Source organism: Columba livia, chromosome 14 (assembly GCF_036013475.1).
Source record: "Columba livia isolate bColLiv1 breed racing homer chromosome 14, bColLiv1.pat.W.v2, whole genome shotgun sequence".
Classification (NCBI taxonomy): domain Eukaryota; kingdom Metazoa; phylum Chordata; class Aves; order Columbiformes; family Columbidae; genus Columba; species Columba livia.
In genome coordinates, this window is record NC_088615.1 from 6097881 (window position 1) to 6166946 (window position 69066).

At 48.1% G+C, this 69066-nt stretch overlaps 3 protein-coding genes and 1 long non-coding RNA gene across 20 annotated transcripts in view; 2 read left to right on the plus strand and 2 right to left on the minus strand.

Annotated features, from left to right (window-relative positions):
* Positions 1 to 5723: 5723 nt before the first annotated feature.
* Positions 5724 to 16067, minus strand: MFAP3 (microfibril associated protein 3). 7 transcript variants are annotated; one of them, XM_065029735.1, is made up of 4 exons: positions 15933 to 16003; positions 14993 to 15090; positions 11187 to 11648; positions 5724 to 9825 (listed from the first exon to the last, which is right to left on the minus strand). In XM_065029735.1, exons 3-4 carry the CDS (start codon positions 11464 to 11466, stop codon positions 9080 to 9082), a joined length of 1026 nt encoding a protein of 341 aa, XP_064885807.1. In that variant the 5' UTR covers positions 11467 to 11648; positions 14993 to 15090; positions 15933 to 16003; the 3' UTR covers positions 5724 to 9079. The 7 variants fall into 7 exon arrangements, with proteins under 7 accessions (XP_064885807.1, XP_064885810.1, XP_064885811.1 ...); XM_065029738.1 differs by having other exon boundaries at positions 14993 to 15098; positions 15933 to 15988; XM_065029739.1 differs by having other exon boundaries at positions 14887 to 15098; positions 15933 to 15988.
* Positions 15632 to 34706, plus strand: FAM114A2 (family with sequence similarity 114 member A2). Of its 10 annotated transcripts, none has more exons than XM_065029727.1 (19): positions 15632 to 15832; positions 17284 to 17504; positions 17980 to 18079; positions 18545 to 18640; positions 18926 to 19038; positions 19994 to 20128; positions 20294 to 20452; positions 21940 to 22063; positions 23012 to 23091; positions 23785 to 23913; positions 24114 to 24253; positions 25024 to 25096; positions 25686 to 25739; positions 26457 to 31043; positions 32844 to 32911; positions 33172 to 33262; positions 33357 to 33490; positions 34338 to 34394; positions 34530 to 34706. In XM_065029727.1, exons 1-14 carry the CDS (start codon positions 15739 to 15741, stop codon positions 26556 to 26558), a joined length of 1620 nt encoding a protein of 539 aa, XP_064885799.1. In that variant the 5' UTR covers positions 15632 to 15738; the 3' UTR covers positions 26559 to 31043; positions 32844 to 32911; positions 33172 to 33262; positions 33357 to 33490; positions 34338 to 34394; positions 34530 to 34706. The 10 variants fall into 10 exon arrangements, with proteins under 10 accessions (XP_064885799.1, XP_064885796.1, XP_064885798.1 ...); XM_065029724.1 differs by having other exon boundaries at positions 33202 to 33262; XM_065029726.1 differs by lacking the exon at positions 32844 to 32911.
* An 8536-nt stretch (positions 34707 to 43242) lies between these two features.
* Positions 43243 to 57989, plus strand: LOC102088914 (LON peptidase N-terminal domain and RING finger protein 3). Of its 2 annotated transcripts, none has more exons than XM_065029722.1 (12): positions 43243 to 43874; positions 46925 to 47043; positions 47671 to 47793; positions 48528 to 48656; positions 49384 to 49513; positions 50273 to 50366; positions 52015 to 52129; positions 52757 to 52878; positions 53277 to 53435; positions 54152 to 54314; positions 54405 to 54589; positions 55614 to 55743. In XM_065029722.1, the coding sequence occupies exons 1-11, from the start codon at positions 43484 to 43486 to the stop codon at positions 54582 to 54584; spliced, it is 1725 nt and encodes a 574-aa protein (XP_064885794.1). In that variant the 5' UTR covers positions 43243 to 43483; the 3' UTR covers positions 54585 to 54589; positions 55614 to 55743. The 2 variants fall into 2 exon arrangements, with proteins under 2 accessions (XP_064885794.1, XP_005503684.3); XM_005503627.4 differs by having other exon boundaries at positions 43248 to 43874; positions 54405 to 54551; positions 55614 to 57989.
* A 7109-nt stretch (positions 57990 to 65098) lies between these two features.
* The window catches only part of LOC110359492 (uncharacterized), a 5371-nt gene continuing 1403 nt past the window's right edge, over positions 65099 to 69066 (minus strand). The window contains exons 2-4 of the long non-coding RNA XR_002414720.2: positions 68675 to 69058; positions 67323 to 67425; positions 65099 to 65736 (exon numbers count right to left, since the gene is read on the minus strand). This is a non-coding gene — a long non-coding RNA (uncharacterized LOC110359492). The remainder of the gene's footprint in view (positions 65737 to 67322; positions 67426 to 68674; positions 69059 to 69066) is intronic.

Here is a 69066-nt window from a genome sequence, read left to right on the forward strand (position 1 = left end):
CGTTTGGCTTAATTGATCAAATATTTTTATGTGTCGTTTATTCCTTTAAGGCGACTGTGAGCCTCCTCTCCTTCTGCACTGAAATGAAAAGAGCAATGCTGGAAATCACCCAGGCTGAGCCCTGGTGTGACAGAGGGGGGTGGGTGGCTGCCGAGCGCCTCCTTGGCCACTGAGGACTTGCCTGGCTGCCTGCACTGCCCACGCTGCCTGCACTGCCCACGCTGCCTGTGCCAAGCCAAGGGTGGGTGAGCAGATCTGGCCCCTCCAGGGCTCCCCAGGGCATGCAGCAGGCAGGAGCAGGACTGCAGGCAGCATCCAGCTGGCAGGGCTTGTCCTGAAAGCCTGGCTGGAGCGCGGGGGCAGCTGTGTGTGCCTGTCCCTGGGCTGTGTCCCCAAGCACCAGGGCAGCCTGCCACACAAGGACTGTCCCCCCTGTCAGTGGTGCAGAGGGAAACACTCAGTGACCCAAGACGGACACATAAGTAATTGCTAGGAAATGTTTCCCCCATGCAATTAGGTCGCTTTAGTCACTAGATCCCTCAGCCAGAGCTGGATCTGTTAATCTACAAAGAAAGAAGGACAAACCAAATCCTTTCTTTGTCGGCTTTTATCTCCCGCCCTGCTGCTGCAGTTTGCTGGTACCAGGAAATCGCAACTAGACCGTGAAGCTTCAGAAGGCGGCTGGAAATCCTGGAGACATCTGAAATGAAATTCAGGGAAGAAGACAACCAGTGGAGGTGAATCAACAGCTGGGGCTGAGTCTCCCAGCCCAAACTCACTGGAGAAAGACGACTGGCCTGTGCTCCTTGCTGCCAGTCCAGGAGGACTCTGTGATTGAGGCATGTCAGGAAGAATTGCTGCTCTTTATGGTCACTAATGGTATTTGCAGCCCTGCATTTAAAGATGATGATAGAGGTAATCAAACTGTCAGGAACAAAGACAGATGGGGAGCTCACTGGAGCCGGCAAGGGATCCCCTGCTTTCAGTTAGCAGCTGTGATTTATATCCATTTGCACCTACGGGCTCAGAGCAAGGAGGAGGGCAGCAGTGCTTTACAGAAACACTGTAGGGAGGAGTACAACAGACACTGAATTTATCTGCCATTGAGCTTCTAGACCTGTTTATGCCTTCTTTAGACATCACCATGAAGTACTGCAGGAGTTATAAACTTTTCTTAGGAAATATTTTGATGAGCAGAAGTCCCTGATGGGAAAACAACCAGTCACTTAATTTCCTGCAGCCGGATGCGTCGTGACAACCTGTGACTCCCCCTTTCCCTTCTTTCTCCTCCCACACAAGGTTTTGACAAGGTCCTGACAGCAGGCACCACAGTCCTTATGATCTATCCGAGCTGTGCAGCATATGGTTCTGTCACAAGTACAGGCTGCAACAGCGGTAGTGGGGATGAAAGATGGGGAGGGAGGGACAAGGGCTCCCCAGCCACGCAGCCATTGACCTTGACCAGCGAGGTCCACAGCTCAGGTCGCTGATGGCTGCGGATCCCTGGCTGTAGATCGGAGACCTCTCTTGCTATTCTCCAAGCTCTCGCTGTGACATGGTTCTGTCATTCCTCCTTTCTTCTGTCTTCAGATGTTGTCTCTTTTCTCATCTTACCTTTGTACAGTGTCACGTTGACAGCAGGGACAGCTGGCAACGTTCTTTGTCACACAAAATCACAGTGCTGTGTCTGTGCTGATACCGTATCCGTGCAACCTGTGCCTCAAGGATGGTGTTTGCTTTATTTCTGTGGATTAAAAACAAATAAAACAAAAACAAAACAAGACATTAAGAAAACAGCCTTACTGAGAAGAGCTCTAGCAGTTAATTAGCTTCAACATTGAAAGGGCCACTGCCCAGCAGCTAAAAATCATCACGTTTGAATGGTGAATTAAATCAGCCAAGCAATAAATCTGAGCAACAAACCAGTCCCTTTAGCTCAGAGGAGTCATCTTTCCTCAAAACACTGATAAATGGCTTTTTCTGAGAGCGCACAAGGTCATCAAATTAATAAAGCATTTCAAATAATGTATGGAAGTGAAGTGACACCCTGCTGCAAGAGATTTGCTGTTAAAGCCAACTCTCTATAACAGAGTGTGATGCATATAGGATTTCCAAAGTAAACCCATCCTCTAATTTAGGACACTTGTCCAAATTCCTTCGTGTCTGTTCTGGTCCATTGTCCTTCTCCCTAGTCATTATTTAGGAGAGTTAAGCTCAAGCAAAACCCACAAAAGGGAAAAAACAAAAAAGAAAAACAAGAATTTGGGATTCTCCCATTGGCCAGGCAAGATACTCAGATTATTTACCATGAAGGGAAGTGAAGACACCAAGGAGGGAAAGTAAGTGAAATGCTGAAAAGCTCTTGAGATAATTGTGGGACAAGCATGCAGTGGCTGCTTTGCATCCCGTACTGCATATATGTATGAAGCTGTTGCAAGAACTCTACACCCGCAATACTGGATTTACTCATTTGACATGCTGTCTGCCAGCACTGATGTCAGGGACATTTGCATGACCCAGCACACTTAGACAGCAAGAACGTCCAAAGCCCAAGAAGCAACACTCAGACATCCAGGCATTTAAAAAAACAAAAGGAATTTGACTTTCAGTTTAATTCTGCAGGCCTAGCCTGAGCACAGAATGACCTCTTCAGGCACACCAGGCACATAAAGCCAGGTATGGCTCTACCCGACTCCTGTCCTGCATGTTTGGGGTGGCCCTGACTTGGCCTGAGATGTAGCAGCAGTAGGCACAGATGGGATGAGATGGGTGATGAATTTAGAGATGCTTGGGGGCAGATATTAGGGAAATCTTTCCAGTAGCTGGGGTAGCTTAGAAGGGAACAGATTGCCTGGGAGATGCGACATCTCTGCCAGCGGCTGTTTCTAAGATGGGACGTCCATCTGTGGCTGAGGGCGGGTCCTGGGTGGTCTCTCATGCTCCCTTCTAACCCAGGGCTGTTCTCAGCGCTCCAATCTTTAGAGGAAGAGAAAGTATCATGGGACATAACTTTCACTTTCGTCTCCTGCAGCCAGCCCATAACAGAGGCAGAGAGAAGGAAAGGCAATGGGAACTCCAGCAGCTATCTCTAACTTCTTTACTGGAAGTTTGTGTGACAGCAGCTTCTCCCTTAAATTTAAGGCTGAATACATCCCCTCACTTTCCACTGAATTGGCTTTCTGCAAGCTTGTATTACACTTGGAATAATTTAATATGAAATATATATTTAATAATATGATAGCACCAAGGGGCACTGAATAGGACAAACGTAAGAAAATCAGAGCTAGCAATAGCCTCTGCAATATTGTGTCTACTGGGTACCCTCTGCATGAAATCCTCGCCCAGACTTCATTTGCCTTTGATTTACTTCAAGTATAGACCTCTTGAGACAGTCTCCGGTACATTTATACACCCCGGTGTGCTGCCCTGCGAGCGCTATCACAACACAACACTCGTCATTCCAGCGGAGCTGCCTTGGGCACACGCCTGTGCCCTGGATGGTCGGTCTCCAAGGGGACGTGCTCTTCCAGCGTCTGACAACGGCCGCAGAACAAACCCGGCATCGCACGTGCAACGGCAGCTCCAGCCTCTTTGCGGACTCATCGACATGCAGCAGAAACCCCAGGTACCATATGGAGCATGGAGGCAGATGGGTGGACATATGTGTGATCTGTGTGCATCTCTGCTGACGGAAACGTCGCAGCCCAGGCATTAACACTCCAGTATATGGTTTGCATTTGGGGCGCGAGAGAATTTTTCTCCCATAAAATACGTTCTGAGCATCTTGGGATGAAGCCATTCTAATCCTTTTACTCTTTCCAAAGGAAAATGATTCCATATTCAGGGCACTGTGCAAACAATTAATTAGCCTAATGAAAATGAAAGGCTTAATTGCTCAGTATTATTACAATCATTGGCAACCAGGCGTGACCAAAGAATAGGCACTGTCTTACCAGGGATAAAGTGCAGCTTTCCAGCTTTTCGGGCTTTTTTGATATTTGGACATCTATCAAAATGATTTTTTTTTAAATCTTTTTGCTGTGATGGTGTAATTGTCCCTTCCACATGCAAAAAAGCTGGCAATATTTGGAAATAGCTGAATGAGCTACTATATAGTAAAGAAATGGAGAGGAGACCCAGCTGGTGTGGAATGACCTGGTTGCATGGGAGTTGCTAAAGCTGTAACTTGCCTGAGCTGAATGACGTGGTGGTGTCCCCAGCAGGAGACTTGACTCAGGTGATGAGAGTGATGCAACATTAAGAAAAATTGTAGTTTTTTAAGGAATACACCCCAAATTAAAGTACAATGACCTTAGCGCAGCTCCCTTTTCAATGATCTGTTGGTATCCAAATGGAAAAATCCTTTAAATTCATGCAGATTAATTCATTCATTGTGGATAGGACCATGAATGGTCAGGTTACAAGAGCTTTGAGAAACTTATCATTCATGCATATCTCGTAACATGGAGATAGAAAGCAGATGCTGACCAAACATTGACCCAGCCTGAGGAGTATGGGTCAAATAATTCTTCCTTTAAGCTCTTTATTCTCATGGAAAAATCCTCAAAATTCAGCTTTAATTCTATTATCTGCTTTGTGCAGAGACTGGGCAACCAGAGACTATTCTTTCAAAGCAATGTGGGTGAAGTCTGCTCTCATTCACACTTGCACAGCACCACTGGCCATATTATATAGTGTTTCTCAGCAAGCTGATTTTTGGTGTTGGAGGGGTGGGGACTGCAGTTTAAACTCAATTGGGGGGCACTTGTACTCCGAGCTGCAGGACATGCCCGTAGGGAAGACATCCATATCGTGCAGCATCATGCACTCACATGGGAAATGCGGTTTCCCAGTGTAATCAGTGGTGGTAAGTGCGTGCTCTGCTTAGGCAGGGGCTTGGGATCATCCCCAAGCGGAGTTTAATGCTCTGAAATGATTGCAAAGGGAGCAGGACCCCAAGCCTGGCCACCGAAATGAGGTGGGCTGGCCCCTCTCTCCCACTCTCAGTATCCTTAGCACAGCACCCCAGGGGATGCTATTCCCTCTTGGTGTAATTTAACAAACCACTGGCCAGCAAAGAGGAAGGGTTAAGTCAGACCTACATCTCCAGCCTTGGGAATGCAGAGCATGAGCAGCCCACACGCTGCCCTTGGCACAGGAGTGGAAATTCCTTTATGCCACCTCAGCAACTCACTGCAAAAACAGCGGCACAGACTTGGCCACCAGAAGGCTTCAGATACTGCATGTTAGTGCTGTGTTGCCTTTTAGGAGATAAGTTGTGTCCGAGTATACTGGGTTTTGAAGAGGATTAAAGAAAAAACCCAAAAGGTGATTACAATATAGAATAGTACAATCCCGTGAAAAAGGTATGAACAGAAAATGCAGGTTTGTGGGTGAAGGTCACTGCACTTCACAATCACCCTTTAGCTTGCACAAGTGAAATCAAGAACGCACGGGCCTTCCCGAAACCATTTCAAGTCTGTAACCAGTTGTTAATACAGCTGGTAACAATTATTACAGATGGTGCTGAAGACTTTGAGATATAAAAAAATGACAGACCCAAAGATATCACGGAAGGAAGGGTCTGTCAGATGACAGAACACCCCAACAACCTCGGTCAGGCTGGTAACAACATTCTGCTGAGTTGAATAGAGCTGCTGTTGAACCCCCGGTACACAGCTACTCATCACCCCTTAGGGACAAAAAAGAAAACTCCAACAAACTGAGGGTTTTGTTTTTAATTTATTTTGCAAATCTACCAGTTCATTTTATGAAAGTATGAAATCCTATGTGGCTACATTAAACAGTTACATTACAATCCAGGTAATACAAATAACCACTACAAAGTTAGTTTTAGGTACTCTCGGATAACAAGGAGGTTTTGCATTATTTAAAACAAAAGTAAGTCAAAAAGAAGAGATAAAATAGCCTGTGATTGTCAAAGAATGTAGCTTAAAGCAAAGAAACCACTGTAGACTCTTGTCCTACAAAAAGTTAAGAGAGAAACACTGACTTTTACATAATCTTTCAATGCTAACGTTCAATTAGATGCATCAAGCAAATGTAAGTGCACACATCTGCTCTGGATAACAAGAACAGTTCACAAGTTGTTTGGAAACCAGCGTCAGGTTTCATTCTCTGGAAATTACATTTACTGCATAACATCACCACCATCCTTGCTTTCAGATGGATACAAATCCTGTAATATTGTTTGTAAAATACACTGGAGCTTCAAATCTGCTCTAATTAAATTCAGTGGGAGTAGGATCACTTCCTACGTGTAGTAGGTACTCCCCATTTACTGAAATCCTTACAAAACAGCCTTCTCCTCAGGAATGAAATTAATTTAGCGAACAAAATCCTGTAATAATTCAGGGAAACTCTGAGCTTTGCTACACAGCAATTGACACCGCAACTGCGTTTCCAAGGACCTTTACACATGGTCATTGTTTCCTCTCCACTGGCAAGAGGACGCACAGACACCAGGTAACTGTGCTTCGTGAGAAACTGGAGCTCTGTAAAGAAAGTAAAGTCAAAGAACAGACTGAGCTAATCTAGAAACTGCTCTCTTGACACCCATCTGACACACCTCTGGTGTCATTCTGCTGCCTGTAAGCCGCTACTTCTGATGAGACATCTGTCAATCTCGACTGCACAACTGCTTCTTAGGAAGCAATTAAATGGAGCTTTGATTTTGTAGCTGCATCTCCATGTTGTGCATGTAGTTCAGGACAAAATGTCTAAGCTGCTACTGCCATATATAATGCAACAGTTCCACAGAAGCAGGGAGAGCTGTTTATGGGGAAAAAAGGCAGGTGCGGTTACAATCCTGATGGCCTGTGGCACAAAGGAGATTAAACCAGATCATTCTCTCTTTCAGCCTTCACCTCTTTCAACTAGGAAAACCAATATGGTGCAAACCCCCAAATCTCCATTTGCGCATGTGTCACAGACCTGAAGAGCTCATTGTAGTACAGAAGTGAAGCCAGCAGCATCTCAGCAGGGCTTCTAAGAGAACTAGGCGTTTATCCGCAAGAGTATCTTTAAACACTGATCACCTCAAAAAACTTAAAGAAACCAGACAGGTTACACAAAACGACACAAACTTTTCACCTGGACATAAAGCGCCATCAAACATAGAAGTAAAAAAGAAGTTACTGTGGAGGGTAGTAGCTACTGTCTGTTCCTACACCAGGCTTTACTCCCTGAAGAAGATACAGTTTGCTACAGGCTTGGAAATGGTACCAAGCTGGTGGGAAAGCAACAGTACCCAAAGCTGGGCCTGTTCTTCCTGACCAACACCACCCTTACCCTTAATTTGGCTGCATTTACTGGTGTACGACTGCAGAACTTTCCCCAGAATGTAGTTTAAAATGGTAATAGATGCTTCAGTTTCCCATCCTCAGACATGATACGATAAATATAATTTGGTCAGACCCTTTTTTACAAGCACACATTACAACAGACGGCCCCACCCTGTTATTACCACTGTGCCTGCTTGTTTTCCATCTCTACTCATGTAAATGTAATGTCAAATCCTCTTAAGAATCCTGAGAAGCCGTCCAGAATCACTTGTTCAACTGACATTTCTGTAATAATAACGAAAGAAAAAAGAGTTGTGGGAAATTAAATGGTGCTCCTGTTGCCAAGTTGTTAAAATTATATGGCAATATGCTTCCAGTAGTTGTAAGAAATTAATTTGTGGAGTGCTTACAAGCCTTACATCTACTAAATCTCAACAGGATGTAAAATGCTATTTAAGTGATACAACTTACAAATGTTAAGGAGAAAAAAATATCAGCACCGAAGAGCGAAAAAAGAAACTAGATTCCCATCTGCACTGATTTCTCATGGCTGGATCTCCACGGCTGAGGGAGCCACGGGGAGATCCTCAGTGAGGTACCTACGTCCTGTACGTATGTCGGCACCTGCGCCGCTCCCTCTGCCACCGCTCCTCAGGAGACGGGGCAGGGTCAGCGGGTTCCTCTGCTCCTGTACACAGCGCTGGCAAACAGCTCAGCCAGCCCCTCCGCAAACCGCGCTCTCCTCACTGCGTTCTGAAAACGCCAGCCAGAGCAAAAGGAGTGTCACTGCTTTTCACCTCCTTTGTTATAATGCTGTTCCCAAAGAAGCGCCTGAGACACCTGATCTGCAGGTGAAATAACTTTCCAATGATGCCACTATGTGATTACTGTCATTTTTTTCCTCACAACAATGTTAAATACAATATAAAACTTTGGATTTTCTATAGTGAATGAAATCAGCAAAGTCAAAAGACAGACAGTGCCGGCAGTGCTGTTACTGCTCCGTTCTGTAAGACAGCACCAGGGTAAGGCGCTTTGGCAATCAGCACCAAGTTCAAGCGACAAGCTTTGTCACAACGATCTGCTCTCTGCACACTTGGAGCACACACAAGTTTTCTGCAGATGCAGAAAAAACTGAGACTACCTGGTTGTTCTCTAAGCTGCTTTAAAACTACGACAAGTCATTTAATCCAGCAGCAGATCCTGGCACTATTCTTTTCCTCAGTACAGTACATTTTGATAGCAACATTGAAGCACATGACACAAAACAGATTTATTTGTTCAAGCTCACCATGGTTCCGATGGGCTACACGCACCAAGAGGCAATTCAAAAAGAGCACACCACTCAATTCATCAGGACAACAACACTGACTCAAAGGAATTCCAGCTCCACTTTGTGAAGGAAGAAAAGAGTTCACAAAGGAAAAGATCTTATTGCAAGTGGTACTGCTTGGCTTGGCCACTTCTAACACAGGTCAGAAGTATCAGAAGCTACCAAGGAGCCAAGAACAAAGAATTCCTGTTTCGTAAATATTTTAAGTATAGCAAGCTTGCTTTAAAAAGAAAAGCCACTGCACAATATTCCAAACGGTCTTCTCTAACAGACTGAACATCGTTAGATCAACACTGACAGAAAACATTTCAGTAACAGTTCTGGCACTTGGCAATTTAGAAAACTCTTGTGCATATGGGACTGAGGCAGGTTGTTTGCAGACCCTTTTCTCGCAGTATCCCAAGGTCACCTGTGCTTCCTTCACAACAGTGAACTGCTGGACTCAGCAGGCGCCTTCCTCAGAAGGTGCAAACTGGCAGCTGTCATGAGAAACAGTGTCAATGCTCTGCACTTCGGACTGCGGGTGAATGGACACCTGAACGGCGATCTCTTGACCTTGTTCGTTCACGGACCCATCGTCTGAATCCCCGGCTGGTGAAACGCTGCGCTTGATCTCTGGGTTGACGGGGTATATCGCAGCTTGGGTACCACAGGCTTGGGGCTGTTTTTCCTCCACACCAACTTCATCGGGATCGTCAACGCGCACAGCCTCAAAGATCTCCTCCATGAAGGCCCTGCAGTTCAGGATCAGAGGTGGAAGGGGAATGCTCCTGGCGAGCTCTTCTATGTACCGAGCGAACTCCATGGTTTTAAACTGAGTGACTTTGGCCAACTCGAGTGTTTTGGCAGATGTAATGATGGGGATCCGCTTGGCTATCTCAAAAGCCTTCTGAAGCTTCTCAGCCCCTTCCGTCCTGAAGAACTCATTGATGGCCTTCTCAGTTTTGCGGAGGTGACTGCTCATCATGCACAGACGGGTTATGTTTAAAATGAGGGTGATAGCAAAGGCAATGAGGCACACGATCATGTAGTAGATGCTCATGTCTCCCGAGGTGAAGATAACCCTCAGGGTGACTGTGTAATACAAGGTGTCATTACGACCAACAGCTGCACATGTGTATCGCCCTCGGTCAGCAAACTTGACCTTTGTAATGTTAAGGGAATTATCAGCAATCCTCCACCGGCCACCTGCAGATTCAAAAGAAATAAAGTGAGCTAACGAAACAAAAATTACACATGCTGTTTGCTCCATCAACAGGAGACAGAGCGTGGAAGTAAGCAGTCCATGTTATAAACAGTCCATCATACAAACAGTGCAGCAAGGATTGAAATTTCCTTTTTGGGCGTGTGAGATAGAAAGCCATAACCCAGTCACCAGTCCTACTGCTTTATGGTAACTTATTCAGCTTGTTTGCTACTCTGGTTTCTCTCATCTGCAGTTTCTTATGTGCTTTTGGACTGCTAGCTCCTTCTGACAGCAAACCCAATTCTTAACTAGTGCTTCTCACCTGCTGTGTAACGCTATGTTGAAAGACTGTCCTCTATAAAGTCTGATTTTCCACACATTCGGAGTCAAAAGCCAAGTGACCCATGAAAATGATCAGAGTCTGTAAATGGCTCCGCTGGCAAAAGAACCCAGGATTTTCTTAAGACAGTTTTCTGCTGAGCATGCAGTGCTGATATACAAAATCCATGTATAAAGAAATCAATAAAAGAAATGAGCTTTATACAGTATTTCCTATGCATTTATAACTTAGGGGGAAAACTGTTTTCATAACTCATTTTTCTAATTACTCTACTTTGAACTAATCTCCAAATGGCATTATAACTACTAAGAGGTTACTGAATACTTAAGGCAGAAAGATAGCCTCCGAGGAGATCCTATCAATTAGCTCAATGACCTTCATTAATACTAATAGGGTAGAGAAAACCACATGCATCTCTAAAATACATTATTTTTTGAAAATTAAAAACTACAGGGACAGAACTATAAGAGCCAATGGCTAGGAAAATATATTCTCACTCTGTATAAAAGGGTTAAGTAGCATGTATTTCACCACTGGCCATTACAAATTGCATTAGTTTCCACAGTCTCACTGGTGCGTAACCCAGAAAATAAATTTAATAAGTTACCTCATGCTTTAAAAAATCCTGTAACAAAATTAAAGCACTGACTACCAGCTGGAAAAAGTCACAAGTTGTGGAGAATTGTCTTTTAAGTCACGTGTTTGGAAAAATATAATATAACCCAGAGCAATAACAAATAAAAATATCAGTTACTATCTCATAGGATGCAGATTCATTTCTTCTGTATTGAATACTGTGATGCCTCTTGAATGGAATGATTCTGCAGGGCACCACAATGGGATGGATGGGCCAGGACAGAAGAATTCAGGTATAATTCACATGGGCTTTGTCTTGCTCTCTCCTTATCTCCCAACTGTGACAATAGGAGGGTAGGAAGAGAAAATGATAATGAAGTTCCAGAGGTTTTCAGACACTGTGTAAAAGGGGAATACCGAAGGACAAAAAACAGCAGGAAAGCTCACCTTCATCTTTCTGTTCAAGCAGGTGTCCTCTGGAGTTGTACCAGAGAATATATTCATACTGGCTGATGTTCAGTTTACATTCAATTAAAATACTGGTCCCCTCTTTGGCTATGAGATCATGGTGTGCTGGAGAACTCAGTAAAGCTGGAGACACTGTATGAAGTGATGCATTGAAAGACTCAAAAGCAACCGTCCTGTTAGAAGCTACATTTTCCAGCATAAATCCAATTGAAAGATCAGCACTAACAGTCAAAATTAACAGGCAGTAGCTGAGCTTCATGGAAAGCTAGAGAAAATTCTTCTTTCATTTAATTTGGAGAAATGAGGTCATATGATATTAAGCTGTCTGCATTGCTCTGAGATAGTAGAAGAGGCTCTTGATTTGCTCAGTGATAGAAAACGTCTTGGATCCAAATGCACTTTCAAGACCATCAATATTAGAAGCGGAAACTGGAAATCCAACTGAAAGAAAAAGAAAATTAAGTTTATTAATGCTAGCGAGCTTACGGTGTATTCCAGTTTCATTTCCAGTAAACAGATTTCTATTAGTGTAACATAAACTGTCAGCCGAGAGGTTCCAAATCAGAGCTTTGCTCAGAACATGGTTATGAAACGAGGGTAAGAAGGTATTAGCACAACCTTCAGTCCTCTAGATGTTCATCTTCCCATCCAAATACGTAATCCCAGGAACAATAATCATTAAGGGGAAAAGGGTTTTAAAAAAAGAACAAATTGTTCAGACTACTCGAAATGCATAACTATCATTAGGGTCAGAAAGTGGATTCTGCATTTGTTAACAGAGAAAAAGTGGCTTCTTAACAGGGGAAGAAAAGCAAGAAAGAGGAAATAACTTCTGCCTCCCTCTCCACCAGTATCAAAGTGCTCTTACGCCCTGGCTTTCTAACACCAGTCTTTCATTTAGCATCTAGAGAAAAAACAAAGCACAAACACATCTCCTTTTTAGCATTTATACATCCACTTACTTGATTTTAGAGTCACAGTCAGTGTTCTATGTCTAAACACTAAACAAGATCCTTATAATTTTCAGTAGTGGGAAAAGTCTCCTGGCAGTTATCTACAGCCAGAGAGAGGAAGTCAGGACACCTATTTCTGAATATCAGGACACAGATGTCTAAACATCCTTCCTTTTTAGCAATCTCTCTTGCTGCTGCTGTATTTTCTAACTCTGCCTCTTGTTGTCTTGTTTGTTTTACGAGAAGCTCCTGCTGAAAATCTTTTACTTTATGGTGCTACATCTCAGTGGTTGTATCTCGTTTATTGTCTTCTCTACCCAAATGCTGCCTCATTTTTCACAGTAATTTGAAAAAATGTTTTGTCTAGGGATAGAACTCACACTCTTCAAATAATGTTTGCAAAAGATATTTTAAGACAATAGGATTTTCCATTTTTAAAAGCCAAAATAAAACCAATTTGTAACCAAAATGAGATGACGCCAATAAGAGAAAATCTGTAATCGATTTTCCTGGAAGCTGGATTCAAGGAAATTTCTAATCAAATATGCATTCCCTGAAGTTCTGCTTCCTTCTAGACTGCTCCAGAGCCCTAAAAAACAATTTACAAAGTACAGAAGCCACAAGCTACAATCCTGTCTTAAAGAATATCACTCCATCCTGTTGACCGTGACTTCAAACTTACCGTCTTGCCTTCTGTCAATAACAAATGCTGGTAGAGTTGAATTTCATAAATATCACAATACAAAGGAATGTATTTTCCTAATAAATAATGCAGACCCTTCTCATCCTTTCAGAATCCCTAGTTAACACTGCCTAAAGCAGACAGAAATCTTATCACTTATGAAAAATAATTTACTATAAATAAATACAGGTGATTTGTACTAATTATCTTCTCAGCAGAGAAAAAATAAGTGTGTTCAGAATGGGAAAACTTGCTGATAACACACTACTGAGACTAGGTATTTTTTCAGTTAAAGATAATTTGTCAAAGATCAAACCAGATTTCAGACTTGACGTCAATGAGAAATGTGTACCTGCCCCATTTCTGTTGCACCTTTCCCGCACCTAAACAGCTACCAAAGCACCGAGGCCTCTTTCATTCCAGTTTTTCACCAGTTACACATTATGGAAAGCGCTACCGAGTCCTGTGGCGTCCGGAGATGAGCATCCCAGCCACATCAACCGTACGGGGCTGAGAAAACCCCAGCACTGATCAACAACTGATCTTCCGTTTGACGAGTGGTTTTAGCTTTCCTCCTTCAGACCCTGAGCGTTTTCTGAGGGTTTCAGAGCCTCCAGAAGGCTGCTGACAACTGACCTGTTAATTCTGTGCAGATTTCTTGCAGGCAGGCTGCAGGTTTTTAGTGGTTTGTGGACCACTGAGAGCGGCGATAGCCAGGGTTGCCATTGGAGTGTCTGTCACGGCTTGTGTGAGCAAGTGGGGTGCTGTGGTCACAGATCTTCAACATGCATCACTCGACCACCCGGCTGCTGTCTCTTAGGAATCCTGCTGCACCTCATGGCTTTCGCATGCATGGGGACGTGACTTTGCAGTGTTTGATGCTGTTACAGCTGATGAGAGCTCGGCAATGAAGCGAACCCTCATCTTCAGGATCGAATCAAACGCACAAAATAACCTCCAGTCTTCCAAAACAATAACCTCCCCATTAATAATGTTTCAGATTTATCAGAGAGTAATTCCAGTACCTCTGGTACTTTGCCTGTGTTATTATCATTTTGAATTATCAAATTTCTAAGTGTCTGTGACACTCCTGCTAAAATGACATTAGGAACCGCAGTCAATGATTTAACACAAAAAATACCCAGCAACATTTTCCCTCATAAGAATAATTATCTTGAGTAATTGTATATGCTCTCCACCATATTTGCACTGAGCTTGCATAATGTATAAAACATTGGTGATGGGTCATTGAATTTTACTACTAAACTCTTCGAGGTCTGATTTATTAGAAATTGTTTGTCACATTTCGCTTTTGGAAAAGCCATTATTGCTAAGCAGACAATGATCTCTCACTGCCAAGTGCAGGGAAAAATAAAATGATTTGCAAAATCCATATTCTTCAGCCATCATGCTTATGCAAAACAGCTGCTGGAGCTGATAAAGGATCCAAAAAGGATAAAGTGAGAGCAGTGCCAACATCACAATCCTTCCCAAGAGCATTAAGCTCCAGCAAGATGAAATGTGCAGAATAGAAACTGGCTATTTTACAACTGAACCTGAAGTTGAGCTCAACATATTTAACCTTTATTAAACGGTAAGTTGTAACAACAAATAGTGATGGAAACATAAAAATCCATGATGCATACACTTGTATGAGTCATCTTTGGCTCTTATCCTGAAAAAACGCCTGTCTGGTGAACGGAAAGCACTCTAAGTAGTCCCACTGAGGTCAATGGAAGTACTGATAGTGCTTAAAATTACACACATTTATAAGGCACAGCAAAATTGTGGCCCAAGAGGTTGCAAGTTATACGGCTTTACATTCTCTGCTCATAACATCACTTCATAGCTGGAGAAAAGTGAAGCAATAAACCGAGACACACCTGATAGACCACAGACTGACTGACTCCCACTTCTGGCACGTGATGTAGAAATGTATTTTAGCATTTACAACAAGCTAATGGGTAACAATGCACACTAAATAGATCTGAATGCATCACTTTTGCACAGAGCACACCTTCCTACTCACAGCGTGGTTTCTTACAGAAAACAGACTGCTGTGCCCGTCCTGCGAGGTCCCTCTGACCCTTTCACAGAATCACAGGGTGGTTGGGGTTGGGGACCTCTGGAGATCATCTGGTCCAACCCACCTGCTAAAGCAGGTTCAGCAGAGCAGATCACACAGGAAGGTGTCCAGGTGGGTTTGAATGTCTCCACAGAAGGAGAATCCACAACCTGTTCTAGGGCTCTGGCACTCTCCAAGAAAAGAAGTTTCTCGTTATATTCAGATGGAACCTCCCATACTTCAGCCTGTGCTCATTACCCCTCATCCTATTGTTGGGCACCACTGGAAGGAGGTCAGTCCATCCCTTTTCAAATCTGGGGGCAGCACATGGCAGAGCCCTAAAGACATTAACTCCCGGGAAGTTTGTGAAAACAGATGGAGCGGTCTGACGAGACCATCATGGTGTGCCCACAGGCCACAGGGAGGGCTCACCCTGTGCTGGGACCAGCGAAGGCTCCGGGGGCAACCCACAGCCCCAGAAAACAACATGAGGAGCAAACTGACAGGAGACCTGAGCAAATCTCACCACATGTGGCTGACGTGGGGCTAACGTGACGTGGGGGTTTGCCCTGTGCGTGGGGGTTCGCCTTCCGCGTGGTCCCTTGGCTGACACGTGTCACGGGGCCGCCCACAAAGGGCACGGGATGGGCCGCCCACCAAAACCAGCCTCTTTCCCTCTGTCAGCTCCCGCCGCTCGGGCACAAGCCCCCGCTGCACAGAACCCGCCCCGAGCGGCCCCGGCCCCACTCGCGCCCGCCCGTGGGGTGGCCCCGCTGCAGCTGCGGGAAGCACCGCGAACACCCCCCACGCTGCGGCCGAGGGAACTCCGACATGACGTCACGCGGCATGACGTCACATGGACATTACGTCACGCCACAACAGCGCGCCATCACCCCCGACAGCATTCCTGTGCCCAAAAAGCGAGGTACGGGACAGGGCCTGCGAGCCGCTGCGCCATTCCCCCCGCCTCCGACGTGGCCAGGTCCCACCCGGCGCCGCCCCCGCGGGGTCTGTGCCGCTCTCACCGGGAGCCCCGCCGCGCAGCTCCGCCGCCGCCAGCCCCGCCGCCCGGATGCGCTTCTCCGCTCGCTCTTCCGGGCCGAGACGCGCTTCCGGGGCCAGCCGGCGGGTGCCGCTCTGCGCCGCGCCTCTATGGTCACGGTCCGCCCGGTGTGGGGAGCGCGGAGCTGGCGGGGCGGCCCAGCCCGGCGGGTGAGGTGGGGGTGGCACCTCGAATGGACCTCTGTGGGATGGAGGGTCCCACGGGGAGGGGGCTCTAGGGGGCCCCCCGTGGGGCAGGCGTTACCGCGGGGGGGCTTTGGGCACCTGGAGGTGCCCCGATGGGGCAGAAATGCCGTGGGGCGGCTTTGGGGGGCCTGGGGGTGCCCTGTGGGTCAGGCAGCCCCATCGGGGGGTTATGGGACCCTGGGGGCGGCCCTAGGGCTGGGGGTGCCCCAGGGGGACGAGCCCGCTAGGGGGAATGACTGGGCCGGCCGGGCCCGGGGGTGCGGGGCTGATGTGGGGGAGTCCCCAGCCCCTCACCCGGAGCTGCCCCCCTATAGCGCTGTTCTCCTGCCTTCAAAGCCACCAGCATCCCATGGCCGGGGGAGCTGCCCTGGTGGTGCGGCTTCGCACCAGGCGACGCCGGGGCTGGAGGTGCCCGGCCCAGCCGCGCCCCGCAGGTCGGTGCCCCGCAGGTCGGTGCCCCGCAGGTCGGTGCCCCTCAGGTCGGTGCCCCGCAGCCGGTGGAGCGCTGCCTGCAGAGCAGCGAAGCCTCTGTCCCCGTGCGCAGGCCGCAGCGTGGCAGCCCCGTTCGTGGGCCCCGTCATCCCAACGCACCATGTCAGGGCCGGGAGCTGTGGCAGCTGGAGTGTATTTCACCTCCAGGATGGTGGTAACGCCCTGGCGAAGCTCAGCCCTAAATACAGAAGGCAACAGGTTGCTGCCTCCTTACCTGCTCAGCTTTGTGACAGCTATCCCCATTTGTATCCGACCAGCCATCCCAAGCTATTTAATTTGGCTTTTATTTTTTTAGTGAAGCAAATAATGGATTGAATTATCTGAGGACCTTTTGTACTTTTTGTTTGCTCTTTGGAGTGAGCAGCCTGTTTCTTTCCCGTGGAGAGGGTGTGTCAGATAAAGCCACATGTTTCTGTGGGACTTCAAACTTCCAAATGTGACATTTCTTCCAGTCAGGTGCAACTTGGTGTATACACTTGCTTAAAAATACAATCAGTTTATGTGGGTATGTGCAGCAACATGAAGGGATTTCTGTCTTAGTTGTGTTTAATTATTTAAAACACAAATGTGATGCTTTTGGACTGATGTCAAAATGTACAAGGAAGTGAATATTTTATCTGCTTTGCTTTCTGTGAGTGTTTGTAGTCATGTCTGAGAAAGACGGCGGTGAAAATCTGAAAGAAGAAACCTCTTACGAAGATGGAAGTGAACAGAAAGCAGAGGAAGCTGGCTGCATTGAGAGTAATGAAGAGAGAGAGCAAGAGCTTGAGCCTGCGCCTATGACTCGGAAAAGACCTGAGCCCAAACCCCCAAGCCAGTCTTCTGCCACAGAAAAACCACCAGCTGAAACCCTCAAGGTATGTTCCTATGCTGGCTCCAAATAACGTGACGTCACATTTCACGGCTTTGAGCACAGAATTCTGAGCATAAGCCATGCTCCTTTACTGAAAATTCACATTGCTGTTTATCTGAAAAGAAAATGCTGTACAAAAGTTACACATCACAGGCTGTTTGTGTTCCTCTTCTCACCATAATACTTGCATCAGCGTTGTGATTTGACCGGTCAACTCCAGTTTATATACTGAGCATGATGTCATGTGGTGAGCAATATCCCTTTGGCCAGTGTGGCCCAGCTGTGCCCCCTCCCAGCTCCTGCACTGGGTAGAGCATGGGAAGCCAAAAAGTCCTTGACTAGCTAGCAACAACCAAAACATCAGTGTATTATCAACATTCTTCTCATACTTAATCCAAAACACAGCTACTAGAAAGAAAATTGACTGTATCCCAGCTAAAACTGGGACAATTACTCTCTTTTGCTTTCCTTCATTACAGGTCTCAGATGCTCCTGCTCCAGTTCAGACAGGCTGGGGCTACTGGGGAAGCTGGGGGAAATCTCTTCTGTCAACTGCGTCTGCTACTGTAGCTACTGTAGGTAAGGCTCTTTCTGGTATTTGATATATATTCCAACCATGCTTCGTGCCTCAAGCAAGTGCTTTTGAGCTTTTTTCCAGAGAAGGGGATTTCTGTTATAGCAGCAATTATTGGAAAAATATCAAGAGAATTGTTCATGTAATAGGGAAAACTTGTACCAAAAGGTACAGTGATATTAAGGAGATCTGTACAGCCAAATTGCTTTCAAGTTTTTAAGATGTTTGCATGATTTTAGGTGGTATTTTTAACTGGTATTCAGCTGGTAATTACAACTTGATTAAAAAGCTGAGATAAAACATGGGTTCATTAAATTGCAAGCTGTCTAGCAGTAGGTTTTAGTGCAGGGTAAACAGTCTTGAGCAGGAGGAATCCAGAATAATAAAAAACCAATATGCAGCCCTAATCCTGATTTTGTTCTGATTTCTGTTGTATCTCATGGTTAAAGTAATACTGCTGTCTTCTCTAGGTCAAGGTATTTCAAATGTCATAGAAAAAGCAGAAACAACCCTTGGGATCCCCAGTCCTAGTGAAATCTCTTCAGAGACTAGAGATGCTACAAGAGGTCAGTTTTTACTGCATAAGAACAACATCGAAACATTTCTCATAATATAATCAACCCCAAAATAACATCACCTCGGTTGGCATCTTGCATATTGAGGTAGATATCTCTGTGCTAAAATAATACTCTATTACTTATTTCTGGTAGCTCTAAAAATTAGGTAGGAAAATAATCCTGATTCCAGCCCTGCTCCTGGCTGACACTTGATGTTTGTTGATTTTCTCCACTGCAGCTGACAGGATCCTTTTCTGGGGAGTGAGGGAGTTAATTTTCTGCCTTCTGATGCAGGAAGCGAGAATCCTGGTGCTGGGAACACAGATCCAGTTGATGATGTCAGTTCCTTTCCCATTGCTGGGGCTCTTGGAGTTCTGTCAACCATCTCCACTGCTGTCCAAAGCACAGTGAGTGAGTTGGGAATGCAGGAAAAAATATGAGTTTAAGAGAGCATTGAGGTTTTTGCCTTTCATCTGGAACATTTTCAAAGGAAACTTTTAATTTTGATTTTTGTGGGATGAATGGTGAGAAATTGCTTCAACCTTGAGATGGCTTTTATCCTGTGCCTTGCTTCTTGCTGGCACCGAATGTGTAAATTGTCTCGAATTTTGATAGTTTTGTATTGAGTGTTGATACATAATCAAAAAAAAATGAAGGCAGACTGTGTGGTGCGTGCATTCCTGTGTCACCTCTGTATTCTATTATCTCTGCTCCCTTTAGAGTATTCAGGTAAAAACAGGGTCAAACTCATTCCTGGAATATTTCCACTGATTTCCACAGAACTGTCTAGAGATGAAATCCATATTCCTCTTCAAAATTTTCTGTGAAACTAGCCCAAATTGCTTGGAAATCAGCTTGCTCCTGTGACTATGAGAAATGCACTTCAAGGGAACCCATTACCCTTAGAAACTGTGCTCTTGTGATCTGCTGTCTTGTCGATTTGCCCGTGAATCTGAAAGAGCTGCAGATGGAAAGCTTGCGCCTGCTTTTAAGGCTTAAACAAGAGTTAGCAACCAAAACCCACAGGTCTAGTGTTCTCTGATTGGAAGGATGAGAACTATATACTTCAGTCTGCTGAGAACCAGCTTGTTCACAAAATAGAAATGTATTTCCCAGCGGATTGCTCCAGCTGTCTGAGTGCTATATTAAACTGTTGGATGATAGTGTGCTGTGGTTCTTTCCATGTCCTTCTGCTCTCTTTGTGGTGATTAGGCTGAATTTTTAGGGTGACAAGAAACCAGTTTGGCTTTTATATGAGTGTCTGGCATAACGCTGCTGATATAAATCCCCCAATTAATTTCTTTCAATTGTATAGTCATCTGTGAGTTTTATGTGCTGTCTGTGTCCAAATCTGATTCTTAGGGAAAAAGTGTTATTAGTGGAGGTCTGGATGCCTTGGAATTCATTGGGAAAAAGACAATGGATGTAATAGCTGAGGGAGACCCTGGATTCAAAAAAACAAAGGGCCTTATGAACAGGACCTCTACATTATCTCAGGTATGGCAGTTCCATATCAGCTCCTCACTGGTTTCTCTCATTTCTTCTCCCTTCTTTTACAGTCCTGTCATTAAGCAACCATTTTTACTACTGAACCAAAAGCCTTCTCCTCCCATATTCTGTATCTGCTGGTACTGACCTGAGTCCTCTGCTTTTCCTTTTCAGGTCTTACGAGAGGCAAAGGAGAAAGAAGAGCAGCAGACAGCTACTGAGGTTACCATGGCTACAGAGAAGAAAGCCCATTATGGGTTACTGTTTGATGAGTTTCAGGGTCTTTCGCATCTGGAGGCCTTAGAGATGCTTTCCAGAGAGAGTGAATCAAAGGTAATGGCCTTGAGCAATTTGCCTGCTATTTTGAGTTCAGCTGAACAGGGAAAAAATATTAGAAATATATATATATATGTAAAATCAAGTGCTCAGAACTTGCTATAAAATGATTGATTACACAACTTCACTTTAACCCCTGCATTATGATCTGATGTTTACCTTGGATGAGGGCATCAGGTGCACCTGCAGTAAGTTTGCAGATGACGTCAAGTTGGGTGGGAGTGCTGAGCTGCTGGAGGGTGGGAGGGCCATATAGAGGAATCTGGACCGGCTGGATTGTTGGGCTTAGGCCAGCTGTATGAGGTTTAACAAGGCCAAGTGCCGGGTCTTGCACTTGGGTCACAACAACCCCAGGCAGCACTGAACGGCTTGGGGAGGAGTGACTGGAAAGCTGCCTGGTGGAAAAGGATCTGGGTGTGTTGGTGACAGTGGCTGAATATGAGCCAGCAGTGTGCCCAGGTGGCCAAAAGCATCCTGGCTGGTATCAGGATTAGGGCAGTGATTGTCCCACTGTATTTAGCCCTGGTGAGGCCCCACCTTGAATCCTGTGTTCAGTTTTGGGCCCCTCACTACACGGAAGACCTTGAGGTGCTGGAGCAAGTTCAGGGGAGGGCGACAAAACTGGTGAGGGGCCTGGAGAACAAGTGTGATTGGGGGCGACTGAGGCACCTGGGGTGGTTCAGCCTGCAGAAAAGGAGGCTGAGGGGAGACCTTCTCACTACCTGCAACTGCCTGAAAGGAGGTTGTAGCATGGAGGGTGTTGGTCTCTTCTCCCAATTAGCAAGAGATAGGACAAGAGGAAGTGGCCTCAAGTTGTGCCACGGGAAGTTTAGGTTGAATACTGGGAACCATTTCTTCATGGAAAGGGTTATCAGGCATTGGAACAGGCTACCCAGGGCAGTGGTTGAATCACCACCCCTGGAAGGGTTTAACAGACATGTAGATGTGGCACTGAGGAACATGGTTTAGAGGTAGACTTAGCAGTGTTAGCTTGATGGTTGGACTTGGTGATCTTAAAGGTCTTTTCCAACCTAAACAGTTCTATGATTACGTCCTGTCCTCAGCTCCTAGAGCCATTCTCTTTGCCTAGTTAGCCTCAGTTCTTGCATGTCTTCAACAACTTTTCACGAATTACACTCTCCTCCTACCCACTTGTTTGCTGCCTTGGTCTGGAGGAGAGTTTTGTAAGCACAGCAGAGAGTCTTGAGGCAGGAAGGAGGGCAGACCAGCATGAAATTCCAGAAGTCTTTCACTTTTTTTTATGAAAGAAACTTTAATAACTCTTTAAGAATCCATTTTTACCTAATGGGGCTTCACAAATAGGTCTTTTCCCCTTTCCTTCTTCCTGGAGGAAAATACCACTTTCTCACGAACATCAGTCTGTGATGTTTTTACATGTGATGTAAACCAGTGCTGCATGCCATCCTATTTCTTTTTCTTGTTGGATTTATGATTCTCTCTTTGTCTGTACTACCTCCAACCAGGTGAAATCGGTTCTAAATGCCCTCCATGGAGAAGAATTGGACACACTGAAGGAGGAAATGGAACAGCTCAAAGAAGCATTTTCTTTACCTGAATTCTTTGAAGAAGAAGAGGAAGAAAAGATGGGTAAGAGAGTCCCAGGTCCTGGCTGGAGAAGCTGGTTCTCAAAGAAATTCCCACTGTAGAGCCAACCAGCCCTTATCACTAGCAATGGGCACGATGCCAAAATTAAGTTATTCTTTAGCTGGATACTTAATCCTAAAGCTGTCTGTGGCCAGGAGCATGACAAGTAGCAATACTCTTTATCTCTGAAAAGCTGCTATGCATTAATTCTGTAGCAGGAACGATTTCTTGCCAGAGCAGGATTAGAGTTGCTTGACTCCTGGGCAGTTCACACAGCTGACCTTGAGCCAAGATGCAAATTCAAAGAGATGCTGCGTTTCCTTGACCATGAGGGAAAGACCAAATAGAGTTGTCCAATCTGTGGGAAAGCAAAAAGCCTTTTTATTTATTTATTTTTTAAACCAGAGTTAGCAATACAGACCAAAAGACTTAGAGGTGCCTCCATATACCAGAGCCATCTGATTCTTGAGGATTACACAGATTTAAATGTAAATTTATTGCATTGCTTTTGCCTAAATGGCTCATCAGGAAGGGCTTACACACCTACATGTGCTATCATTTAACATTTAATGTATCTTTTTGCACATGATGGATCTCCCAGCCTTCCCCCCACTGTGACCAACTGTCTTGCCGTATATTCTAGGAGAACCACAGGCTTTAAGTGTTATTTCAGGTGGTGTGCAAGTTCGTGCATTATTAAATGCTGCCTGTAAGAAAAAACCAAAAGGAATTACTTTAGCTACAAAAGTAAGATTGAGAAAGCAAAACCCAACATGGCACCGGTGTATCCACATTTTCTGAACTTACCATATACATTATGTTTTAAAAGACCAGGTTTGATGCACTCTTGCCTGAGGTGATGGTTCAAAAAGAAATAAAGGAAACAGTTGACAGACTTGTGCAGAACTGGTTGTGCATTGAAGTGCTGCTTATTCCTTTCTTGTCCTTTAGGAGATGAGGAGTTCACAAAAGAAGTAACAGAGTTGTTTTCAGAATTGCGCATCTCCTCAAAGCCGGACAAACTCATCATGGTGAGTTATTTCCCGTCTTCTAAAAGCTGGAGAGATTCCTCACAGGAACTGCTGCTCAGTCCTGCTTTGCTTATGAAAATATCAAAGGCATGAAAACAAGCTGTGCTTTAGATCCTTTGACAATGGTAGGGAAAAGCAATGGGCCTTTGACTTTATGGAGCAGAATCGTGTTCTGTAATGGCTTTGGCTCCACATCAGCAGACACCAGTGTGTCTTTGCCCTGTCACTGGGCAGTAGTGAGTGGTGGCAAAGATAATCAGGAGCAATCAGCCTTCAGCCTCCACAGTGAAAACAACCTATAGTCATGAACTGAAGTCCTCCTCTTGGTACAGAGCAGTTGCTATTACTGGGTTCAGAAGCTGTTATGAGGTAGAATTGCCTTCCTTGCTTTCCTTTCACTACCCTTCAGATCCACCAAGTGGCAGCAGCATTCTGCTGACAGCTTTTAAAAGCACCTCTGTTAGCCGTGGTCTTGCCGGGAAACTCCAGCACCCGCTGCTAGAGAAATAACTTCCCTTAACTACATCAGCGCAGCCAACCCTGGAGGCACTAGGACCATTTGTCCTGGTTCTCCTCGGTAGGTCAGGAGTTGTAGCTGTTTCTTTGCTCTAGAGAGATCCAATACTCCATCTTCTGTGCTGTGCAGAGGGGTTTCATTCCAGTCGTTTAATACTATGGCATATCTTCATGCAGGTGAGGACATCTGCTCATGAATGGATAGCACAGTTCAACAGTAATCTTCCAAAAGAAGAAAAAGAGAGTGAAGAAAACCAAGAAGTAAAATCTGGAGATGGTGACCATGATGCTAAAAAATCAGTAGAGGTAACTGAGTAATGAAGGAAGAGAGTATCTGGCTGCTAAGTTAGAGTTGTAACTCCCAGAGTTTATGGATTTCTATTTCTGTACAGATTCTGAGGTCTGAAAGGGCAGTGTAGTGATAGTAAATTGTGTGATTCGCTTGTTTTAAATAATAAAAGCTGCTAGTTTTTGTGTGGTATAGGGAATCTTTTTAACTCTTGCAGGATATTCATGCGTTTGCCATAAGAAGCCTGGCTGAACTGACAGCATGTGCCATTGAAATGTTTCACAAAACCGCAGCTTTGTTTCTCCATGGTCAGAAACAAGAGGTGACGGCCACAGACAGAGCCAAGTCCCTTTCACAGTAAGTTCATCTCTTAGCAAACGTCTAGCAGATAATTACTGACATACTGATTAAACTGTCTAATAATTCTTTGCCAATCCATGGGATGCAGGGCTCTTGAATTCTGCTTTTATGTTTAGAGTTGCAATGGGTGACATCACTATCTTCCAGCAGAATTCAGCTGTCTCTTTCCTGATAGGAAAGAGGAAACCCTACTTGGAAACTTCTGCATAGCCAAGAAGAATGTTTGCCCTAAGCTTGTGCTAATTAGGAGATAAACATTTAAAATTTGGCAAGGCGGTTGTATAAAAATGATTGTTAATTACGTCTTTGTTAACCATTTAGTATGTTAGGAACGTGATATTGTAAAATTACTGCAACTAATTAGTAGATTGATCTTACCAATAATGCATAACACGAGATTTTTATTTTATGCTGGGAGACACTTGGCAAGTGTATGAAATATGCAGTACTTTCTAACTCAGAAAATGACACTTTTCAGTAAAAAAAGCAAGTTAGCACAGTTCCTTATTGAGTGGAAGTGTCTGTCCTGAGTGCTGTTTCAGATCTTCTGCTTAAATGATTTCTTTTTCCATCTTTACTCTCCCTAATTTATTTAGGGAACTTGTGGATCTTTGTATACCGTGTATATGCTCTATATAAATTTGGGTTTAATTTAGCTTTATATGCATGGGAAAAAAAGGCATCTGTGTTTTAGAGGAATGCTAGAAAAAAAAAGTTACTCTTGTAGAATGTATTTACTCCATGGTTTTCCCACTCTTCTTCCACAGAATGACGATTGTGCTGTGTAAAGAACTGTCAACTTTCTCTAAAGAGTTTACTACATGCTTAACAACTGCAGGGGTAAGAGTTACACTGTAGTTCTTAGGAATGAGATGTGATTAGTTGATTACAGCCTTGGGATCTTCACCACAAAGCTTTTTTGTGTTTGCACATTTATATATGCATTTTCTTTGCCCTGTGAACTGATCTTCTAGGTCAGTGTCCTCCCAGCTGTTGCAGCTGAATGTACACTGAGCTTCTGGAAACAAGGGAAAGAAACTGCATTCAGTGTGGCACAGGGTGGGGGTGGGAAGTGATGCTGACAGTACTGAGGAGACAGAAACAAATGAGGTTTGTGATCCTGCTGTGGATTTTCCAGAACACTCAGGTGTTATTGGAGATTAACATCATTTTCTCTAAATTCTCCAGTTATCCACAGTTCATTTGAAGATGGAATGCGTGTACTCATATATGACTTTCACTGTGCATGTGTGGATAACATTGTTCTTATTTTCATGCTCCGGGGCAGGTCGTCTGCAGCTTGTCACTTTGCTTTCCTATAGCCAAGGGTGACATGGCGATTTTAAACTTACTGAGGATTTAGCTTTATCTTGCTTGAAGAAATGTGATCAAATTTTTAATCAGGATAATATATGTCTGATCTCTGCAGGTCAAAGAGAAAGCAGATGTGCTTAATCCCTTAATCACTGGAGTGTTTCTAGAGGTCAGTTATACTAAAGTTAAAACTTTAAACTAATACTTCAAAAATACATATGCTGTTTTTTCAACTTTCTTATCCTTATGCAGGCAAAGTTCTGTAACCCATGGTCTAAGATGCTGCTTACCTATCTAATAACTTGAAAATGTTAATAAATGTCTGTAGATTTGCACAAGAGATGAGTTAGTGAAGAGTGAGGCTTATGTGGTCTGAGCTGACAGTTAGGATGGGTCAGAAGCCACATATTAGATTCAGCAGTCTGGATTTCTAGAATTGAAATGTTCAAAGTCAAACCTTAGACAAGCTCACAAATTAGCATGCAAGAATCCCAACACTTCCCAGCTGTTAAGTTGGTTCTCAATGCTTATAAACTACTGAGGTGTGGTAGGAAATGGGTGTTTCCTGTTGGTGTGTTCTTCCATTTGTGCTTCACTTTGAAATAAATTCTTCTCAGCCGTAGTTGAAAACAGTGTCCTGCATTTGAATTGCACCTGATCTTGTTTGGTGGCTTTTAAGCCAGTTGCTTTTCTGCCTAATGGCACAAAGCTTCTCAAAAATGTAATATTTAATTGATTTCTAGAATGAAGCCTTAAAAAAAATCCAACAAGCACTAGCTGTCTGTTTATGTGCATTAATCAATGCTGTTTGAAATGCGTATGTGGTTAGTAAAGCTGATTGGTAGTGTAATTATTCATGTGTGTATCTTGATTTTTGTTTTCGTAGGCTTCAAACAGTGCTTCATATATCCAAGATGCCTTCCAGCTCTTGCTGCCTGTACTGCAGATCTCTCTTGTTGAGGCTAGAATGGAACTATCACAGCAATAAAAATCCTTCTAATTAAGAACTTTTTGACCTTCCCACGTTGTAGTTTCCATGCTGGAGAATGATGTAATGGCTGTTATTAAAGAGAAAAAGATTAACTCTGATCACTGCTGCTGCTGCAAGAACGATGATTAAATGCAGTCTGACAATGACAGCTCTTACAGCACGTTGTGAGATGTGATTAGCATAGTCCAGGCTGGTGGACAACGTGACAGACTTAAAGTGCAGATTGCTTCTCTGTTTTCATGGGCTGTCTGTGCCTTTTCCCTGAAATCCCTCTGCTGTATGTTAACAAGCTCTTTGGAGAAACTCTCTGGACTGTGAAGACAGTGCTGGAGAAGAGTAGCAGCTGGCTAGTTAAAGAGTTAGCTAAAATCATGGTGTGATTCTTTTAAGTCAGTGAGACATAATTAGGTTCCTGATAGCTCTTTGTTGGTGTTGAAGTGAATATTGGGTAGGAGGTGCAAGAAGAGGCAAATATTTATGATTATGAACCTTGCAGTTCCTAGGCTGGAAATAATAGAGCAGAGGGGATCCCTTATTGAGCTGCTGCTGCTGCTGAAGAGAAGCCCCGGGTTCCTGAAGATGCCTGCTAATGACTCAGGGATGTGGGATGGCGAATCTCACTGGGGTGCTGTTTCTCATTCTCTTGCGAAGCGCTTGCTTCAGCACGAGCTGAGAAAATGCTGATCTGGCCTTAAGAATGTGGGTACTTTCCTTTATAGCAATAAACAAGAACTGGCTAAAAGGGATTGATTCCTGTTTGGGCAACTGAATGAGAGAATTTAGTAGGAGGACTCCCCTTTTTCAGTGCAGCTTGACATGTCAGCCACAGACTTTTCACAAACTCAGATACTGCTTTTCTCCTGTTTCTGTATAAAAACACTATAATGCAATGCTCCTTCTTCTTGGAAGGTGTATTAAAGTAGGGGGAGAGGAAGCAATTTGGTTCTGTTAGCGGGAGTCCTAATTTGTCTCGGAAGCTGCTCCACTTACAGTATCTGTTTCTTTGTGCTGTGAAAGTTCTCTGCTTTGTTCCCTTTTGCAATTTCTATCTTTTGAGCCTGCCCGTTGGGAGGGAGCAGCCTCTGTTGGAATCACAAGAGCCGAAATGCACAGCTAAAATGGAACTTCAGGAAGTCCAGAATAGCTTAACCAGAGGTGACTGAGTGTCACACCTGCCTCTCTGCTTGCTCGTTGGTAACAATGATGCTCAAATCCCATTTTGAATATCCTCTGGGTTTTAGCAGGTCTTGCACTTTTCTGCTGTACTGAAGGCTTAACATTGCTCTGTTGCTGCAGTAGAGAAGTGTCTTTATTATTAGAATACCTTTTGGCTAATGCTCTTCTAATTTTATATATATGGAAAAAGCCTTGCCTTAGTCCTGGTTCGATTTATCAGATCTCCAAAGAGTCTTTTTTTGCATATTAAAGAAAACTGGACTTGAGTATGTCTGGGGTAAAAAGAATCTGCACTACAATAAACTATATTTTTCCTTCTTTACAGTGGTAGTATTATTAAAGAAAGGATTTGTTTTGATAACAATTTCAGTTAAGAGCTATCAAGATAGCAATGGGCACAAATGAGATGAGAAGAAAGAACTGTGAGTTTTTAATTCTCAGCCGTGATTGTGGTTGCAGCGCTGGGTGCTGCTCTGGGGCCGGGCCAGCTGGGGCTTTTCTCATGGCAGGGACTGTCTCATAGCAAAGGGCTCTGAACCCAGGCTGGGGAGCGGGAGCTCCCACAGCTGCGCTCCCCATTCCTGCACTGGTGTAAAATGGCAGCTCTGCGTCTGCTGCAAAGCCTAAATTTACAGAAATGTCAGAAAAGAAGAAACAATGGGGTTTTATGAAGCAGCAACTGCTTTTCTTACAAATAAATTCTGCTGACCTACAGTGCTTTGTTGTAGTTTAATAATTAAAGGAAATGAGTTGGGTTTTTTTGTTTTTAAGATGCAGACAGTGATTCTTTCAGTCATGCGCCCACCTGGATTTGGTTATAGCAGCCAGTAATCAAATGTGCACCAGCCTCATTTGTGTGCCGGTGCAAGGACTGCGGTAGATAGCCAGCAAAAACAATTCCACAGTTGCGAAATCTTCCTACCCAAAGGATTCATCAGAATTCAGCATCCGGCTGTCTGGAGATCTTATTGCTCTGCCTTGCCTTGCTCGTGAACCTAATGAGAGCTGGCAGTAATTTGAGCACTTCTGGTAGTGTTTGGGGAGGTGAGAGGTGGCTGAGAATAGATAAGAGTGAAGATGCTGGCAGTGACTTGGAGCGGGAAAATGCCTTCCACAATTATTTTCTTTCCTTGGGAGAAATTCTGTTACTTGCAGCCGTAAAACCTCCTTCCTGGCAGGTGCTGTGAAAAGGTTTAAGATATAAAAAAGGCTCAGTCCTCCTCCTGGGTCACCCACAACACAAATTAAATGGCCTGACTCAGAGAACTGATGGCAGGAGGAGGAGAGCTCCAGCGTTTCTTTCTCACGTGAGTGCACTGGATTCTAAAGTAACAGCAGTGAATGATGTGATTTAAGCAGAGGTGATATTCTGTAGCCAAAGGCTTGTTGGCACAGAAATTGAGGATGTAAGTGCCCAGTACTCTCCTAATTACTGTTTTCTGGGGGTTTCACTAGTCCCTCACAGCTCTGCACCTTGGCAGCAGTGAGGAGGTGGCTGTGCGCTGGTGTTTTGGGTGCTGGCTGACAGGTGGCTTTCCCTCCTTCGAGGGCAGTTTTGTGCTGCTGCGGGGTGACAGCAGAGCCCGCTGGGTTTGTGGGCTGGCACCTAGAGGGGGATGCAGCCGCCACTCTGCTGTCCTGCCGGGGGTGGCAGCCACCCCTCGCTCTAAGATGCTGGTGGCTGCAGCCTGGCCCAATGGCCAGGGCCATCCCCGAGAGCCAGGTCCCAGTAGTGATGCTTTGTGTCCCCGTGTCCAGGGAGCGATGGCAGGGATGTCCCCTGGGCTGCTCGAACTGGAGGATGCTGCAGGCTTAGGTACCGTGTGTCAGAGCACTGAGAGCCTGGCAGGGAGTGAGCAACAAGGTCACCAGCTGGGGCTGGCAGGGAGCACAATGAGGTCACCAGTTAAAAATAAGGCTGAGTGTGGTGTTTGTGGGGGAGGATCCTCCTAAAGCAGTGGCAGGAGCTGCTCAGAGGAGTAGGGGTGGATGCCAGCTGGTCCCAAAACTGAACAGCCTCCCCAGATCTCGTACTGTGCTCCCTGTGCACCTCTCCACCGAGCTCCTAGGTGGTACCCTGAGTTCCCCACTGTGTCACCCTAAGGACGGGCAGGATCGTTGCCATCATTCACCCCCAAACTGAGCACTGGCTGCCGGGAGTTCCCTGAATGATTTGTGTGTGAGCTGAAGCATCTCTGCTAGAAAGCACTGCTGCTGTCAATTGTAGAATTTGCAGCAGCAGGGACTCTGACAGTGGTTTGGCTGAACTGCTCCAGTTTTTATCCACCCTTGCTGTTAAAACCCCTCCCTTATTTCTGACCTTAGCCTGCCGAGGGGCCTCTTGCTCTGCGTTGGGGCTCGTGCAGGCTCCTGTGAAGGAGGCCTGGGGCAGCCATGGCCAGGTTTTTGGGACAAGTGACTTCTGTACAGCTGCTTGCTCCCTGCACGAGTTACCCAGGGTTAGTCTTGCATGGTGGGAGGGGGCTCCATGCATGCTGCAATTATGGTAAATTAAAATAAAATTACTGTTGGAGCAATTTTATTGTGGAGTTGAAGGCTTTAAATGAGGCAAATCTCTTGGGAAGGGTAATACCTTTAATTAGGTGCAGAAAACAAATTAGCTTTCAGGTACACAAGCCCTCCTTGACATCATTGTTACTGTTATTATCCCATATTGGTGCTATTAGAAATGAGGGCATTGCATTAGAGGGAAAGCACATTATGCAAGTGTTTAGACCTGCTGGTAACTGCTCTCTGCTGACATGTATTTGCTTAATGATATGTTGGAGTGAAAGCCAGAAGCAAGGACAAGAATCCGAGGGAGCTGGAGGTACTGAGCTCTGCCTGGTCTGGCCTTGCCTGGGCTTCCTGGAGCTGCGCAACACCTCCCACCATGAGGAGAGCAAGGACCTGCTGGAGGTTCCTCTCGCCATGGTTTTAAGGACACCCCCAAATCTCTTCTTTTCTACCCAAACAGGGTCCTGACCACAGCACATTCCCAGACTGATTTCCCAGTGCCCTGGCTGGTCCCCCGTGGATGTCTGCAGCCTCCAGAGCTGCCCTGGCTTCTTTACAAAAAAGTCAGGAGGTCTTTCTGCTCCTGCCCATGCTGGAGGCAATGCCTCTTGCAGGTTTAAATGCAACTGGTCGTGTTCCCAGTGTCATGTGCTCTCCCTGGGGGGTGGCAGAGCCAGTTTTTCTGCTCTGACAGTGGGACTGGGGAGGAGACCGCAACACTCAAATACCCAGATCCTCTGTTGCTGCCAACCAGGCATCAAGGCTGCCACTCACCTTTTTCAGCTCCAGGTAAGGCACTTCCCTGTGTCCCTCGTGTCATCGAGGGGATTTACAGACTCTCCTGATCAGTTTTCTGGGCTGGAGAAGCAGAGCAGGAGGGCAGGGTGAAGCAGAGGGTGCAGCAGGAGCATCCCTGGGACAACTGGTGCTCTGTGAGGTCTTGGGGATGGGAATCGGGCATCATTCCTGAGCCTTGTGAGAAGGACTTCAGTCCCCTGGGTGAGATGGGAGTGGGCACAACCACCACGACCCATCATGTCTGGCAGGTAAGGCATCTAGGCTACCATACCTGCTGGGGTATGAATACAAAGGTGTGCTTTGCTAGCCACAGGTCTGATCCACGTGCACCTCGCGTGTTGCTCAGCTATCAAGAAAAAATTGGAGCTTGTGAGCGTGGACAACAGCGCTGGTCGCTGGGTGTTGCTGGTTTGCTTGCCCAGGCTTTAGGTTACCAGCGCATCTGGGGCAGGGAGAGCTGCCCGCCCCGAATGGGGCTCTGAAGGAACGGGCAGAACTGTATCTGCTAGTCTAGGATGGGACAGGGAAAAAGAGCCATCATCAGAGCCACCACCCAAGTCTGAGCTGCACAGGGTGCTGGGCGACACCCCTGGACAGGAGCATGGCAGAGCCCCGGGGGCAGGGAAGCCCACCCCATGTCTTGGAAATCCGCTGGCTTGGTCCCCAGGGACAGGGTTACCAGTGTGGTGGGGAATTACAGGGTTGTCAGCACCCATGGTGGCATTTCTTAGCATGTGTTGGGGCAGCGTTACCCTTTCCCAATCCTGCCTGCTGGGCTTTGATCGGGTTGCCCATCTCCTAGTGCAAAGCTTGAAGTCCACCTCTGTGTACCTTGTGCCTTTCCTGTCTGCTCGCCCCCCACAGTGAAGGCACAAGGCAGGGACATCCCCACAGATTTGGGACTGGGCACATGCCACAGTAATAATGGAGCAGCTTTGGTGTTCAGGACTTGGGGCATCAGCTACACCTTCTGCACCTTCCCATGATCTGCTTTTCTTTTGTTAACGTTTGATTATTTTTAATGATTTTGGATTAAAAGGTAATTATTTTCAATTAGCACTTGCACTTCTTAATTACAGAAATGAATTAGATTACTGTTCATTATTAATTAGATTTTAACTTTGCACTGATTACACCTTTTACCAACCACTTCCCTCGCTTCTGCTCTCCCCTGATGCTGCCCCAAACCCCACTGCTTCCCACTGCCCTGCAGCATCCCCGGGGTTTTCAAACCTGCTTAGAAAATACAAATCAATGATATGGGCTCAGAGGCTGCCACTGGCTCTTTTAAAAGCTCAAGTACCAGCCAGATGATGTCATTTTTTTTGGCCATAAAAACATTAAAAGAAAGCATTAACGTCCTGCCTCCCTCCATCAGTGGCTGGAAGATAAACCATTCCCTAATTACCTGCTGCAGTAACGACCCTGCTCTTCTCTGCGAGCAGAAGGGACCCCATCTCTCACCCCCGCTGCCCTTCCTCTGCCCCGTTGTGCCATTTCTGTATGAGAAGGAGGGTTTGACCTGCCTGAGCTGTTTCATGGATTTGGGTTCTGCTATTTTGAAAGAAATTGCTCTTCTTTCTTCTCTTTTATCTGTCACCTTTCGAGCACCCGATCAATGCTGAGTTTTCTTGCTGTTGCCCTTGGCTTCTCTTCTGCTTGCTGCTGCCTCCACTTCCCTCCCTGCCATCCCCCTTTCTGCTGTGGACTCCTGAGAGTCCCAACTCCTGCTCTCTATTGATTCACTCTCAGGTAATTTTAAGTATTTCTGTGATTTTCACCTCCTCACAGCAGAAGGGTGAAGGCATCCCTGCACATTTGCCCTAAGGTTTCTCTGTCTGCCTCCATCTCTGCACAAGGTCTGATTATTTTATTATTTTATTTTATGATTTTATTTTATTTGTTTTATTTTATTTTATTTTATTTTATTTTATTTTATTTTATTTTATTTTATTTTATTTATTTTTCTGGAGACCACTACTACTTTAGCCCTTTACCTGCTGTTCTGTGTGTTAGGAGGTGCACAGGGCATCTTCTCCCATGGAGAAGAAAAATCTGAATGGTGGGGTCCATGGAGATGTCTTCATCCTCACAAAGCTCACCTTACTCCGCCCTCCAGTTGCTCCTTTAGGTCTCCTCTGTGTTGTAGGTTTGAGAGTCTCGTGCCCCAGAGTCCTTTGGCTGTGGTGAAATGTCGACAATCCTGAAATGTGAGTGTTTGGTGCGAACCTGGGGGACATGCTGGGTTTGTGAGTGCTGGATGCTGCATGTGAGCAAAGAATCTCCCTCTGTGCCCTGCTGCAGGGTTTGGACGGGAAGATAAGGAGACAGAGGAGAAGGAGAAAGAAAAGGACAAAGAAGAAGAGAAGGAAGAAGAGAAGGAAAAGACTGAGGGAGAAAAAGAGAAGGACAAGAAGAAGAGGAAGAAGAAGGAAAAGGTAGGGGAACGATGGACTTTTCTGCAAAGCAGTTGCCAGAGGGTTTCCAGCCCTGAAGTCCCCAGTGTGGTGCTCAGGGTGAGCCCAGCACTTCCCAAACCTTCCGATACTGGGGGCTGTGCTGGGGACCCCCTGGACCAACTGCGCAGTGTCTGTGGGGCACCCAGCACCCCAAGCACCCCCCTGCCCAGCACACGGTGGGATGGGACCAGCTCCTGCCAGGAGGATCGGTGTCCCAGGAGGAGACAGGCAGCTTCACAGTAGGGCCACCTCTGCAGGTGGGCACAGGTTGGTGAGGACATGAACGATGCAGAGCTCCCAGGTTAGAGCTGAGCCCCATGAAGAAGGATGCTCGGCACAGGCAGGCACGGACAGCGGCCGTGGTTTGTAGGGTGTTAGAAAGCACCAGCCCCAACTGATGGGCATCCTGGCTGTGAAGGGAAGCTGTGTCTGACCCACAGCATCATCACACCTCTGGCAGATGGAGCTATGCCGTGCACAGCCTAGAAATTACAGTGTGTATGTTTTCCATTGAGAGATAGCTTTCTTTTTGCTCCCAATATTCCTAGTTAGTTCTCCCTCCTTCTTCTATTTCAACCCAGATGAGACACTGCCATGGACATCGATGCTGTCTGCACCACTCACATCCCGGAATCCTTGCTCTTGGCTCTGGCGATCTCTGCGGGGCCATGGGCACACATGGGTCCACAGCAGCTCTAGCGGTGCAGAGCCTGGCCTAAGACACCCACAAGGCCAGACATCTCGCTCACTCGATGATCTAGCTCAAACAGCAAATGGGGTGTCAGGGTCCCTTGTGATGCTTGTCCTTCTCTCTTTGCCCCTATAGAGAGTTGGGGAAGAGGACAAGAGGAGCAGCAGCAGCTCTGGCAGCGACTCGGAGGAGGTAACACCACCAACAGCTCCTGTGTGGGTGATGGTTGCAGGTGCTATTAAATTCCTACAGGTACCAGGTGATGGAAAACAAAACATGCAGCACTCCCCTCACATGGCATCCCTTTTCTTTTTGTTCTTGCCCCAGGATCATAGCAGTGAAAAGAGCAATGAGAAGGAAGACAAAGATTAGCCTTTCCATGCTGGAGTGGCAGCGCTTGTCCTGGGCATGCTGAGGAGGTGGGGATGCAAACGGCAGCACACATTGGAGGGGGCCTGGGCCACTTTTAGCTAAATAAAGGTGTTTGCAGGCTCCAAAGAGAAATGCTATTTATTCATCCATCCAGTCACGCTGCCTACCCTGTGCTATCTGTCTGTCCTGCAAAGGAAACAGCCAAGGCACAGCAATAGGTGAGGAGCCGGGATCTGGGTGAGCACAGGCAGGTTTTGTTCAAGACGGTGAAAGAGGCTGGATGGAAATCCAGGAGCTCTGGTCACTTGGCTTTGCACAGTCCCCCCAACATTAGGTAGTACCAATATCCTCCCCGTCCTCTCCATCCCACTTGCTATGGGGTGGAGTAGCCTGAGCCTGTGCTGAACTGTTACAAATGTTTGTGATTTCAAATTTATCAAAAACACATGAAAAGTGGTTACGGGGCGGCGGGGGGGGGGGGAAGCAAAACCCCCTTCCTTTTGTGCAGTGAAGCCCCCAGCACAGGGGCGCAGCCGGCAGCCCCCACCCCACCTCAGCCCTCCTGGGGCTGGAACCGGTCGCAGCACCAGGAAAAAGGGGACAAAAAAATGAGGTGGCACCGCCATCTACCGGGGATGGGACGTGTGACAGCGGGTCCCCGCGTTTCATAACAGCTCGGCTGTTTTGTAAGGGCCGGGGTCACGTCCAACATGGACCTGGGATGCGGAGATGGTGCACCCACCACTGCTGCTGGCACCGTTAAGCTCAGCCTAAAAGTCTCACTATCTATAAACACTTGAGCGCAAACTTGAGCACAAGCTCTCCCTGTTGCATCACTGCTTTGATTTGTTTTCTTAGGGTTTTTAATTTTTAAGGGTGTTTTCCTGAGTAATGCAGAGTTCAGACAAACTCGAGTTTAAGAGTCAACACCGTGCAGGATTTTACTCAAAACCAGAGAATGTGGTTTTCAATGTTGTTTTTATGGAACAAATGCAGCCAGCTCTTGTATAATCAAAACAAACATCAGGAAAGATGCTGAGGAATGTTGTCTTAATTATCCAGCACGAAGATTAAAGGGAAAACGCAGAGACAGGAAAAATTAACAACCCCAAAAGCTAAACTGGATTTTAATGTACCGGTTTGGCTTCAGCAGGGAAAGACCAAGTCTAAGTAAGTGTCTTATTGCTGTGTGAACAAGGGTGCCTTAATATAAAACAACCCCATGTAGAGTTATTTTCCATATTTCACACTCCCCTTAGTGCAAGTATGCAGGGCTGTTGTGCAAGGTACAACCTAGTTACAAACAGTACATGGAGATGTGGCATTTTGCAGTCCCCTTAGGCCATTCTCCCACAGGATGGGAAACTGTTGGACTAAATTCTGTGTCTGGACATGAAAAGGGAAGGCCCTGCCTTTGCTTTTTAACTTAAAGGTTGGAAACTTTTCAAGCATACTGTGCCAGGCTCTGTTTTCTTAGGTCAAGCATGTCTGTAGATGCTCAGTTGGAGCTGAGAGTTGTTGCATCTCACTGGAGTGAGATTCTGCTTTTCAGCTGATGACAGAAATCTTACCTAATAAAATAAAAAGCCCTAAAATTGTTTTCTGCACCCAGCTCCAGAAGTGGGTGAAGCTCACAAACAACTGTCTGCAGCTGACCCCACTAATATGTCCACACAGTTCCCAAATCCCGGCACTTTCATGTCCTTGGAGCCAGTGTTGGGTATATCCTGTGCTGCTGGGTGATGGCGAGTGCTTAGCCAGGCCAAGTTTTACTGTTTGCTGCTTGTGTTTTACAGTCTCTGCTTTGGGCCGCTGCGCTCTGTGCAAATATAACGTGAGCAACCAGATTCCTGTGGCACAAGTGCAAAAAGCAAAACACACCCCAGGACCAGCTGTGAGAACATCCAGGCGTCTCCTCCAGCAGCCGAGAGGTTCTGTCCTGCCTTTGGCACCTCGCCCTGCACGTAGCTCGCTCCCCTCTGTGCCCCTGTGCTGCCTTGATTCGAACCGGTCAAGTTTCCCCAGAAAGCTGCAGGGGTGAAAACCGTTTCACATTATCTGGTGTCCTTTAGTACTTGTTTCATCTCAGCCGTGGTTTGAAGCCAAGCAATGTGAATGGGCCTAACAGCACAGGCATTCACACCAGCTGTGTGGATTAGGGCTCTACAAACACTTAGTGGAAGAGGCAAAAAGCAGGTGGAACATTTGGCTTTTGGGGATGCTGGGGCCCCTCAGCCACAGGGAGCTGGGCCTCTCCCAGCACAACTGGGGTGTGCTGGGATGAGCGTTTACCCACAGACGTGACAGCCAGCAGCTCCCCAAGTGCTGCTGGGCACAATGTCTGACTGCATCAGGGTGTTTAACCACCTCAGTTGCTTGAAACATCTGTACGGTTCAACGTGGGGCTCCTTGGAGCTGATGTGCCCTCAACCGGTCAGGAGAGGAGCGTGGGCTGTGCTGTGCTGAACACCCATCGCATCAGGCTCTGGAGGGGTGGAGTAGGGAGACTAGCGAGAGAAACTGGCAGCCGTGGAGTTACTTAAGCAAGTCTTGTTTACACACATTTACTCCTCTTTATATAATGACGTTGGCTGGTCCTCAGGGAGCAGGAGGGGTTGTGCTGCCCTGCTCACGGCATCTGGGGATACCTGCAGGGACCGCACATGGCATACAGCCGTCTGGTGCCTTGTAGCAGCAGAGATGCCAAGAGAGCTTAGGCACACATAAAGAACTGATTTCCATACCATTTTATGCAGAGGTGCCCCCACATTAAGGCATTTTTTGTGAACATCAACAATTTCAGAACAGGAAGGTTGAGCGTTTGTTTTGTGATGAAAGTTTGCATCTTGCTGTGCTCAGTAAACCCTGGTGTTTTATTTTATAAAGTGTCCTGTAAGGGAAATGAGCCTCTCAAAGGTAGAGACAAAAAAGAAATCTTTCCTCTGTTCCCAAGTGACCTTCTTCATGGAAAAATTCAAGCCGCTTTTTCATTCCACTAAAAATGGAAACAGTTAGAAATCTTGACTTTCCCAGAAAAGCTGACTCCTGCAGCCCTGCTTACAATCTGCTAATCTCTGCAAAGCACCAGGCAGAGGTTTCCTATGAAATGGCTCTTCTACTTTTGCACTGAATAAAAAGAAAAGTTAAACCCCAAAAATACGTAAGTCTTGCAAGTGAAGGGTGTTTTGGAAGGTCTAGCAGAGCACTCACACTCACACCTCTGTGGGCTGTGTCCTTCTGCAGCTTGTCCCCTCATTCTGAAAATCCACAAATTAAGACTTTTTGCGTTGTTAACGAGCAACTGAAAGTTATAGCTGAGCTTTATTCACTGAACTTCTTGGGATTCATTTTCATAGAAATTGTTCAAAGGTCACACAACTATCACAGCACCTGTCTCTCCCTTGCAAAGCTTTCCAGGACTTCTGCCTTGACTCTTTCAGAAGAGCAGATCAAGCTCTTTACTCCCCAAACCTTACCCCATTACGTTCCTAAAATCCACACAGAAATGGTGCTAAGCTTCTTGCAAAGGAAAACCTACAATTTTCTCCAGCAGATCCACCGGGACAGGTTTCTGGGTGAAAGATCTTCCACCGAGTACTAACAACCTGACCTCTTTAAAAGCCATGACGTCCACATGTTATGAAAGGGTGAGCTGGCGACGGGGATGATGACTCAGTTACCCAACTACGATCCACCTGCCGTCCAAAGTGCAGCGAGAGGTGGAAGTGAAACAGCCCGTGGCGAAAAAAAAAAGGGCACAGCCAGAAACACTTGTCCTCTCCCTGAGCAGAGAGCTCTGCCCCGGCCACCGTCACTGCAGCCAGCCAGGGAGCCTACAGGCAGCTCCTTATAGTTATGGTAGAGACACAGACCTGCTCATCCTGCCTGAAATCCAGCCCAGTGCTTGTATTTAGTGTGTCACACAAGCTGGCTGTGGGGAAGAGGGGCCGCTTCAAGGCGTTTTGTTCTCCTCCGTGGTCAGACATGGGTCTTAGGCAGAACTTAAGCCACTCAGTGGCTTTGCAGAAGGTCTTTTGCCCTCACATAAGAAGGACGCTGAATTACCATGCTGGTGCTGGTGGAGATGCTGGAATTGAAGGAATAAAGACTAAGGCAGGGCAGAGGATGAGCAAGTGACACACAAAAGCTCATCCAGCAAAACATTTGTACAGGAGCCAACACCAAGAGCAGAAAGTGGGGGAAAGATCTGCAGCCCCCTGGCAGCACAGTGCAGCTGGGGAGCGCTCACCCGCAGCTCTTGGCGTTCACGGAGGGGATGCTCAGCTGCAGGACCTCCCAGCTTGTTCATGCTTGCCATGCACGCAGACAACAACTGCTAGGATGCAGCTCCCTGTGGACACCAACACCCTTGGAAGTGGTGGAGCTTGCTGCAATGTAAAGGTGATGTCCGCAGAAAGTGTCCTTATGGCTTTTCCTTCTCCAATCACTCAGTTATGTTATCCATGCCCTTATGCACATTGTGATTAGACGGTGCTAAATGAGCCGTAGTAACTTTCAGCCCCTCTATAGGATCTCCTATAGACAGAGGATCATCAGCTACCCTTGAAACACCAATGAAACAATTGCAATGCATCAAGGCAAGCTTATAGCACCCTGCACCACAGACCATGGTCTCGTCACCCATTCAAGGGCTTCCGCACAGATGATGGGGACAATTCTGACCTTGCTTTTAGCTGTACTCCCTTCTCAGGAGTATGTGACTTGTACCTGACTGCCCACGGAAAAGGATATCTCCATGCATTCATTTTATGTGAAACTTGCTTCCAAGACTGAATGATAATGTTCTGCCAACCTCTTTGCCACGATGTTTGGTCCAAGAGAGTAAAATGAGTCAGATACGGATCTGGGCTCTCCCTCTGTGACTCTCCAGTTTCCAGGAGTTCAAGCATAAGCCCAGTTACATGAGCAATGAGGTAACATTACATCGCAGCTCTGTGTCCTGACAATCCATGTGACTGTCAACTCATTTCTCTGGGAATGACAGTGCCACAGGCAAAGCCTGTATGACTCAGAAGGGAAAAGATGAAAGTTTTCTTTAATTCCCCAACCGTGTTTACATCTGATCCTCCTTACTAAGAGAGTCAGGGTCTCTCTGAGCAATCAAGCAGCAGAGTTGCAGGACCCAGGAACAACAACATGTAATTTAGATGATTGCTCCCTGCCTAGCATAGTCAGCACAGTGCAGACCTCAAATACCAAACTGCTTGCCTCTGCGTAAGAGAAAACCAGGCATGGAGCAGCTCCCCTTATTGCATACAAAGACCTGAAAGGAAAGATGCTTGTTATAAAAGACGAGCTGTGACTGCAGATGTTCTCCCACACCACCTGCTTCCACTTCCTTTTGCTTCACTTACCAGGAGAGGCTTTGAAACACATGTGGCAAACGGAGAAACCTGGTGGTTGAATAACATCCTGGATCTAGAAATAATACGATGCAAAGAAAGCAAAAATTCCAGGATGCTGATGTGTTTGTTGAGAGGCTGGGAGGGGTATGATGCAAATGACTCCCTGCGTGTTATTTGCACATACTGAGGTATAAAAATAATTCCTTAGCCCAAGTCTCAAGGCTTGCAGCCAAGCCAGGATCCAGGCAGAGTGCTGCTGAAAGGGTGCTGCAAGCCACAGGTTTTGCACAGCTGCTGAGGCTGGATTTGTCCCTGGCTCTTCGCTTGATCACCCAAGCAGAAAAAAACAACACAGGGGCTGATCCTGGGCAGGCTGCACTGGCTCTTGTACATCTGTGCCACATCAGCCCCGCATGGCCCTTGCTGATGACACCACTCCTCCTCCTCCTCAGCTGGGATGCCCACGCTTTCATCCTTCCCATGCTTTTGAAACAGGGAAACTAGTTTTACCTCTGTGCAACAGGACTTTCAGGTCTGATGATGGCAGTGTCATTAGCTCAGGAGGAGGCTGGTAGGCAGAGCGGGGATAGCTGTGAGTAAAAGGGGTCAGGACATTCTCGGTCCATATTCCTGTTTTAGCAAGTGCCTCCAGTGCCTCTGCAGACACCCTAAGGAGCACACGGGTCTCTTCCCTTTGCACAGAAAAGGCACCACTGGGCAGGCGCTGTCACCTCTGAGCCACTCCTTAATCCCTAGTGTGTCAAAATCAAATGTCAATGCTTGCAACAAATATTTCTGCTGGTGTGAAATCCCCGATCCCCATGTTACGCTGTCAACAGTCTGGACCACATTAATGAGGCTGTACTGGAGCTGAAGCACAAGACGCGCGTGTGGCTGGGAGCCAAGGAAGAGCTGTTTTGCCCTGCAGCAACACCTGGAACTCCTCACCCTGTGCTGACCTTGGGCTGTTTCCCACCTTTAAAGTAAAAAAAAAAACAAACCAAAACAACCTATAAAATAAATCCTGTTGTGCTTTGCAAATAGCTCCTGAACATCGTGTAATCTGTTCTGTGTTACGCAAAAAGGGAAGTCCTCATGTGTCCAGCAGAGTCGTTAACATTAAGCATTTAAAGCTTTTTTTTTCCTCCCAGTTATGTACTGGGTCAGCACAAACACACTAGTGACAAGCAAAAGCATTTGGAGTTCAGAACCAGCTCAGCTCTGGATGGAATGAAGACAACAAATAGTCCTTGTGCTGGCGCTAACAAAGCCTGGTTTCCAATAGACTCATGAGTTGTGATTGATCACTATTTAACTGCATTGTGCAAAGGCAGCAGAACGTACTTGCCACTTACAAGGCACTGGAGAGGCCAGACATGTGAGTATGGTCACGGTGTGAATCAGGAGGTGAGGAAAAGAACGAGGCAGGTCCCAGGGAACAGCCCGGTGCCTCCTGGAGGAGCCGGCTGGGGTGATGGAAGAGTCTTACCTGACACCGGCTCCCCGTGGCCGAGTGCTGCTGCTCCCAAACCGAGCCACACAACCAGGTTATGGGAGCACTCTTCAAGCACATTGCTGCAAAATTGGCCATGGCAGCTAAAATCACCCTCATTTCACAGCCCAGGAGCCATGAACATGTCCTTTTTAAGGGGTAATCTGGAGGTAAGACTGGTGAGGACTCCCTGGTGGCAATCTTTAGTTTTAGTGAATAGCCAGGTTTTGGTGGGAAAACTGGACATGGCGAGAACTAAATCACGAGAGGAGAGTGTCTGGTGTGAATGAGCCTTGTCCATCTGAGAAATGCCCCTGGGAGAGCTGTTGGGGGAGGTGATGTGGTTCTGGGGGGGCAACCAAAGTCTGATCCTGTGGATGGAAAATATGGAAAATAACCCGCATGGGGTAGAGTCCCAGACAGCCCCATGATGCTTCTAGGGTGATTGCTGTCCCTAATGCCACTCCCAGGAGGTGCTGGGGCTGTGCTGCTAAGCATCGCCTGAGATTTCTCCACTCCGAAGGGATCAAAAAGGTAACGGAGCAAGCAGCAAAGCCTTCCAAGCTCACATAAAATACTTTGTTGTTGAGCTTTTAAAGTCACTCATGAGCTATTTAATGTAATCACAGTAGATTTTGAAACAAAACCTGCTCCACAGCCCAAACCTCTGCCAGCCACTCCCTTAGTGGAGCATGTGTTTCACCAGTAAGTGCTCACATCCTACTGGTGATCTCCCTCCCTGAGCACCCCTTCCAGTGGGTGCACAGGTTTGGTTTGGCTTGGTTTTGGGGACAAACAAAAGAGCCCTTAGGGAATGTGCATCATCCTTACATAAAATCTGATCTGCTAAGCTTCAGAGTTGGCAGATTAAGCTGTTTTTCTCAGCACCTGCTATGTAAGAACTGCTGGGTCCTGGCTGTATGGCTGCCTGGTGGGGGGGTTGCATTTCCCTCGGGACATAGAACCCATCCCGGGGGTCTGCGAGTGAGAAGGAGACCTTCCCCAAACAGGGTCTGAACTGGTCCAGTTCTGGATAAGTAAAGCATGTGGAGGAGATGCAGTTTCCCATCTACACTGGAAGGACATCCATTCTCTCCAAACATTCTAACATGATGAGTCTGCATGGTGAGGTCTGCAAAGGGGCACTTGGTGCATCCCAGTCTCACCAGCCTCAGTTGCTCTGGCGCATCACAACAGTCTGCACCCCAGCCCTGCTCTGGAGAACCTCAGCCAGCTCAGGGACCCCGTGCCCTACGCTGCTCCCAAGCACCCCAGGTCTCCAGTGCCTCAGAGCATCCCACCCTTCTGTCCCCATCCCAGATCACCTGTTTCCCCCAGTCCTTGTGCCCCAGCCCCTCTCCACAGCACTCCAGACACCCCAGGTAGTCAATGCCATAGGCTGGCTCCAAAGTGCCCTGGCCCCACTCTGGGGCACCCCAAAACACCCCCGAGCACTTTGCATCCTGGTCCCACTTCAGAGCATCCCAGATCCCCCTGGGAACCCAGCACCCCAGCTAGTCCAGAGAGCTCTCCCGCACATTTGCATGCCTTCACACTCGAGTGCCCCAACTTGTACCCCACACCCCAGCTGCTCCGGAGCACCCCAACACCCTGCGCCCCGTTCCGGGGGCCGGCACAGGAGCCCACCCCCACCGAGCACACCGTGCCCAACTCTACTCCACAGCACCTTCCCCGCACCTGCGTCCCGCTCCGAGCGGCCCCAGCGCCGCCGGCTCCGTTATGAAACGCGGCCGGGGCGGGGCGGGGCGGCGCAGCGCGGCGGCCAATGGTGGCACCGGCAGCTCCGCCACCGGCGGCTCCCGCCGGTTCGGCCTGGGGGGGTCTCGCCCAGGCGGGACGGGACGGGACGGGACGGGACGTGCTGGGAGCCGCAGCCCTGCGCCGGGCCGGGCTGTGCCGGGAGGGGCGGGGATGATGTGTTAGGCCGGGCGGAGCGGAGTGGGTCAATGCGCGGGGACCCGGCGGTGGCCGTAGTGTGCGGACACCACCAGCCCTAAGGGCAGCTCTCCTCGTCGGCTGCAACTGCTGCCATGAGCCGCGGGCCCCCCAGCCCGTCCTCCCCACCCCGGGGGGAGAGCCCCTCCCGGCAACCCCTCGGGCCCGGGAGCGGGGACTTGGACATGTTGCGCTGCCCCTCCTGCTTTCTTCTCCTCTGGAAGCCGGTGACCGTGTCCTGCGGTCACTCTTTCTGCAAGCCGTGCCTTGGGGGGTCCCTGCCCCCCCGCTGCCCGCTGTGCCAGGAGAGGTTGAAGCTGCTAGGCGTTGGGACGGCGAGGTGCAACGTGGTGCTCTGCGGCCTCCTGGAGAAATGCGTGGAGCGGGAGATCCGGCTGGCCTGGCTGGCGGCACATGTCCAGGACCGTCTCACCCGTGGGGATGCAGAGGAAGCGCTGAGGATGGCTCAGAAAGGGGTCGAGTTGGGTAAGCACCGCCGGGCCCAAGGGGTGAGGATGCTGGGTGCGAGGGGCCAGTCCTGCAGCTGAGAAGGGGATGTGCTGCTGGGGAGGGGGTTACCAATGGAGGTCACTTTGTCCCAGCACCACAGTGCTCTCCAAGCTTGCACAGCCCAGAGCTGGGATAACTTGGAAACTGGTAGTGTTGGAAAGGCTGGTGGGGATGGGGAGGGGGCACCCAGCTGCTGGGCATGTCTCCCATGGCTGCAGGTGTCCTAGGATGATGTGAGGGGGTGGGTGGCTGGGCAAGCCCCACTGCTCATCCAAGCTGCCAGGGCCGTGGGCAGGGCAGGGCACATGGCCTGTGCCCCATCGGCCACATGCTTCTGGCATTAGCAAGACGCTGGAGAGGAAGGACCCGCAAACAGCTTCTTGCATCTTGCCACCCAGCAATATTTCATAGTCGGAGGAAGAGACTTGCCCGGGGGTGGCCATTATGTAAAGTGGTTGGGACTTTTCCAGTCCTGGACAGATGTGACCTTGCGCCCAGAGCCTGGCGAGAATGCAGCCTTGGCCAGGCTCCTGCAGCAGCCCCACAGCACAGAGCAGGGTGTGCAACCCGCTCTGGCAAAACATTTGTCTGCAGAGTCAGGATCAAGCCCAGGGGTGAGGCTGTAAGTGGATTTCTTGAAAATTAATGCTTAAATAAAAGGGGTTATACAATGTGTCTGGAGCAGGGTGTTGGGACAGTGGAGGCAGAAGGTCCTTTCTCCAGCGGCGTTTCTATGACAGCAGTCAGCTCTCCTCCCGTGGCGCAGACACTTATTCATCACCTGCTGTGAGAAAAGTGCCAGAGGTTCAGGATACGCCTAGAACCAAAGGGCTGAGTGGGCTGGCCCATCCTGGTGCTGGCGGTAGGAAGCGGGTCCCTTTATGCAACTTCCCGAGGCAACAGTCGCATACCCTGCTCACCCATCCTTCAATGCAAATGCATGTACACGGTTCTCTAGTACTGCTTTCCTTGCTGCCAGGCTTTTGTCTGATTGGGTTATACAATTATCTATCTCTTTTCAAAAAGCCTCTGTGAGTATAAAGAGGAAAAGCAGCTCTGTCCTCGGTCTTTCCTGCACGCTCCGTTCCCCCAAGGACAGGGGAAGTCCAGCTTAGGGCAACAAACGAGGAAATTGCAATCCCAGGTGCAGCTCCCATAAACCTGCGCTTGCTAGTGCTGCTCAGGCTCAGCCACGTGGGTGATGCTTTCAGGATGTGTTTTCCAGCTCCGGCAGCCTGCAGGGTGCTCAGCTTCTTACAGGTCTCCCTTCACTTTCAAACATAGCCACTACGTGTTTACCCATGAGAATGTTTGGGATTTTTTTTGTGGTTCAGCATCGCATTGTGAGCCAGTTTGCAGTGCCCCATTCAGCCCAGCCCACAGAGCAGCTCTCTTTGCTTGGCAGAAAATGAATTGTCAACTTCTTATCTTCTGTTTTCCTAAGTGAACAAAAGAAACAAAAAAGGCACTGGAAGGCGTAACACAGGAGGCCTCTCAACATGCCTGGAGCCAGGAGGCTGGGGAGCGCTATCAGTCACTCATCAGCCGCCGGGGCCGCCAGCTGGCTTATGTCCCCAGTGTCTAATGATATCATAGATCAAAAATAGCTGCAGCAGAGGAGAAATGCAGAATTCATAGCCCCATTTTACACATCTTGTTTTCACCAAATCGGTTGCTTTATTGCGAGCCTGTGCAGATGTCTGAATGGGTTTGCCCACATGGAAAATAAGCCTCTAGACTTTGTACCCATTTGTCCATCTCTACGTGTTGTTAGGGGCTGGAATATTTCATCTCTGGATGCATGCTTGCAGGATGGGATATGGAGCAGCAAGTTCCCACATTTACCAATTTGAGCCCTAAGGTTCCTACTAACATTGTAAAATAAGCTCCAAGGGAGCTGCAGGTTTGGCCTCAGAGCCAGCATCCTGTTGGTGATGCTCAGCACTGGGGGTGGGACACAGGGCTGGGTGCATGGACCTGTTGCCTTAGCTGGAAAGCCGGCAGCGTGGTGGATGTAGGTCACCTCCACGGCAAGCTGTGATATAACGGGGTGGATCTGGGAATCATCCACGGTTCAAACCCGCAAACATTACCACACCTGGTTACTCCATGAGCCTCACTGTGTGGGCTTTTGGGTGCTGTTCATTCATGCTTCCTGACAGCCCCTACCCCAATTCCCCTGCTGTCAGTGCTGGTAGAAAGGAGAGTATTTACACGGTTTCGCTGAGGCAGGGGAGAAGAGGATCTCACTGCCTGTTATTTGGGAGCAGGCAGGAGCGTGCGGGGCACCCAGCACCGTGATGCTTGGGATGTCACGGCTAGCAGCATCTGAGGGAACAGTGTCTCCCCCACCACAGAGATCCCATCAGTGACATGCCGCTGACGAGGAACTGGATGCTCAGTTCCCTTCCTCCACTTTGGGAAATTTCAACCTTCCCTCATACTTGAAAACCCTGGGTCTCGTGATGGGGGCAGATTCTTGCACCTCCCCGGCTCCTTCTCTGCCTTGGGAGAGCGGTGGCAGTGAGGTGGGTCCAGGAGGCTCCCTGGTGTTTTGGGACTGCAGGTCTCTGCAGCTGCAGGCTTGTTTGGTAACATGTTATTGTGGCTCTGCTGGATGAATCACATTGCGGAGCCTCCTGTGGCAACAGCCCCCTTAGGAAATATGTGTATGGTACAGCCTTTTTGCTGCATCCCAAAAGGATGGATGAGAGCCCAGATCCCAGCATGGCTGAGCCTCAAGGCAGTGGTGGAGCCCCTTGGCTGAGGCTGTTGCGGGGGAGATGGGGAAAAACAAAGGCAAGAGCCTCTAAGAGTTTAAAACTAGATATTTAGAGGAAATAGCTTTCTTGCAGAGACTTATGAGGCCAGTGACTCCTGCCCAAGAGAAGCACAGACTCTGGCTGTGCTCAGCACAAGGCAGCAGCACATAGGCTATTCCACTGCAGTGGCATCTCCCTGGCCCCATCCAGCCCTACTGCCTCACCATGGACTTATCACATGAGTGATGGCATTTCTCTTTGCAGCCCCAGACGCCAGCTCCCTGCTGCTGTGCCGGGCAGAGGCATTCACAGCACTGGGACAGCACAAGCGGGCACTGGAGGACCTGGACGCTGTGTGCAAGGCTGAGCCTGGAGAGCATGAGGTGAGCAGAGGGGATGGCCCATCGACTGGCTGTGCTTGGAGCCAAATCTCACTCTATGGGAGCAGTTTCCCCCTTTCCTGAATTATCCTAACTGCTGGATTCGTCCTGCTCAGAAATACACTTGTGAAACCCATTAAGTTGCAAACCCAGGCTGCAAGCGCTGCGTTGCAGGAACAGGAGAGTTCTGGCACCACATCCCTCCTTGCTCGCGCGGAGCCGTGCTGGTGTGTGGGATGGCAGCTGAGGGCTCGGGGAATTGTTGGCCAGAGGCTGAGCTGCCCTTAGTGAAATCAACCCTGGAGCTTGCTTTCTGCTTTGCGAAGCACTCATTGGCAAGAGTTTTTCAACTTCAAAGGCAGAAGCCCTTGACACCTTCTCTAGGTCTCTGTAGGGTTTGTTTGCTTGGCTTTTGCAACTGCTGCATTTTGGGAGAGTCCTGTTTTATGGCTCTGGGTGGACCTGTCGTTTTTAGGCAGGTCTGAGCATGGAAGAAATGACATGTCTGGGTGCTTTGGCCTGGGATGGGAGGCTGCAGTCAGTTTCCCTTGGGGCTTGCATGGGAACTGAAGGGACACATACTCAGCTGGTCACTGTCTCATAGTCACCGCAGGTTTTTCTACTCTGCAGGGCTTTTTCAGGAAAGGGAAGGTGCTTCTGAAGATGGGACAGAGAGCTGAAGCCCTGATGGCATGGGAACACTGCCTGACACTCAGTCCCCATTTCCATCCTGCTCGGAGAGAGATGGAGAAGGTGCGTGGGAGGTACCATGGTGGGGAGATGCTTTTGTCCTCTGAAGGACTTGTGTCCATCTCGATTGTGCTGCTCTGGACAGCACGATCAAGTGAAGTCAGGTTGTGGTCTAAGAGCCTTCCCATCGCTCCGATGCAGGTTCACCCATGAACAAAACTCCCCTTCCTCAGTCCATATCTTCAAGTCTGAGGTTTTGCAGAGTTTAGATGCGGACGTGGCATGAGGTGGGCTTTGAGGCAGCATCAGTAGTAACCCAAGGCAAAGCAACCAGCTGAAACCTGCCACTGGAGAGTCAATGTCTTTTCTGTAGGTGATTTCATATCAGCACTCACCTGTGTACCAAAATCACTCACAATGGTGGGGCCTCCAGCAGTTTCCTCAGCATGGGGACTTCATGCCATGAATGGACACTTGCCCTCCAGGAGGGAAAGGGCAGGGGAATGGGGAATGACCTTGTACCCTCCACAGCTCACTCCCTTCCTGCTCTTCGTGGGTGGTAGAGAACATGGGTCCCAGCCCTTAAAACACACAATTTTGTTTGCTAGCTCATGCTGCTTTCTTCCTTACGTGCTGGTATTTGTTTGCTAGAGAGCTCAGCCAGCGCTGAAACATGTAACCCTGATGTGCCATGCAGGGAGCGCGAGGCTGCTTTGGGGAAAGGGAGAGCCTGTCAGTCCACCCACCTCCCTGCTTCCTTCTCCCCACACCACCTGAGCTCTGTTTTCTCCTTGCAGATCCTTGCAGAGGATGCTCCTCAGCCATGCACGGCTGCTGCACACCCAGATGTTGCTCACCAGGGCTCGACTGGTCCCCAGGTTGATGGAGGGAGCCCTGTGTTCCCATCCTCCTCCCCACAAGTTCGGGTAAGAGAGCCTGCAAAGATCCGAGGCTGCGGTGGGATTTACTGTCCCTGTGGGACGTCCCAAGTTGGGGTTTTCCAATGAGGGGAAAGGAGGTGTGATAACGGGAGGCTGTGCAGGACCATAGCCATGTGCTCATGGTTGCGTGCTGGGAAGAGAAGGTGCAAGGAGTGGAGGGCGGGAGAGCAAAGACACCATCGGAGCTGATGTTGTGGAGACTGGGGAAAGAGAGGACGCTCCTTCTGCCTCCATTCTTTTCCCAGGTTTATTCTGCAATACTTCTGGTGAGGTTTTAGACTCTGATTGGGTTTAAAACAACCAAGTCATGCTATATTCAGAGAAAATAAAAAAGTAGGTTTTAATTTTTTTTTTTTGTCCAAAAATGACATTTGAGAACAATTCAGACCATTAGCAGCTATTAAGGAAAGGTCATCTTTTGCTCTTTGCCTTTGAAAGGTTTAGGGAGAGGAGGAGATCAGAGAAAATGGGCTCAGATACACCCAAATATCAGGTGGTACATCTGGACAGAGTAAACCCACGTTTTAAGCATGAGATGAGCCGGGATGTCTGTGAAGGCCATGTGTTCCTGCTGTCCCGCAGATGCAAGATGTTAATACGCAGCAACGCACCAGGAAACCTCCCAGTGCCGTTGGGCTCGGTGGGGCGAATGAGGCTGTGTATTCAAACAGAGAAGAGGTTTTGGTCTCAATTTTGTCTTTGCTGTGTCTAGGATCAGGAGGGAGAGCGAGCGGATGGCAGAGGGGACGCTGAGCATGGCCAGGGGACAGCCACCCTTTCCCAGCCGGGACGACAGCAGGAACAAGACACTTCAGCAGAGAGGCAGGACCGGTGGTTGGTAGGTGAGCATCTACCAAAATCTCATCTCATGCAAAATACTTGCTTAAAATCCATTTTGGCATTGAAAACTTGGTGCTGGCATTGTGTGCCAGCTCAGGGAGCAGACATCCCAGGGGCAGCTCTGACCAGCACATTCGCTGATTCTCACGCCTGTGAGGAGGATCCGATCTTCCTGTGTTGAACTGGTGAACTTACACCAAACCTTCGGGTCTAGCTTGGTGAAAAGTTCTTGCTAAAGCCAGACATGGCTTGTTCCCTGTGTGGAGCCAGGGAGAGGCTTCCTTTGGTTCCCATGGGTTTTAGAACAGAACTTAAATTCTCTTGTGAGGGACACAGTGTGTCATGTGTTGGGAGCAGTGACACCTCCATTGACATTAATTCAATTAATGCCATGTATATGGGTTTCATAAAGCAGTGATGATGCCTTGTGGTAGGTCTCCAGAGACCTCCATCTGGGAGCTTCTTAGGCCACTTCACCTCTCGGTGCCTCGATTTCCCTGCCTGCAAAAGGAGGTAGGGAGATACCACCTTCCTCTACCAAGTACCATGAGACCCACAGGTGGAAAAGCGATGGATGAACATGGGTGGGTTAATAGAGGGGGTTTATGTCATGTTTTCTAGCAGTTTTGTTTTAACCTTCAAAGCACTTTGCATAGCAATTAACTACTTACACCTCAGAATACGGTCAGAAAGCAAAGATAGATTAATTTTCGGCATTGAAATGGGGCATCTTCTTCTCTTTCCTTCTTTTTTGCCACTAGATAATGAAGAGGAAACAGCAGCAGCAAAGGATACCCAGCCATCCCTTTGGGAGCTACTGAGCATATCTGACTTGGAGTGCTCCCTCTGCATACGGTGAGTTCTTTGGCAGGAGAGCTTTTAGGATGAAGAGTTAGCACCTGCTGAGTTCTCTTTCCTGGTGTGGATCTTTCTTCACATCTTAATTGCACACTCAGTCCCCAGTACTGCTGAAACACAGGTTATGGTAGAGATAAGAGAAGATAGGGGCATGCTTTGCCCTGCCAGGCTGTAAGAGCTCAAATCACCTTGTCTCAGGGCGCAGCATCGTTTGGTCTCTATCACTTGGGCCATCCGTGTGGAGGTGGGGATGTTCAGCAGGGTCAAAGACTGAAGGCAGTGGTTGCCCTTTGTAACTGCAGGCTGGAACATGAAGGTGTTGCCCCACATAAATGCCATCTGTGACGGGGATATTGCAAATCCAGAGGGGAGCATTTCTGAGCTCTGTGCCTGCTGGAGGTGGAAAAGGGAACAGGGTAGAGCACATGTCCATCTGCTGACTCAGGGCTGGGGAAGGGCTGGGTGCTGCCACAGGACAGGCAGAAACCAGGCCGTTTTTTCTGGTGTGTCTCAGGACCTCGAGCAGTTGTGCAAGTGGCTGCTGGCAGAGGGCTGGATGTTGCACCACTGGATGTGCAAGACGGTCAAGGTCTCTGTCACAGCAGCTTTCTCCAGGTCTGGGCATGGCATAGAAGAATGACACAGGGGAGAAAGAGAGGTCAAGGCTGCATCTGATCTGAATTAGGTGAATTTAAGTCTCTTCTGAGAGCAGGGAAACATAGTGTTCAGGAGGAGTCAGGGCTCTGTGCTGAGCAGGGCTTTCCCAACACCTTCGTTTCATTTCTGATCCTGGAGCTACGTGTGAGCAATCTGAGTGCTTGCTGCCAGCTCTGCTTTTGGAGCAGAGGAGAACGAGGCACTTTCCTGTCACTGCTTTTTGTGTGTTTGAGGAACCGCAGCCCTGCCAGGACCAAGAAGTGCCATGTGTGTACTGATGGGCTCCACGGGGACCCCACAGGGATGGGGAGCAGTGCTCTGGCCTGGGGCAGTTCTCATCTTACATCATTGTGAAAGTCCGACAGTCTGAGGCCAGACTTCTAATTAAAGGAATAAGTCAGTTAGAAACATTTACATTTAATGAACAGGAGTAATGAACAAACCTTAGCCAATGCAGCTTTAGTGAAGGCAAGTTTCATAGCCATGGACTACTAGGGCTTGGAAGACACACTGTGAGATAACTTCCCATGACATCGCATCCCTGCAACATCGTTGTCTTCAGTGTAGAAGGCTGGTGAAGGCAGCAGATTTCTCTTGAAATGGTAGGAAGGAACGTAGGAAATGTCTTATTCCTGCTGGAAGCAAAATCTCTTGCTGTCAGCAAGGTGATTAAAGAAAGGTGCAGGTACAAGGCTGGGGATAACCAGAAGCTGCATCCATGGCTTTGTCCACCCTAACCTGCTTGACCCTTGCAGCACCAGCCTGGGCCTCTGCAAGTCCCCGAGGGCTTTGTGGGAACCCCTGCACCATGGGACTGAGGTCAGCTGGGGTTTCCAAAGCAGGGTGCTGTGCCAGGCCTGGGGAACAGCAGTTTGAGGGCACCCAGCCCTGTGGACAGAGGCTCTGTGAAGTCTCTCTCAGCTGGCGTCACCTGCACTCCTTTCCCCATGTTGCTCTCTGCGGTCTGTTAACTGTGGGCCCTTTGCAGGATGTTCTTCGAGCCGGTGACAACGCCGTGTGGACACACCTTCTGCAAGGAGTGCCTCGAACGCTGCCTGGACCACCGGCCCAACTGTCCCCTCTGCAAACAGAGCCTGAGAGAGGTGAGGGCATGTGTCCCACGGGATGGAGCCCAGGGGACAGCTGGGTACTGTTGGCAGCGTGCCCAGAGCTGGGGTGGGAAGGAGCGATGCTCTGATGTTAGCAGCTCTCTGGCACGGCGGTGTCATCTCCAGTCACGTGGGAATAGCCAGACAGTTGATAATTAAGACTAAGAGATTCATTTCCACAAGATGCCACAGTGATTTAGTGAGATTGTAAACAGGACTGAGAGGTAGAGAGAGAGAAAGAAGTGAATGCTAATTACTTTTAGAAATGGAAATGGATGGAAAACCTGCTAGCCTGGAGATTTGATTTAATCTTTAATGAAATGGGATTTGGATGAGACCGTGAGGGAAATTAGGTTGTCATACAAGGGCTGCATCACTGTCAGAGACAGGACACTGTGTTGGATGGACCCTGGGTCTGAGCAGCATTTGGAGGTCTCAGTGGAGGTGACATCCCGTCCTGTTAGATGGTTCAACATCCCTCAATAGGTTTTATCCCTGACTTTCTCAGATCTAAAATTACCCTCAGGGCCAATAAAAGTGAGCGTGATTTAGAGCCTGGCAGGGTCTCAGGGCTCCCCCCCTGCTCTTCTCCAACCTATATCTGGGTCTAATTTCTTTCAGTACCTGAAGGACGGAAGCTACAGCCCCACCGTGCTGCTGCAGGACATCATGCTGGCCACCTTCCCTGCACAGCTGGCCCAGCGCCGGGATCTGCACCAGGCAGAGATGGCAGAGCTCTCCAAGTAAGCCGGGACCTGCTCTGGTGTGTGTGTGTTTGCACAGGGGCTGGGAGGTGCTCCGAGGGGACTGTCCATGCCACATACCATTGTTCTGACTTGATTCTGCTCAATTGATGGCTGTCCCATTTCTAGGACTATATCACAGCAGTGCCGGGTGGGTGCAGGCATCCCCCATGGGGTACCTGGGGATAAGGGAGCATCTCTGCAAGGAGCTGTTTTGTGGGCAGAGTCTGTCCTTGGGCTCTTGGTGAGCCAAGTGGAAGCTTTGGTGTTGCTCCCCACTGCAGCATCACTTCCTGGGGTAAAGGACAGATCTGGTTGGGAGGATCAGCTGATGCGGTGCCCTTGGGATGGGATTTGCTCTGGAAGGTTTCATAGTGGTCTCTTCTCCTATTCCTCAGCCTGACCAACAACATCCCCATCTTTGTATGCACAATGTCCTTCCCTGGAATCGCCTGCCCTCTGCATGTCTTTGAACCTCGTTACCGCCTCATGATCCGGCGGTGCCAGGAGACCGGCACGAGGAGGTTTGGCATGTGTATATATGAGGACGGGAAAAGGTGAGCTCCTGGGCAAGGTGTCAGTGGCTCTTAAACCACTTAAAGCTGTCTTAAAAGAGCCACTTAAAGTGGCTCTTAAAGCTGTCTGGGAACAGCTTCTGGCTCAGGATATTTCTGAGCTGCATGGTTCCCTGGCTGTGAGCTACAGCTCCTCTTAGTGAGCAATTGAAAATTGCTCTATTTCTCATACTTTGTCCTTAACAAGCTATGAGGGAACATTGGGTAAATGGGCTTTTGTTTGGTGCAGTGTGGCCATCCTTATGTTCCTGGTGGCACCTCCAAACCTCAGATGGGCTCAGTGTTCAGGCTTCTAACCCAAGTGCTCTCTTAAATACCTGTATTTACATGACATATCCGCACCATGCTTCAGTCTTGTTCAAATGAAATGAGATAAATAACATCTTCTGGGCTTTGGGAGGATGTCTCTGCAAGGGATGGTATCTTCAGGACCAGTAGACATCAGGGCAGTATAAGGACCAAAGTTATTTTAGTATATGGCAAATCCAAGGGAGTGCAGGCAGTGTGCTCGCTGTTCCCCACCCTCTTAGCAGCAAGTGGTAACTCAACAGTGTTGAGTGAATCTCTGAATTTGCCCCCTCCCAGCCAGCTCATTCCTGGGCCTTTTCCTCCTTGGAGATGGTGCCTTCAGGAGAAGCAGCTCTCCCAGCACCCATATCCCAGCTCAGCCCCTTTCTTCTCTCCCTGGCTCCCTCCAGTTTTGCTGACTACGGCTGCATGCTGGAGATCCGGCAGATCGAGCTGCTGGCGGATGGGAGGTCCTTGGTGGACACCATTGGCCAGCGGCGGTTCCGGGTGCTGAGCCGTGGACACAGGGACGGCTACAACACTGCAGACATCGAGTACCTGGAGGACAAGAAGGTAAGGGGCAGGGCCATGGCAAAAGCCCCTGCTTGGGGTGGGACAGAGTTTTGCATGAACACTTTCTGCATCCCTCTTCCTTCCATGCAGGTGGCTGGGGAGGAGCTGCAGGAGCTGCAGTGCCTGCATGAAAGCACCTACTGCTTGGCTCAGCGGTTCTGTGAGCATGGAGACCTTGCCTCCAGGCATGTTTTGGTGCAGCATGGACCGCTGCCGGAGAAGGAAGAGGACATCCAGGTAGTGCCCTGTGGGAAGGGATGCTCTGAATAGAAAAGGTACCAAGAGAGCCCTTGAAGCTGCACCGTTCCTGCACTAACCACCCTGCTTGGCCACCCCCAAGATGAGCAAAACAAACCCTGTGTTTCACTGCCATTACCAGTTACGTCACCTCTCACTGAGGGAGGTGGTAGGGCTCGTTTGTTAAAGCTATTTAATGTTTAATTTTTAAACTGTTCTTGGAAACTGAGCACTGAGTTTTAAAAGCTTTCCCAGAGTCTTCTCCTGAATGGGAACCAAGAAACTGAACTATCAGGATTTGAAAACACTTGAGGAAAACAAACAAACAAGTGGGCAAAGAAACAAACACCACAGCTCAGCAAGTCTGTGGTCTCTTTTCTTATTTTGTTCCTTTAAGACAGCCATACCTGGCCAGGGGTGAGAAGCTAAGAAGGCAGGACCCAGTTTGCATATTAAATTGCTGTAACAAAATCAGATGCTAGAGAAAAAAAAATCCCCAAATTTAGCTTTCACTCTTTTAAGAAAGTGTTTCCTGTCTGGATCGTTACAAATGCACTCTTGCTGGCTTGTCCAAGGCTAAGGCTGTCCTGGGCAGCCGTCGCATCAGTGCTGTGCTCAAAATTACAAAATGACTCATCCTCCTTTAGCTGAATTGATCATTTCCCTCTTAGTTTGGCTCGGGTTTTAAAAAAGTCGATTTACAAAAGCAGTGCCCAGCGGTTGTGCCTGCCTGGCCTGCACCTCACCTTTTGAGTGATGATTTTCACAAAAAGCAATGCCTTACAAAAAAGGAAATGCACGAGATATTTCTTTGTGTCTTTTGTATAGACTTTTCCTGATTAAATCTGTATCTGGAGACTCTCTGGGGAATGTTTGTCTGGAAATTAAATTAGTTTATCCAGCAATTTTGAGCCTGGACATACATAAGCGCTGTTCAGAGGAACACCTTAGCCAGAGCTTGCATTGCCATACTGACAAAAGCAAAAGTTTCCCATCAGCAATGCTGCCACGTGTTCCCCTTGCAGCTCCTGACATGAGGATCTCTCCCTTTGTCCCCTCCAGGCTTTGCCAGATGGCCCGACATGGTGCTGGTGGCTCATCTCCATCCTGCCCCTTGACCCGTCCTACCAGCTGAACCTCTTCTCCAGCACGTCCCTGCGTGCCCGCCTCACCCAGCTGCAGCGCATCCTCACCTCCCTGCTGCAGCAGCCGCCCCCTGGCCACCCACTGCTCGAGTACAACTCCCGGGGCCGCGTCTGAGCCCCCCGGCCCCCGTCCTCTCTGCAGGGGAGACCCCGCAACCCCTTGGGTTTCTCTGTGTGTTGCCTCATGGTTTTGCGTGTGGTTTGAGCCTCCCCAAAAGTGGCCTCAGCGATGAGCTGGGCACCCTCTACCTGACTTAGTGGGGCCAGCGCTGCACCGGCAGTGACACCACACCATCCGCACCATCTCCGGGAGCTGCTCGATGATGTGGCTGTGCTGTGCTGTGCCACCAAAGCGGGGACTGGGATGGAAAGCTGGGTTGTGTCTCAGGAACCAAAATCACTTGCTGAGCTGGTTCGGTGCTAAGGAGGATTCTCCTTAGGGCAGTGGATCAAGTGCCAATATTGTCTCTTCCTTTTTGAAGGACAACTTAGGGTTTTTGATAGATGGTCCTGCTCTGTGCAGCAGATCTTCATGCTTGGGAGTGGTGGTACTAGGAGGCAGAGAGGTCCTGGTGGCTTCCCCCAACCTCAGGAGCTGATGACTGTGCCTCCACTTATGACTTTGACTTAATTTCTATTCCAACAAGAAGAAAGGTTAAATTAATCTGAAACTTATGGCCCTGCTCCTAACCACCTCCATGGCCACACAGCAAGGAGATGTTGCTCTCCAAGTGCTCCCGGGTCTGGATGTCTCCTTTCCCACCGCTCTACTTGGTGCTGTGCCATGTGTGCAGTGCCAAACTCGCCAGCAGCTTCCCCATGCTGGAGGCTGCTTGCTGCTCTGCTGCCATGAAATGCTGTGGGAAGCAGGGAATTTGGCAGCATTGGTACTTTTTCTCACACCCAAAAAGTCTTCTGCTTCTGAGCCTGGCTGGGTTCAGGTTGCATGATCAGATCTGGGGGCTGGAAGGAGCTGATGGCTTGAGGGGGTTAAGCCTAGGAGTGGTTTTGTGAGACTTTCTGCTCCTTGACTAGTGCAATTTTCCTGTGTTCAGTGTTTCTTGTGAACTTGCTGCATCCTCAGGAGAAAATAAGGATCTGAGCTGAGGTCAGATCTTTGCATTTCAGACCCAGAACAATTCAGGATCCCCCCAAAAAGCACAGGATGTAGTCACAGGGAGCCAAACCTCAGGGGAGGAGGTAGGACCGGTGACTGAGGCTGTGAGCCCATGTCGGGGAGCAAGTGCCTACCTGTAAGTGCCTGGCAGCTGCTTGTCTCTAGATATAGGGAAATGAGCATCCCTCTGGACAGGGATGGAAAACCTGAACATTTGGATTTTTTTGTCTCTCATCCATAATTTCAATGGCTTTGAGTTAAATTTTAGGAGTGACATCCACTTAGTTGTTGGATTAACATTGCTTCCAGAATTTTATCCTTGCTTTTCCCAAAGGCTCTGCCACACATATAGGGGCTGTTGGGTGTGTGTGGGGGCGAGAAAATCAGGCCGGGGCTGCAATGCTCCTTCTTGCATGTGTTGCTGGGCTGAGCCTGGGGCAGGGGGCTCTGGAGAGGTCCCTGCCCGGGGCCACCGCCTTTCCCTGTCCTGCTCTCTCCAGGAGCATGAGGTTTCAATCCCTCCTGTCAGCAAAGTGCCTCCCTGGAGCGATGGTCAGGGGAGGCTGGGGGCTTTGGGGGTTTGCTCCCAGGGACCAGAGTGAGCACAGGGTGGCTGGGGACAGCTCAAAGCTGGATTTGCTCCTCTGCCTTTGAGCCACGTCCTTCCACACTTTGCTGCTGTTTGTGGGGCACCATAACTCCTCCAAGGGGCTACGTCCTCAGGATGTCTGATCGGAGTGGGCAGGGGCAGGTGATAGAGGGATGCCTCGTGGTCCCATGGTGGGTGTGTGCTGGTGGCGCTGAAATTTGGGAAGTGCCTTTCTTTGCCACAGGGTCAATGCAAGCTCTCTCAATGACACCTCCACGCCACTCCGAGGCCCTCACCTACACCCCAAGTTGCCAGTTCCCCAGGTGTGGGAGCTCCCTGGGCCACTGCGGGTCCCTCCAGGGAGGGGGTGGCATGGGGGCATGCAGGGGAGAGATGTGGTGCTGCCCCACGGCCACACTGGGGGAGAGCTGGGGACCAGAGCAACATCTGCCTGGCTGCTTTGGGAACGGACTCCCAAATCAGTCCCATTTGCTTGGAGCGCCTTTGGGGATTGTATTAGTATCTGTGCTCTTCGAATTAAATTATCTTCTGGTCATTGAAATAAAGACCTTTTTGTTGTTGTTTCATTGCTGGTGTTTAAAATTTAGCAGCTCATTGATGGAAGTGCTTGGGTATGAGGAGGGAAGATGAGGATGTGTGAAGAGGTGGCACCCTGGCCTTCAGATAGCAAGTTAGATAGATGTGGTGAATGTAGTCCAGCAAAAGTGGCAGCAAGGGAAAAAAATAAGATGGTTTTGCTCACAGAAAGCAAACATGTGAAACAAGGCAGGAGGAATTAGCTCCTGCCCATCACTGCAACTAAAGGCTTTGGGGAAGGATGGGACCCAGGAGACTAGTATGTTAGAGATGCTGACTGGAGCGGGATAACCCTGGAGGGTGTCTGTCCCTCATATGCTGTGAAGAACAACTGTCTCTGTCCCACCTTTGCAACTGTGGGCAGAGGACTGCGAGCCAGGAGCAGGTTTGTTTTTGGCAGCTGACATGAGAGATGAGCGATGATCGAGGGAGACATGTGCGGGGTCTAAAATGAGGGAGTGTCCCTGGATGGAGAGGGGATGGTCTTCAACCCCAAGCACGGGGATGTCTTGCTGGGACAGCTCTCACCTGTCTCTTGCTCCTGCCTCACCTCTTTCTTCTACCTCCCAATTGTGCCATCCAAAACCCAGGGCAGGAAGGGAACTTCCTCTGCCCATCTGGTTGGCACCACACCTGGAAACCTGGAACAATGGTAGAAGAAAGATAACGTGTGTCTATATGTCTGTGAGTCTGCAGCTGGCACTGCATCCCTTTGCCATGTTCCCCTGCTCCCACTAGATGTCAGGAAGAGGCTGAGTGTGGGTGAGGAGGAAGGCACAGCAGAGAAATGTGCAGCATGAGCTGCTGCCAGAGCCTTTGCCGTGATTTTCTCACCCCCAGCCCCAAAAGCAGCCCCGCTCTCAGCCCTGGCCCTTCACAGCAAGTAGGGCTGGACTGCCTTGAGCAATCCATCAGCACAGAAGTGAAGACAGAGACTGGTCCAGTGCATCACTTGTGATGTTGTCCTCCTTCCAAGGTACACGGGGTCTGTCCTGGGAGATCCTTTCTCCACTCTGACCAGAGAGGTCTTGTTTGCCCTCTTGGGACTGGAGCAGTTGGGGAGTGTCCTCCTCCTCATCCTCCTCTGGCCACTCAGCTCAGAAGTGGGAGATGAGGCAACTTTTTGTCCCAGCACACAGCTGGGACATAATGGTGTCCCATGACCCTTTGCAAAAGCAGACATGGCATCTCACAGCCCCACTAGGACGATGAGTTTCTTTACTAAGTAGCTGGGATCTGGATGGGGCAGCTCAGAGGGACCTGGTCACATCCACACTGCCACTTTACCAACCCTGCCCCAAATGTCTACTTGGGCAAGGGAACCCCAGCATCCCCACCATCAGGTGGGACCGTGAGATAGATGTTGGGCTCATCACTGGCTCCCATCAAACCATCCTCTCCTGAGATGCACTTCCCTTCAAAATCCCTTTTGGCAGCTTTTTGGAGCCAGGCTGCTATGACCTGACTCTGTCTGTGGGGGCACAGAGGAATCAGGGTGGCCGGGAGGGGCTCCTTCCCCATCTCTAAGGGCTCCTGCTACACATCCTCCACCATGAGCCTGTGGAGAGGCCAGGTCTGGTCCTGCCTGGCATAGCTGAAGCTGGCAGCTCCAGGCACCTTCAGCCTCTCTGCCCCAGGTTCCGTGGCAGCACACATGACAGCTTCACCCCCAAGTCAACAGCCACATCCATGGGGAAGTGGTCCATCTTTGTATAGGCTCTCGAAGGCACTCGGGTTCAAGGAGAGACGAGCTGCCCAGCCACACCGCACAGGAGCTCTGGACCTTCAGCACCACAGTGCTTTTCTTTGTGGTGCTCAGGTTTGTTTCCTCTCTGTGTTTTTCCACCTCTGTGTGAGCTCCTCCCCTGCACATCCCAACAGGATCCAGTAATGATTTCTGGCCTTTATGTAACCCTTGTCATTAGAGCTTTTCAAAAAAACTTCTCTATCTTTCTCTGGATTTTACAGGCAGGAACTGAGGGTGGGAAGAGGTAACATGTTGCTCAGGGTCACCCGACAAAGTCCCTGGTAGTCAGGGGACCACTCTCCAAATGGGTCCCTCTTCCCACCCCGTCCAGCTCTCACCTCTGTGGATACTGAGACATATCCTGCACCTGTGTTCCACATCTCTGGGCAGGTATAAACCAGCACTGGCACTTCTCCCATCATCCCAAAACGCATTCTCCAGCTTTCCTGACCTCCTTGTCAACAGCACCATTTCCTCCCCTCCTATTCAGCACCTTCAGCTTGAGACATAGGTGACAACTTCCCTCACCTAATAGTGTGGGCAAGCAATTATCTAAAGAGGCAAGTAATTAATAAAACAGGTGTCAGACAGCACCTCGTCTTTCTTTAACAAATGGTGCATTTCCAAATTAATTAGACCAGCTGGTACTTGAGATAGCGGAAAATCAACACGAGATTGTTTGAGCTGAGATCTTCCTCTCTAGCAAGGCTGCACTCACACTGGAAGAAGGGTACAGTACATATTAAGGTTAATGAAGGTGGGAAGAAAAGGAAGAAAACCAGCACCTAATTGTTTTCCATCCTTTAGCAATACCAGCTGGTGTAATGAAGGATAGATTGCATTGTTCCTGCTTTTTTTTTTTTTTTTTTTTTTTTAAAAAAAAAAAAAAAAAAAAGCAAGCAATGAAGACAGATGTGCCATTTCTTTCAAGAAAACTCACCCACGGGATGTATTCAAAGATGGAAAATGACAAGTGATGAAGAAAGCGACTCAAAGCCACTGCTGGAGCTTTCAAGTAGGACCTGCGCATCTCCTTGAAGAAACGGCCCATTGCTTCTTCTGGCGAGGCTGTACCTGTTGTGAAGTCAGTCTCTGTCCTGTACAGAGCAGAGTGATTGCAGACATGCACCAAGACAACCCAGAGCAGAGATCAAGTAGCATTTTGGAGGTCTCTCACTAGCACATCCCCAAGTTGTGCTGCGCAGAGGAGCTGTGCAAAGCCAAACTCTGCTTCAAGTAGGAGCAGAAAACCTTGGAAGATCCAGGTAGAGCCATCTCAGTGTGACCAGGGGTCATTTAGACCTTTAGGAAACAGATTTACTGTGATGGACTCTTCCTATGGGCTTTATAAAACCCATTTGGGCCCATCACACCAATGATGCTGCCAAGCTGCAGCTGGGGAGCCCTGGATTTGGGGCAGCTGCATGGGGCTGCCTCCCAGCTCTCCCACACCGCCTGATCCAGGACTAGCTTTCAGCCCCTAGGAAGCACCTGGAGGAGGAATTAATCCCACGCAGTGTGTGACTGTCCCCAGTCCCACAACAGTTGATTTCTCCCTGTTGATTTCTGATTTCACAAAACTGTTTCAGCCCAGGCAAAATATTTACAGGACCGATTAAACACCCAGGAAATGAGAAACGTCTTAAAAGTGTGTAACTTATATAAATACAGCATTATTAAAATAAAATGTGACTTTTAGCAAGGATAGCTCTCTCAGCTGTGCTGTGTTTACCTTAATTGTTTTCCTCCATTAATTACAGTTTGAGAGGGGGACTCGTGCAAATTGAAATAAATTAGTTGAATTTGTTTAGAGTTTTGTGTGGCTGGCTTATGAGGATTGCAATTAAGCCAGTATGTTTGTGGTATTAAATTACATTGGCTAGATCTGTTCCTCCCTTTTCAAGCTCTAGGAACGTGAAAAGACAGGTGTCAGTGACAATTAGAAGGTAAACAGGCAGTATGAGCAATGGTTATTTAGCTTATCTGCCTCAAGAATTCCACTCCTTGCAAGTATTAAGGCTCATCCCTTAATAAATGCAGCCCGGCTCTGGGCAATGAAAGATAAAGGGGAGATGGTGGAGTGGAGACCAGGGTGCATCTCAGCTCTGCCCTGGTAGTGGAAACAGCAATGTGGGTGGGAGTTTAGTTTGATTCTCCAGGAAAATTAGGCTTTGTGACTCAGCAACCTTGCGTGCGTCCTTGCTGGTTCCCACTAGCAGCTGCCCAGTACCACCCACATTTGACACAGGAGAAGAAGCTCCCAGATATATGAGGTCCTGACAAGGTCTGTGAAAATAGGCAATGAAACATAAGAGAAGAAGAGAAGAGAGGAGAAGAAGAAAAGAGAATTACATCTGCCAATGAGGAGAAGGTGATGCTCCTGCCTTATTAGACACCAGAGAATCTACACCACAATCTTTTCCAGATAAGTATTCAAGAGGAAACCTGGCTTCACTGGTGCTGTGCATGAGCCAGTCTGCTCTGCGCTCATACCAAACGAGCCAGAGGAGTGGGCTGTGTGGGAATTTGGCCCAAGACCCTTTTGCCTCATGGAGAAGCACAGCCAAACTTCGGGAGGGACTTCCACACAAAATAGGGAGAAAAATGCAGTTTCCTCCCTAGAGAAAAAAGAATTTTTGGATGAGAAAGAAGAGAAAAAATCCAAATTTCACTCTTCGGAGCTGCACTGCCCACCCAAGATGTCTCCTGGAGGATGATGCTTGCAGCGCTGGCTGGGGCAATGGCTCCAGGCAGGAGGTGAGGAGGGTGCACCAGAGCTATGGGGGTATGCGGAGACCCAGGGAACCTGCTATTCAGAGACACGGCCAGGGTGTAAGGCACTTGATTCCCTCTTTTCTGCCTTGTGTCTCATTTATCAAACCACAGAGCTCCTGTCACTTTTCTGCAAATCCTTGTCCCTCCCCTACTGCCCTGAACCACCCTCAGTCCAGCAGACTTGTTGCTGGCTTTGTGTAACTAGTAAAAAAACCATTCTTGTGCCCCAAGAGAAGCAGATTCCTGTAGGAAGCCCTCATCGGCATTGCTGTGCAGAACAGCCCTATACCATCCTCACCTCCTCCCGCTGCTCTGGACACTGCTGGGAGGGCAGAAGGACAGCAGCCTCCTCCTGGACAGCAAATATGGGGTGGGCAGGGATGTCCTGGACAAGCAGTGTCTGGCAATTGTGAACTTCTTCATCTGGCCATTGCCTGCGACCGAATGATATATGGAGTGGCTGGGCTGCAGTAGGATTTCTACCCAGAATATTGGCTGGATGATAAAGGAGTCTGTCTGCAGTGATAATTGCACCATAAATAGCGCTGGGTTCGGCAGTGACGAGTGAGGCATTAAAAACCCTCACCCTTTGGATTCCTCCCACTTCCTTCCATCTTCCTGACTGCTAACAAGCTGGAAGAATAGCTCTTTGGTTTTCACCAGCCACAAGAGGTTTATTGCGTTCAGATGCAGCTGGGCACCTTCCTCCCCATAAATCTTAATAGTGAAAGAAGAGACGGGGGAAAAAAAAACCCAAAAAACAGCTAAATAGGGTGATTACTGAAAAGCAGCAGGTAGGGCTGTGTTGTGGAGCTGCATCTGTCTCATCCTCTTCATTCTCTCCGCTGTAAGGACAACACCGTCCTGCTCCCTCCTCCAGACCTCCCCTGGCTCTTCTGGGTGCTCTCGTGGGGGTAACCATGTGCTTTACTCCGCTGATGGAAACTGAAAACCTGCCAGCCAGCCCCAAACACTGAAAAATGAGGAGCTCAAACTGGGGAGTGCTGTAAATGTCAAGACTGGAAAGGAATATAATCAATATGAAGAGATTGGAAGCCTTCTCTGGCTTCTTGCTTTTTGAGCATACAGAAAGCATGTGGACCCTTGTCTTTTCTTCCTAAAGAAAAGCTGGGAAATGGATCTGACTCCACTGGCACATTAACCTGCTCTTGAACTCCAAAGGATACCTTAAAAACAGGAGTTTTAACCTTAAAAACTCTTTCATTAGGGTTTCTCACATCACACTGAAATCCACCTGAGTTCTGTTCTCTGGGCAGATTTATTCACTCTTCATGACCAACCACCAGGTACTTGGGGAGCGTGGTATACATTGAAAACATACCCAGGACTGAATGGGGGTATCTCCTCATCAAATTTTATTCATAGGTCAGTGAATTGCTGCAGCAGCTCTTCTTATATGCAGTGCCCCGTTTTGCTGAAAATAGCTAAAAAAAAAACTGAACTGCATAGTGCAAATCCTCTTTACAGCCCTTGCAAATTCCTGGCCAAAAATTAAACCTGAAGAAGTCTGGCATGATGTACCTCAAATGCTGGGAAAAATCTCATTCTTGCATCTTAGGTCCCAGCTCAGACTGAGGGGCTATAACATCCCATGGTGAACAGCCCTGAGTGGAGGGAAATGCTCCGTCCTGCTCCCAGCGGGTTGGAAAACTTATTTATTTCACAGAGACAGGATGTGACCTGTCTGCTTCTGGGAAATGGCTTGAGCTGTCCTCATCCCTCTGGCCAGCCTCTGCCGCAAGGTCACAGCCCCTTGGCCGGTGCCCCTGGCTGCACATTCTGTCGCACAGAGATGCCACCGATGGTGTGGCTGGAGCGTGTTTCCCCAGCAAGGGATGCAGGCGGTGCCGTTAGGCTGATGCACACTCCTGGCTTTAGCTGGCACGTGCTGTCAGAGCTCTTGAGCAGTGGGACGAAAATCTGCGCTGGCAGAGCATCCTCTGCTGACAGTCACCCCCGGCACCACTGTCAGGACACCGGTCCCTGCTCTGCCCATCGCAGGCTCCTTTGGAGTGGAGATCCCTGGGGATCCTGCCAGAGCTGGCTACCAGGCTGTCTCCATCAACACTCCTGACATCACTCAGACACACTGCTATCACTATTGGTTTTCTAGGAAGATGATTACATTTATTTATTTTTTTTTGAATTTTGAAAGATTGAGAACAGGGAAAATTGTTTTCCTTCCCGGGTATTTTATCAAGCTTGCATGAATAACTGCAGTAGGGAGAAGGCAAGTTTTATTCTGAAATGGGAAAAAGGATGCTTAGAAAGTAATTTTTAAAGGCATTGAATAAAGCTGGGGGAAATCCAGCCCCAGCACTCATGTTGCAGCAGTACCCTTCTCATGGACGGCCGGGCAGCACTGTGTCTCACACTGGCACGTAAGAAGAGCAGTTCTCCCCTTTATGTGTGCATTGCAATGAAGGCTGCTAAGCAGGCACAAGCTTTTCAGCTCCTATATAAATCCATAAGCTCCCCCAAACCTTCCTCTTCTGCACACGCAACAAATCCAAAGGCCAAATATAGAGCATGATTTTTCTTCCTTTTATTTTTTTACCATTCTAGAGTGTTTGAAGAAAAACTATTTACCCTGTTTAAGCTTAGGATTTGCAAGTTTAAAGCTTTCACAGTTCCAGGTGCACCCAAAAAGATAAGGGAGCTAGGAGGTGCACTGCTGTGCTTAAAAATAAATAAATAAGGTGAGATTAATTCAAAGCTATTTCCTAATTCTCAGTGTTTCTCCATTATCTACTGCTGTTATTATATTTACCTCCTTTAAGCTGACATGGAATAGCATGAAACTACAAAAGCGATGACCATCCTTCGGCTTGACATTTTCTTCTTGTTTTTCTTCCTTTTTCTCTCTGTGATGCAGCAGCAGAAGCGAGAGCAGAGATTTTGCAGCTTGGTGGGCGGGAGGTCCCCGTTAATGAACACCACAGCAGAGGAGCGGGCGAGTGGGAAGGGCAGGAGGGAGGCAGTTTGGAGAGGTGTAACAACAATTTGATGAAGCTGGACACCTCAAAACTTGGGACCAGGGAGGGAATGACTGTGCAGAAGAGAGTGGTGTGTTTTTCTGCACCAGCTGTTGCAACAGGGCTGCTCCTCTGCCCATGCCAAAAGCTGCGGCACAGGTGGCGTGGCATGGGATGTGCTGAGAACCAGATCCCCCTTGGAGGTTGTTACTGGGATTCCTGGAAGGAGATGAAAACCTGACTTGATAAACCAGATCTCAGTGTATACTTGGCTGGACACAGGGTGAGGGAAAGAACTAGCCCAGGCTTTAAAAATATAATGAGATGGAAGAAACAGCTTGGGAGTTGAGGGATCTGCGCTGTGCATGACTCAGTGGAAAGAGACGAGTCAGGGCTTTGTGGGACAAGCTTTGGGAGAGGGAGGCCAGGGCCAAGATGAGATTAATTAAAAAGAAAGAGCTGCCCAGACATGGCTATTCTTGGCTATTCTATTAGAAGGGAGATTACTGCTTATGGTTCCTCAAAATGAGCTTTGAGGCAATTAAACAGGCTGTAACAATGGGTCCCCTCCCTGTTCAGAGGCGCTGCTTCATTCAGCACATCTGGCACAGGGGTGGATTTATGAGGATGAATGCTCCAGGTATGGAGAACCATGATATCCTCATGGGAGCTGTGCTGTCCCCCCCTCAATGAAAAACTGCCTCCCCCAAGCTCTGTGACCTGCTTCTGCTGGCCTGTGCCCTGGCAGCAGCTCTGCTTGTACCAGCTGAACAGGCAGCTCTGCCTCCTCCTGCCTGCTCCAGGCTGGACTGGGAAGTCCTGTCCATGCGAGGGTGGTGAGGTGGGGAGCTGGCACACAGCATCCTGCCACTGGAAGCCCGGATCACTGGCGAAGACACAAGGCTGCTGCACCCACACACCTGCACTTGGGTGGGCATAGCAAATATAGCCAATTCTTGGCAAAAAAGAAAAAAAACACACCAAAACCAAACAACAACAACACAACAACCAGGCCCACACAATATTTCTGTAGCTATAACAGATGAAATCTGTGGTTTGGAGCTGAAATAAGCTGTCAATGTTTGTCTCTGGGAGTTAAAGATTTATGGAAATGGTAGCTGGGTTTTAGTCCAGGTCAAGAAAAACATCCCTTCTGAAAGATTTTTTTTCTTGCCTTTATTTTTGAAATTTGTTCGCTGCGTTTTATCTTGTCAGATTTCTCTCTCTCCAAAGCTCAATACCACCCACAGCACTGAGTGCTGCTGATCTCTGGCTCTCAGTCAAATTCTCTTCCCTTCAGGGAGATGGAAACTAATCAATGAGGAATATTAAACAATATGAAAACCACAATGATTTAACATTTCCCATGAAGGTCAGAGTTCCCTGGCAGCTCCACAGTAACACTGAGCTGAAGGTGGCACTGGGAGATGACATATCTCAGAGATAAGCTCCCATTCCTCTGTTTTCTGCAGGAAATGTTTTCTTACATGAATGAAAAGATCCTGCTGATCAGCAAGCTCAGGCTGGCCAGGCTCCTGGGCTTGTGCTAGACTGAGATTAGTTTTTCCAGGTGCTCATGGGGAGACAGGATGTCTCAGCCCTGGGTTTGCAGCTGTGGGTTCACAGGGGCACAACAATGTGGCATATGGTTGCTACAGTGCCTTTGGGATCCTTCAATTGACCAAGTGTAACTCATCTGTGTAAGAGCCCTCTACCGCCAGATGCCTGAGGCTGGGGGGGGAAAGCTCATTGGATTTTTGAACCCAGATTTAACCCTGGGTTCAGGTCTTGATTTGGCACCTTACCTTCTTTCCTATGGGCGAGAGGCACTAGGATGCAAGGAGGGCTCTTGGGACACTGCTCAAGAGAGGGTGCAGGATGCAGCCCAGCCCATGGGATCAGGTGTACCTATTGATCATAGAAAAAAAGAATAAAAATATAAATTCTGAAGTTATGTCCACATCTCCATTGTTTTTCTCTCTACAATTCATGGTCCTATTTCTGTGTCAGCAATGAGAATTTTAAAGAATCCCCAGGTGGAGATTAAATTTCTGGTTTGGCACTTATTTTTTTGAGCAATACTGAAAGTCACTTGTCACTGGGGTCAGGACTTCTGCCTCTGTATAAGGAGGATGATGGCACTTAACTTTCACTTCTACAGCTATTAATATGAAGTGGCTGATAGTGTTTAAGCACCAGTGTCAGCTAAGAGACTTCCCTAAGCGAGTCATGTAATCAGTGGATCCTTGTTTCTGTTCTAATAGCAAACCTGGTTAAAATCTAACTCATTTCGAGCATCACTGGCAGAGCTGAAACGATGCAGATGCAGTGGTTCAATCCAGACAGAGTGCTCTATATTATTTTGTATTTAAGTTTGAACAAAGGTTTGTTAAATAAACCTCATAGCAATTAGCATCAGTGAGAGAAAGAGAGGAGTGGAAAGGCCCTTGAACAATGCCAAGCTGCAGCAAGGCAGAGCCCAGTGGATGGAAGCTCAAGGAGCCAGGATGCTTTGGAGATTGCTGTGAGCCATTGCATTTTGCATTCCAATTATTTTTCTCAAGTGCATAGTTAACTGACAGTAGTTGGTCCCCATCGAGTTTCTTGACAAGCAATTTATTGTTAGAAAGGATGAAAATCAGCAGGTGCTAATTCCATCACAACCTCCTTTCTCATCCCAAATCCTCCCATATTCTTCATTTGCTCCTCTTAATAAGATTTCGTATATCACTACTGCACCTGGTTGCACACCATGGTTATGAATCTACTGTGTAAAGTTAAATGTAAACAGGATTAAAAAACTCAGTAATTATAAAACACTTGAAAGCATTTTCCCTCCCCCACTTTATTTGCAGATTCTTCATTCTGCCTGTCTTGCACATCCAGCTATTGCAATAATTTCTTGGGGGTAGTTTAAGTTGCTCCAGACATTCCAGCCAAAAAGAAGCATTAATACCTACAGTAAAAGTGGCAGGAGAAAATGGCAAGTGTTTGCCTTTATTCAATGGGAATGGGAGAAGGAGTGAAAGCAGACTTCATTAATCTAAATTCAAAAATGTCAGGTGAAGTTTTGTCTCCTTAGAACCAAGGACAAACATTTCTTAATAATTCTGTGACTTCAGAAAAAGACAAACCCCACACATTTAAGTGCTTTTACCTGAGCAGAATTTGACTGTCAACCTGCACTCCTTGATAATGTGCTGTTGTAATCTGGGAATTTTTCTTCTGAAGGCTTTCAGAATCAGCAGAGATATTTAATCATCCATCTCATTTGGAGCAATACCAGTTTTGGTGGACGAAAGTATTGGGAGGATCATCCCCTTGGGTCCGTCCCCAGCATCTGGCGATAAAGACAGATTTTCCATTGGGTGCTCAGCTCCTCCTTAGTGCTGCTAAACAACGGTGACTGAAATATTGTACACTGGTGGAAACATCTGTCATCAGAATATCACAGCCTGTGAAGGCAACTCAAGTTGTTTGACCCACTGACCTCCTGTGGGAATGGTGGTTTCTGAAGACAACACACTTTCTTCTTCAGTTTCTGTCAGA

Excerpts from the sequence above, each read along its gene's own strand:
- MFAP3 (XM_065029734.1), bottom strand. The coding sequence starts at position 11,466 with ATGAAGCTCAGCTACTGCCTGTTAATTTTGACTGTTAGTGCTGATCTT. Across the intron at positions 9,826-11,186 it reads GCTTGAACAGAAAGATGAAG|GTGGCCGGTGGAGGATTGCT; the intron begins GTGAGCTTTCCT and ends TTGAATCTGCAG.
- FAM114A2 (XM_065029727.1), top strand. The coding sequence starts at position 15,739 with ATGACGTCACGCGGCATGACGTCACATGGACATTACGTCACGCCACAA. Across the intron at positions 19,039-19,993 it reads CCACTGCTGTCCAAAGCACA|GGAAAAAGTGTTATTAGTGG; the intron begins GTGAGTGAGTTG and ends TCTGATTCTTAG. Across the intron at positions 24,254-25,023 it reads AGAGCCAAGTCCCTTTCACA|AATGACGATTGTGCTGTGTA; the intron begins GTAAGTTCATCT and ends CTTCTTCCACAG.
- LOC102088914 (XM_005503627.4), top strand. The coding sequence starts at position 43,484 with ATGAGCCGCGGGCCCCCCAGCCCGTCCTCCCCACCCCGGGGGGAGAGC. Across the intron at positions 43,875-46,924 it reads TCAGAAAGGGGTCGAGTTGG|CCCCAGACGCCAGCTCCCTG; the intron begins GTAAGCACCGCC and ends TTCTCTTTGCAG. Across the intron at positions 47,794-48,527 it reads CTCGGAGAGAGATGGAGAAG|ATCCTTGCAGAGGATGCTCC; the intron begins GTGCGTGGGAGG and ends TTCTCCTTGCAG.